The 70,244-nt window shown below is 37.2% G+C and overlaps 7 protein-coding genes, 2 long non-coding RNA genes and 2 pseudogenes across 12 annotated transcripts; 7 read left to right on the top strand and 4 right to left on the bottom strand.

The window, feature by feature from the left end:
* The first annotated feature begins 248 nt into the window (after nt 1-248).
* Nucleotides 249-2,391, top strand: LOC139189247 (uncharacterized). The gene is made up of 2 exons (XM_070807821.1): nt 249-2,279; nt 2,362-2,391. The coding sequence occupies exons 1-2, from the start codon at nt 249-251 to the stop codon at nt 2,389-2,391; spliced, it is 2,061 nt and encodes a 686-aa protein (XP_070663922.1).
* A 1,019-nt stretch (nt 2,392-3,410) lies between these two features.
* Nucleotides 3,411-6,138, top strand: LOC139189601 (uncharacterized). The gene has a single exon (XM_070808612.1). It carries the CDS (start codon nt 3,411-3,413, stop codon nt 5,988-5,990), a length of 2,580 nt encoding a protein of 859 aa, XP_070664713.1. The 3' UTR covers nt 5,991-6,138.
* A 9,242-nt stretch (nt 6,139-15,380) lies between these two features.
* On the top strand, nt 15,381-19,709 carry LOC103447068 (ETHYLENE INSENSITIVE 3-like 3 protein). Of its 2 annotated transcripts, XM_017335710.3 has the most exons (4): nt 15,381-15,552; nt 15,705-15,829; nt 16,407-18,226; nt 19,151-19,709. In XM_017335710.3, the coding sequence occupies exons 2-3, from the start codon at nt 15,795-15,797 to the stop codon at nt 18,190-18,192; spliced, it is 1,821 nt and encodes a 606-aa protein (XP_017191199.2). In that variant the 5' UTR covers nt 15,381-15,552; nt 15,705-15,794; the 3' UTR covers nt 18,193-18,226; nt 19,151-19,709. The 2 variants fall into 2 exon arrangements, with proteins under 2 accessions (XP_017191199.2, XP_017191198.2); XM_017335709.3 differs by lacking the exon at nt 19,151-19,709 and adding an exon at nt 18,426-18,701 and having other exon boundaries at nt 15,462-15,829.
* Nucleotides 19,710-21,415: 1,706 nt separating this feature from the next.
* Nucleotides 21,416-22,245, top strand: LOC139189691 (uncharacterized). Its single transcript, XR_011573542.1, has 3 exons — nt 21,416-21,576; nt 21,672-21,718; nt 21,896-22,245. It is a non-coding gene; the product is annotated as an uncharacterized lncRNA (long non-coding RNA).
* Nucleotides 22,246-28,964: 6,719 nt separating this feature from the next.
* Nucleotides 28,965-30,022, top strand: LOC103412685 (lysine-specific demethylase JMJ30-like; annotated as a pseudogene).
* Nucleotides 29,980-32,677, bottom strand: LOC139187458 (UDP-glycosyltransferase 92A1-like). Of its 2 annotated transcripts, XM_070808082.1 has the most exons (2): nt 30,829-32,677; nt 29,980-30,717 (listed from the first exon to the last, which is right to left on the bottom strand). In XM_070808082.1, the coding sequence occupies exons 1-2, from the start codon at nt 31,674-31,676 to the stop codon at nt 30,180-30,182; spliced, it is 1,386 nt and encodes a 461-aa protein (XP_070664183.1). In that variant the 5' UTR covers nt 31,677-32,677; the 3' UTR covers nt 29,980-30,179. The 2 variants fall into 2 exon arrangements, with proteins under 2 accessions (XP_070664183.1, XP_070664182.1); XM_070808081.1 differs by having other exon boundaries at nt 29,980-32,677.
* A 109-nt stretch (nt 32,678-32,786) lies between these two features.
* Nucleotides 32,787-35,647, bottom strand: LOC103412684 (uncharacterized). The gene is made up of 4 exons (XR_011573105.1): nt 35,180-35,647; nt 34,038-34,096; nt 33,225-33,268; nt 32,787-33,060 (listed from the first exon to the last, which is right to left on the bottom strand). It is a non-coding gene; the product is annotated as an uncharacterized lncRNA (long non-coding RNA).
* A 1,684-nt stretch (nt 35,648-37,331) lies between these two features.
* On the top strand, nt 37,332-39,762 carry LOC103422593 (lysine-specific demethylase JMJ30-like; annotated as a pseudogene).
* A 103-nt stretch (nt 39,763-39,865) lies between these two features.
* LOC103422581 (UDP-glycosyltransferase 92A1) lies at nt 39,866-41,623 on the bottom strand. 2 transcript variants are annotated; one of them, XM_017328750.3, is made up of 2 exons: nt 40,713-41,623; nt 39,866-40,601 (listed from the first exon to the last, which is right to left on the bottom strand). In XM_017328750.3, the coding sequence occupies exons 1-2, from the start codon at nt 41,558-41,560 to the stop codon at nt 40,064-40,066; spliced, it is 1,386 nt and encodes a 461-aa protein (XP_017184239.2). In that variant the 5' UTR covers nt 41,561-41,623; the 3' UTR covers nt 39,866-40,063. The 2 variants fall into 2 exon arrangements, with proteins under 2 accessions (XP_017184239.2, XP_008358866.2); XM_008360644.4 differs by having other exon boundaries at nt 39,866-41,617.
* Nucleotides 41,624-45,291: 3,668 nt separating this feature from the next.
* LOC103447071 (carbamoyl phosphate synthase small chain, chloroplastic) lies at nt 45,292-48,972 on the top strand. Its single transcript, XM_008386243.4, has 10 exons — nt 45,292-45,546; nt 45,937-46,069; nt 46,510-46,598; nt 46,683-46,743; nt 46,841-46,908; nt 47,035-47,163; nt 47,266-47,375; nt 47,732-48,079; nt 48,180-48,345; nt 48,643-48,972. The coding sequence occupies exons 1-10, from the start codon at nt 45,417-45,419 to the stop codon at nt 48,690-48,692; spliced, it is 1,284 nt and encodes a 427-aa protein (XP_008384465.2). The 5' UTR covers nt 45,292-45,416; the 3' UTR covers nt 48,693-48,972.
* Nucleotides 48,973-49,464: 492 nt separating this feature from the next.
* Nucleotides 49,465-52,654, bottom strand: LOC103447070 (IRK-interacting protein-like). Its single transcript, XM_070808020.1, has 2 exons — nt 52,138-52,654; nt 49,465-51,173 (listed from the first exon to the last, which is right to left on the bottom strand). Exons 1-2 carry the CDS (start codon nt 52,375-52,377, stop codon nt 49,629-49,631), a joined length of 1,785 nt encoding a protein of 594 aa, XP_070664121.1. The 5' UTR covers nt 52,378-52,654; the 3' UTR covers nt 49,465-49,628.
* Between the last annotated feature and the right edge of the window lie 17,590 nt (nt 52,655-70,244).

Genomic DNA, 70,244 nt, shown 5'->3' with positions numbered 1-70,244 from the left:
TGAACTGACCGAGAGAAATTCGTCATATGCTATGGGTTTAGTCTGCAAGCACTTTGCAAATGACAATTCTGTGCCAAAATTTCCTTATGCTAAGGTAACCCCGCATCTAAGTGTTGAATTTGACGAATAATTGATCAAAATGAAATCATTGAAAATTCAAAGTTGATAAATTCCTTACATAGTATAAACATGTCTCTTTGCAGAGTTTGTTTACCTTGCAACAACGGTGGGGAGGAAGCCCTAAATGCATGACTGAAGTACCAGGAGTGGAGTTCCCGAATCTGTCTTCCCTCGATGGCTATCTGAAGCACTGGGGAGCTCACGGAGTCGCTCAAAACAAGGCACTCTATATTTGGATTAATGAAGAAGGGGCGGTAATGAGCCAGCAAACTTATGCAGAACTTCATGCCAATGCTTCTTGCATTGCTCAAAAGCTGTTGACATGCAAGAAACCAGTAATCAGGCCTCGTGACAGGGTTCTCCTGGTCCATGTCCCAGGTCTCGACTTTGTAGATGCCTTCTTTGGGTGCTTAAGAGCAAACGTCTTACCAGTCCCAGTTCTACCTCCAGATCCTTTACAAAGAGGCGGTCAAGCACTTTTGAAGATTGAAAACATTGCTAAATCATGTGGTGCAGTGGCAATTCTTTCTACCATTAGTTTTCACTGGGCTGTCCAGGCAGGTTCCGTTAAAAATATGATCTCATTGACAGCTAAAAAGCCGAAATCCTCAGGTCATTGGCCCAATCTTCCTTGGTTACATACAGATTCTTGGATTAAGAACTCCAAGAACGTGGTTGTGGAGGATTTCAAGGATGAAATTGAACCACAGCCCGATGAAGTATCCTTTCTGCAGTTCACATCAGGTTCGACCGGTGATGCTAAAGGAGTCATGATAACTCACGGTGGGCTCATTCATAATGTGAAGTTGATGCGAAAGAGATACAACAGCACCTCAAAGACGGTTCTAGTTAGCTGGCTCCCTCAGTACCATGACATGGGGCTGATCGGAGGACTTTTCACAGCTCTTGTTAGTGGTGGAACTGCAGTTTTATTTTCCCCATTGACGTTCATCAGGAACCCATTATTGTGGCTCCAAATCATGAGCAAATATCAGGCTACTCACAGTGCTGGCCCCAATTTTGCCTTTGAGCTAGTCATTCGAAGGCTGGAGTCGGACAAGAACGGGAAATACGACCTTTCTTCCATGAAATTCCTGATGGTTGCTGCTGAACCAGTTAGGCAGAAAACTCTGAAAAGATTTGTCGAGCTCACTCGTCCTTTTGGTCTTTCTCAAGAGGTGATGGCACCTGGCTATGGCTTGGCAGAAAATTGTGTGTTTGTCAGTTGTGCATATGGTGAAGGGAAGCCTATCATGGTAGATTGGCAAGGAAGAGTTTGTTGTGGGTATGTGAATCCCGGCGATGAAGATGTTGACATCAGAGTAGTTGATCCAGAGAGTGGTGAGGAGCTCAAAGAAGCGGGAAAGGAAGGAGAGATATGGATCAGCAGTCCCAGTGCTGGAATTGGGTACTGGGGTAGGGAAGAACTAAGCCAGAATACTTACAGAAACAAGCTTCCTGACCATCCTGGACGTATCTACACTAGAACAGGGGATTTAGGACGAATAATTGACAGAAAATTGTTCATCACTGGAAGAATAAAGGATCTCATCATTGTAGCTGGAAGGAACATTTACTCGGCAGATGTAGAGAAGACAGTGGAGAGCGCAGCAGAAGTTGTACGTCCAGGTTGTTGCGCTGTCATTTCTGTTCCCATGGAAATCCTATCAATGAAAGGTATTTCTGTTCCAGATAATGCTGACCAGGTTGGTTTGGTCGTAATTGCGGAGGTTAGGGACGGTAAACCTGTTGGCAAGGATGTTGTTGAACAAATTCAAGCTCGTGTTGCAGAAGAACATGGGGTTACCGTTGCTTTTGTTAAGATGATCAGGCCAAAAACCATTAGTAAGACAACGTCAGGAAAAATCAAAAGATTTGAGTGCCTCCAACAGTTTATTGATGGAACATTGAATGTCGTTCCAGAACCAATTCTAACAAAGAAAAAACTGATGCGGTCCTTCACTACAGGAACATGCAAGGAGGGAATAACCCCTCGTCCTCAGTTTGTGAGAGGTTCTCCACCACCAAGCCCCAAGATAAGTAATAAAGATATTGTAGACTTCTTGAAACGCCTGGTTTCCGAGCAGACTGGTATTTCAATCAACAAAATCTCAAACACTGAAAGTCTAGTGTCTTATGGAATCGATTCAATTGGTGTGGTTAGAGCAGCTCAAAAACTTTCTGACTTTCTTGGAGTGCCAGTAGGAGCTGTGGATATTTTCACTGCAACTTGCATTGCAGACTTGGCAAGCTTCTCGGAGAATCTGGTAATGAATTCTCAACCTCAACTGTCAACAACTCCATCCAATGTTTCACATCTTGAGACTGAGACTGATTCCGCTGAGCTTGTGATGGAACTTCCGGAATCTCACCACTTGGTGATCTGGTGTTTCCAACTTCTGGCTCTTGTTTACATTGCTTTTATGCTCTCCATTCCCGCTTACATATCAGTATCTGCTTTTATGAAATGCGTCTCAGCCACCCATGCATTGGTACAAGGAATTCCCTACTTAGATTATTTGATCCTTCTGACGTTTGCTCCCCTTGCTTGGATCTTATGCATACTTTCTACCTGTGTTTCAATTGCTTTCTTGGGGAACTCTTTCTTAAAACCAAACTATGCCCTGAACCCCGAGGTTTCCATCTGGTCAGTGGATTTTGTTAAGTGGTGGGCGCTTTACAAGGCCCACGAAGTTGCTTCGAAAGTTTTGGCAGAGCATCTGCGAGGAACCATGTTCCTCAAGTATTGGTTCGAGATGCTTGGAGCTAGGATTGGATCCTCAGTTTTTCTTGACACAGTTGACATAACAGACCCGTCTCTAGTTTCGATTGGAGATGGAGCTGTGATCGCAGAAGGGGCTTTGATTCAAAGTCATGAAGTGAAGAATGGAGTATTAAGCTTCCTCCCAATAAGAATTGGCCAAAACTCGTCAGTTGGTCCCTACGCGGTTGTCCAAAAGGGAACAATTTTGGGAGAAGACCTTGAAGTAATGGCCTTGCAAAAATCGGGAGGCAAATCTGCTGCCAAGGCTACAAATCTTCAAAATGTAAGTGTCCTTTCTGCTGCATGTTTATCCAACCATCATGAATTCTAATCTTTTTTCTGAATCATGATTAGATTTTCCTTAACTCGTAATTATTTTGGAATTAAATTTTTTTATTTCCTTAGATATTCGATGTACAACACCGCTATATAGTTTATTTTTATTAATTCGTGAACGCTTTTCATGCAATGAAACTTAGAAACTAATATCAACTCAATATTTTTCTTATACATGTTTCAGGGTAAAATGCCGCCAAATGTTACAAAGGAAACTCAAGATGGGGTTCTTTACCAGTTCATAGGAATCTACATAGTTGGGTTGCTCAGTACTCTTTCAGCTTCTATTGTGTACTTGGTCTACATTTGGCTGTCTCAGAAGCCTCTTTCTCCTCGAGAATTTGCATTTGCTTGCTTATTTGGGGCCTTTCACTGGATGCCTTACACCGTCATAGCGTATGCCACCATGTTTTCTAATGTCCCATTAGGCATAATCTACTCATCCATCTCAATGGCAGTTGCTTATTTGGCTTATGGCATAGTACTCAGCTTCCTCACAGCCGCCTTGACCCGTCTTATTTCTAGTAACCAAGAGAAAAAGACAACCCATTTTAGAATGTGGCTTTGCCACCGAATCACCATTGCCTGCCACCACAGATTTGCGAAGCTTCTGTCTGGAACCGAAGCTTTCTGCATGTACATGCGCCTTCTCGGTGCAAAGGTTGGGAAACATTGTTCTATCAGGGCCATCAACCCAATTTCAGACCTGAAATTGGTTTCACTCGGTTCTGGTGTCCATCTTGGTGATTTCAGTCGGATCATTGCTGGGTATTATTCCTCCCATGGGTTTGTTAGTGGGAAAGTTGAGGTGCATGATAATTCAGTAGTTGGGAGTGAAAGTGTGGTCCTTCCTGGTTCAGTTCTTCAGAAAGATGTTATTCTTGGTGCATTGTCAGTAGCACCGGTGAATTCAGTGCTCAAAGCAGGTGGTGTTTACATTGGGTCTCAAACTCCAATGATGATCAAGAACACCATGCATTCGTTGGAGGATAGAATAGAAGAGATGGACATGAAATATAAGAAAATTGTCGGTAACCTTGCTGCAAATTTGGCTGCCACAACTCTGAAGGTTAAGTCAAGATATTTCCATCGAATTGGTGTTAGTGGGAAGGGAACCTTGAAGATATATGACAACATCAAAGGCTTGCCAGACCACAAAATCTTCGGCCCAGGAAAGAGCTACCCTGTCATAGTTCGGCATAGCAACAGCTTGAGCGCTGATGATGATGCAAGGATTGATGCACGGGGTGCAGCTATAAGAATACTTTCAGATGAAAGTAGTGAGTCTTCACTCTTTGACCTGACACTGAAGACAGGAAAGGCATTCTACGCCCGCACAATTGCAGATTTTGCAACATGGCTTGTCTGTGGGCTTCCTGCACGGGAGGAGTATGTTAAGCGAGCCCCACATGTGCGGGATGCAGTATGGACTTCCTTGCGCCATGCAAACTCATATGCTGAACTACATTATTACTCAAATATCTGCAGGCTGTTCCGGTTCGAAGATGGACAAGAAATGTATGTCAAGTTCAAGTTGAGGCCTTCTGATGAGAATATTGGTGAGGAAGCTGGTAAGGTGGAGCCAATTGGAATTCTTCCACCTGATACAGGTGCAATTCCGAGGAATGATAATGATACTCGTCCTCTACTTTTCCTTGCTAAAGATTTCCAAAGCCGTGTGAACACTGAAGGAGTCCGTTATATTTTCCAGTTACAGGTCCGGCTAGTTCCACATGATGAAGCTGCCCGTGACATTGCACTTGACTGCACGAAACCATGGAGTGAGTCTGAGTTCCCATATATTGATGTTGGAGAGGTTAACATCAACCATAATCTATCTGCAGAACAATCAGAACAGTTGGACTTTAATCCATTTCTTCGATGCCATGAAGTGGATGTCATCCGAGCTTCATCATGCTCCCAGAGTGCTTCGATTGATCATGGACGTTCATTGATCTATGAGATATGCCAGCACCTGAGGAACGGTGCACCCCTTCCAGAGGCTTGGAAAATCTTCCTAGAGCAGTCCGATGTCAAAGTAGACCTTTCGGGTTGTCCAATGGCAGCATCATTGATGAAGAAAGATGCGCAAAAAGTGACGTTGGAAAGAACTTTGCTTCAGACTCTATGGGCCACTTTTGCTCAACCTCTACTACAAACAGTGCTGCCTCATTTCCTGCTGGCATTAGTAATCTACGCTCCTTTGAACTGGACTCTCCACTTGAAGAATGCTCAAAAAATCACTCTACATTGGTTGTTACCCTTGTTTTGGGTTTCTTCGGGTCTTTTGGCCGGATTAGCTTGCGTTGTGGCTAAATGGTTACTAGTCGGAAAGAAGAAAGAAGGCGAAACTGTGCACATTTGGAGCATAGGGGTCTTTTTGGACACTACATGGCAGGCATTTAGAACCCTAGTTGGGAGCTATTTCGCAGAAATGACAAGCGGGTCAATTTTCTTCCTTCTGTGGATGAAGCTTATGGGTTCGGAGATTGAGCTGGACCAAGGCGCTTATGTAGACAGCATGGGAGCGTTGTTAAACCCGGAAATGGTGGAGATCGAGAGAGGCGGGTGCGTGGGACGAGAAGCTCTCTTGTTTGGACACATATATGAAGGTGATGAGGGGAAAGTGAAGTTTGGAAAGATCAGTGTAGGAGAAGGTGGGTTTGTAGGGAGTAGAGCAATAGCAATGCCCGGAGTGAGAGTGGAAGTTGGGGGAAGTCTTAGTGCTCTCTCCCTTGCCATGAAGGAAGAAATTATCATGTCAAGGTGAAAAGGGTTTGATGCAATTTCATATATTTAATATTTATACCATGATAAATAAAAAGTTGCAACACTTTGTTGCCTACATTTGATGCAAATCTGGCTGGAACTTTTTGAAAATTTTTCAGCTCAACTGAAATAAAATTATTAATTTTAGACCTGGCAACATGTCGAGTTTTATCGTGCTCCTCATGTATGAAAGTTTTCTTAGAAACCTAATCCGTTAGCTTTTGTGTCTAATATATATAAGCTCAAGCTTATTGGTAGATTTTACATGTCATGTCGTGTTTCATCTCGTTTTCTCATCTTTCTTGTCAACTAAAACACAAAACATAATACGTAACAGAATAATATCAAGTGTAATATATACAACATGATGTGGGATTACAACATGACTCCGATCCAAATCACAATTTCCATCGATATATGTATGGGCGGATTTGTGGCACTACATTTTTATTCAATTTTTGACACGTATTTTTGTGGGCTTACTCTGTAACGTATTTCAAAATGAACTGAACCGTCTGTTTTTTAGTTTTTCTCTTAAAGATCGTGTTTACCAAAAGTCATCCAAATCCGAAACTATATCACAGTTAGATTAAGTGCTTTAGGGTTTCTTTGCAAAACTGTATTCGTCAATTTCCTTCACTACAAATGAATATCTTAATAATTCGAATCGTTGAAATACATTACGGAGCTAGCCTCACAAAAAAACATGTGTAAAAAATTGTGTAAAAAAATGATACCGTGAATCCGCCCACATATATAAATACATGTATGTGGCAATTAGCATGTGTCCCCATCTAGCAAATTGGAATGTCCGAAAAGCAATCCATGGGTCAAATTGCTACAGGAATATTATCGATCTATGAATAATGAATTCAAAATGTGACTTGATGCTTTCCGATCTCAATTCCAACTGAAGACAATGATCGATACAACTGATGATATGATTAATACCTTTTTACAACAATTAATCGAATCAACTGCATATTCTCATTCTATCGCGCACTAAAAAAAAAGAAGAAGCTTATTGTGTGTTTGAAATTGTGTACATAAGAGTTCATAGCACTTTCTGACAATGTTCAACGAAAAAGCTTACGAATGGTTTTAAGAATGAGGATGGATCCTCTTCATGTTTGAACGAGGATCCTCTTTATGAGAATTTCGGGATCCTTCAAGTACGTCCGTTCATTGTATATCGTATGGTCTGAAATTATTGTAAATTTTTTTATTTAAAATTGAATATAAATAATACTTGATTAAAACTGGCCGCACGATATACGATGAACGGACGTAATTGGAGAATCCTTGGAGTCCTCACAAAGAGGATCCGAAGAGGATCCTCTCCATGTTTTTAAGTTACCAAAGTGAGTTTAAGTAACGTGTTCGGATTGTGTCACAAGAGCTTTCACAATATCTTCTTCTCGCTGCTAGACACACTAACCTCCAAACTATTAAGAGTGTCTTCAACTGTCAAACTGAAGGTGGAGATGTCACTGTGCATATTTGACATAAAAATCATTCTAACCGAAGTGTTATTTGCTAACTGGATTTGAACCTTTTGTGATTAGAAGTGAAATTTAATATCAACGTCAAATTTATCTTTGATTAGCTTAAAGGTGGGTCCTTTGTGACACTAACATTTCAACCAATAGAAATTTGTGTTCCAACAAATTTTTTTAATAAATACAACCATTTAAAACTCTACATTAATCAGAAAATAATATTTGACAATTTGGTTGGAGAAACACAAAATGTAACACTAGACTTCAAATTGCCATATTAGCTATCAATTATAATTTGACATTTCCATTGGAATGGTCTAAGAATTATGTAGAGACAGAAGATTAAAACAATAGAATTTAAGAGATTTTTTAAGGGAACTTTAACGAAAAGCTCTTGGTACTGTTCATTTTAACGAAAAATCACATTTTTACACTAAAAAGTCAATCATGATACTATTCACTTTACCCTTTATTTTGTCCTTATCGTTAAAACTCAAAGTTTTCAAACTATTTTTATTAGTTTTCCTATTTTTTAATACATCGAAAATTCAAGAACACGACCCTCTACAAAACATACGTATATCATTTGGTATGTCTATAGATTTGGCTTATAAAAATGGGAGGTACTGTATATCTAGTAATTCACAATTTGAGCTAAAGATATATCAATAAACAAGCATGGTTAGATAGTGTAGAATCCAATTTGAATATCATATGCATGCTAGAAAACGATTATTGGATGCACCATATTTTAGTGGGTGACATTTGATTATTTTGTGGTTGGTGGCTGTAAATCTTCTAATTTTATAAAAAGATTATTATAATTAATTGAATAAAATGATTTTAAAGCCCCACTAGTTTGGTTCTCAGTAATAGTGGTCTCCATCAACTCCAACCAATGGTGAATGACTAATTAGCAAGCCGTGGATTGCAATGATCTCTAAGAGTTTTTTTTTTTTTTTCTTCATGTTACTGTGTTTCGCTTCCCCTCTTCCTAGGCGTTCCACAATAATTTAAGCGGGTTTGATTCTTATATAAATGAATCATGCACCTTAAATTTGATTCCTATAACACAATAAGCCGAAAAAAAATGAGTGTGGTACTACTATATTAAACTCATATAGAAATTAAACTCTTAACAATGAGTTGGAAATTTGAGTATACCATTATATTAGACTCATGAGTTTAATATATTAAACTCACACTAGTGTAGTAAAAATGTTATAAATATCAAATCCAAATTATCTGATTTATATATTGGTATCACTCTCTCAAACTACTTTGAAGACCTTACAATCGTCAAGTTTGATAGAAATAAGTTCAATCCACTAATTGTGAGACCAATTAACTTCCAAACCTACTATTGCTTTTCCTTACTCTCTCTCTCTCTCTCTCTCTCTCTCTCTTACGAAGCTGATCATTTATGTACAGGCATCAAACTCATAAGTTGGATATTGAAGTAAAAAATTAGAATAAATCTCATATAACTCAAATTTTCTGGCACAACGTAGAAATTTGATTTCAATAAAATTAGAATCATACTCAATTGTTTCGCCTAATGTGAAAGACCAATATAAATTAGTGTAAAATATTGTTTATAATTAAAAAAATAGAACTTTAACGAAAAGCTTCCGGTACTGTTTACTTTAACGAAAAATCATATTTTTACATTAAAAAGTCAATTATGTTATTATTCATTTTACCCTTTATTTTATCCTTATCGTTAAAACTTAAAATTTTCAAATCATTTTAATTAGTTTTCTTTTAAAATAAATGGGTTGTCCAACATTATCCAAAATGTATGTTAATTGCCTCGGATATCAATCCCAAAGGGTAGCTAGCTTGTAGTGTCATGTCGAACCAAATCCATCACATATCTATGTTGACTTGTTTTCAAAATATATGATTAATCATGAAGAAAATTTTTAGGTTTTAGGCTTTAATTATTAAAACGTATAAGTATGCAAACTATATAACAAAGATAAACGACCGATTTAAGAGAAATGCTCAGGGAATTCTTTTAAAAACCACATGCTTTTGACACAATATTTTATAATGTTGATGTGAAAATTGACGTTAAACTGTGAGGTGGCAGAGAGTCCATAAATAATTTTATTTTTTGAGAGAGTTCTCTTAGCATTACTCTCAACTTAATTGAGATTTGATTACAACAACATCAAAACAAATTTAACTGACATCCTGAAAGTATTTCACAACAAAGTTCGTGCCGAATGAGGATCCTTTTCGAATTCTCTTTGTGAAGATCCTGGGAATCCTTAAATTATGTCCATTCATCGTACATCGTACGGCTATAAATCATTTTAAATACTTTTATTTAAAATTAAATATGAACAATACCTGACGAAAACTGATCACACGATGTACGATGAACGGACACTATTTGAGGATCCGAAGAGGATCCTTGTGGAGCAAGTGCCCCCTCGACAAATTTAAGACCACTTTTATAAATAGTTAAAAGGTCATTTGATAACCATCAATGTCCAATGATTATCAAACGAAAGATTAAAAATGAAATGGTTATTAAACGGTTCTTGAAGAAATACTATAGGAAATACTATGAGCAAGTAGTACTAAATTGTCAAAAAAAAAAAAACATTACTACTACACCGATGCCAAAAGTATGCCAAACTTTTAATATGGTGATCATTGTTTTGATTTAGTTAGAGTATGCTCATTTTTTACTCAGATGAAAATATGTTTGATATTCATTTATAAAATACATTAACTGAACGCTATGGTGTCATCTGGTTGCAAATACTAACAAGTGTTTCTCTTTAATCATAATTTCTCTCTATCCGGACTTTGAATATTTATTTTCCTTTCTTTGGGCACCACTAAGATAATTACTATTGATCATGCATGTAGACTAAATCCACGGACAAATGCATCCAGCTATTTTCTTCAATATTTTTTTGGTTAAATTTGTTAACTTCATTGTATGGTTAATATATCCTTACATATTATCAACTTTTTGAAAAAATCTTTGAAAAAATGGTATGTCACAATAACAAAAGAAATTGAAGGAAAAAACACACCGCTAAATTGTACACAAAATACCTGAAAATAATTTACAAAACACTATACGTGAAAATCAAATTAACAGTCCGCTTAAGAGAAACGCAAACGACTATAAATTTCTTAGACATGAGCAGATACATAACGTTTTAAATGCGCGATCAGAATTTAGCTAATAAATTTTTTATTAAAATAAAGTCAAAATGTAGACATGATTATGTTAAATCTTAAGTTAGTGTATTAGTAACATATCAGAAAGTAATACTAGCTACTTTCCTCTCTTACGCGAGAATTTTTAGTGTATTAGTATACGGTTCAGTAGATCAAATGTAATAATATAATCAGTTAGAATTTGAAAAAAAATATATTAGCCATCAATTATCATTTGATATTTCCATTGGAATGGTCTAAGAATTATGTAGAGAGAGAAGATTAAAACAGTAAAATTTAAGAGATTTTTTAATGTATCAAAAACTCAAGAACACGACCCTCTACATAACATATGTATATCATTTGGTATGTCTATAGATTTGGCTTATAAAAATGGGAGGTACTATATATCTAGTAATTCACAATTTGAGCTAAAGATATATCAATAAACAAGCGTGGTTAGATAGTGTAGAATCCAATCTGAATATCACCATGCATGCTAGAAAACGATTAGTGGATGCACCATATTTTAGTGGGTGACATTTGATTATTTTGTGGTTGGTGGCTGTAAATCTTCTAATTTTATAAAAGATTATTATAATTAATTGAATAAAATGATTTTAAAGCCCCACTAGTTTGATACCATGTGAACTACATTGCAAAAGATGAACTTGGTACACAGGAAGAGAGAAACAAGAGAGATTGTATTGATTGATTAGAGAAAATGTATACAAATACAATCCCTTATATAGTCATATATCCCAATTACAATGATAACCTTCTAACTATATTAACAAACTCAACCACTAGAATAATGTCATGTGGCATTTCTGTTATATCAGTTATTAATAGTGGTCTCCATCAACTCCAACCAATGGTGAATGACTAACTAGCAAGCCGTGGATTGCAATGATAGTTAAGTTTTTTTTTTGTTTTCATGTTACTGTGTTTCGCTTCCCCTCTTCTTAGGCCTTCCACAATAATTTAAGCGGGTTTGATTCGTATATACATGAATCATGCACCTTAAATTTGATTCCTATAACGCAATAAGCCGAAAAAAGTGAGTGTAGTATCACTATATTAAACTTATTTAGAAATTAAACTCTTAAAAATAGGCCGAAAATTTGAATATACCATTGTATTAGACTCATGAGTTCAATATATTAAACTCATGAGTATATATTAAACTCACACTAGTATAGCAGAAATATTATAAATATCAAATTCAAGTTGCCCGATTTCTATATTGGTATCACTTTCAAACTACTACTGTGGAAGGCCTTACAAACGTTAAATTTGATAGAAATAAGTTAAATCCACTAATTGTGAGACCAACTTCCAAACCTACTATTGCTTTTCCTTATTCTCTCTCTCTCTCTTACAAAGCAGATCATTTATGTACAGGCATCAAACTCATAAGTTGGATATTGAACTAAAAATATTAGAATAAATCTCATATAACTCAAATTTTCTGGCACAACGAAGAAATTTGATTTCTATAAAATTAGAATCATACTCAATTGTCCCGCCTAATATGAAAGACCAATATAAATTAGTGTAAAATATTGTTTATAATTAAAAAAATGGGTTGTCAAACATTATCCAAAATGCATGTTAATTGCCTCGGATATCAATCCCAAAGGTTAGCTTGCTTGTAGTGTCATGTCAAACCAAATCCATCACATACAAGGTCTTAAATGCCGGTATTATCGGTTTTTTGCGTTACCGATATTTTAATAGGTATCCAAATGGTTTTCGTCAAAATATCGCGATATTACCGATAATATCGCGATATTTTGGATATGTGCAAATTGGAGAAGAATGTCGGAGCTTCTACAGCTCCGGCCGACTGTAAAAGAGCACCCTAGACTCCGATCTAGGTATCAAAATGAAATAGAAGACGAGATGAATATTTGTATAACTTCCGTTTTGCAGGGCCTTGATGCGGTGGCAGAGATGGTGAAGAGGGAGAAGGTGAGGAGAGCGATGAGGTGGTGTCGCCTTCGTTGATGTGGTGTGGAAGTGAGGGTGTGGGTTGGTTCACAGGGAGAAGGAGAGAGTGCAGAGAAAGAGAGCTAAGGTAGAGATGAGAGAGTGAGGGAAAAGAGAGAACTGAGAGAAAAGAGAGACCGCATTTGTTGATGTGGTGTGGAAGTGAGGGTGTGGGTTGGTTCACGGGGGAGAAGGAGAGAGTGCAGAGAGAGAGAGAGCACGGGTAGAGATGAAAGAGTGAGGGAAAAGAGAGAACTGAGAAAAAAGAGAGACCAGGGACACAAAAGCAAGGTGGCCCCCCTTGGCTCACCTATTAAGACCCAAAAATAATTTTAAAAGCAAGATAAACTCAAACTTAGTGAAAATACAATTTAAATTGGGGATGGGTGTAACAATCTACCCCTCTTAAAAGAATTTCGTCCCCGAAATTTAAAATCACTTACTAAACTGAAATACTCGAAAATAGGAAGAAGAATATATGTATAAGAGAGAAATCAAGTCCAAATAATTACATCATATTAAAATTTGATTAATTTTTTTTCAGTTACATATATTATATATGATAAATTTCTATTTAAAATAAAGTCCAAATAATTACATCATATTAAAATTTGATTAATTTCTTTTCAAGTATCTACTTTTGAACTACTCACCACGTTCACTCTATGTGGTATTAAGTCACTCATGTATCTTACCATGCAATGCATAAAGTGTAAAATATTGTCCTAATTCATTATATATAAATGATTATGGTGTGTTTAAACTTCTTTTATTAATTATTACATATTTTCTACACTCACAATGTTTGCCAACTCGCTATATAATCAACTTAAATCAGTTAATCTATCATGCAATGCATTTCCTTCCAATTTTTTGTGATAAACTAATAGATAATTGACTAAATAAACATTCTGCAAAGTTTCAATAAAAATTTCCAAGTTTTTCTTACAATTTCCGTGGTTTCCATATTATTTTTATCGATATCGATAATATTCCGATATTTCCATCGATATTTCCGTGTTTTTAGACTACCGATATTTCCGATATCATCGATATTTAATACCTTGATCACATATCTATGTTGACTTATTTTCAAAAGATATGATTAATTATGAAGAAATTTTTTAGGTTTTAGGTTTTAATTATTAAAAAGTATAAGTATGCAAACTATATAACAAAGATAAACAACCGATTTAAGAGAAATGTTAAGGGAATTCTCTTAAAACACCTCATGTTTTTTACATAATGTTTTATAATGTTGGTGTGAAAATTGACGTTAAACTGTGAGGTGGCAGAGAATCCATAAAGAATTTCACTTTTAAGAGAGTTCTCTTAACATTACTCTCGACTTAATTAGAGATTTGATTACAACAACATCAAAACAAATTTAATTGACATCCTGAAAGTATTTCACAACAAAGTTCGTGCCGAATGAGGATCCTCTCCAGATTCTCTTTGTGAGAATCTTGGGAATCCTCAAATTGTACCTGTTCATCGTACATCGTGCGGTTAGAAATCATTTTAAATACTTTTATTTAGAATTAAACATGAACAATACTTGACGAAAATTGACCGCACGATGTACAATGAACGAACACGATTTGAGGATCCCCGGAATCCTCACAAAGAGTATCCTTGTGGAGCAAGTGCCCTCCTCAACAAATTTAAGACCACTTTTATAAATAGTTAAAAGGTCATTTAATAACAATCGATATCGAATGATTATCAAACGAAAAATTAAAAATTAAAAATGAAATGGTTATTAAACGATTCTTGAGGAAATACTATAGGAAATACTATGAGCAAGTAGTACTAAATTGTCAAAAAAAAAAAAAAAAAAAACATTACTACTACACCGATGCCAAAAGTATGCCAAACTTTTAATATGGTGGTCATTGTTTTGATTTAGTTAAAGTATGTTCATTTTTTACTCAGATGAAAATATGTTTGATATTCATTTATAAAATACACTAACTGAACGCCATAGTGTTATCTGGTTGCAAATACTAACAAGTGTTGCTCTGTAATCATAATTTCTCTCTATCCGGACTTTGAATATGTAATTTCCTTTCTTGGGGCACCACTAAGATAATTACTATTGATAAAGCACGTAGACTAAATCCACGGACAAATACATTCAGCTATTTTCTTCAACATTTTTGTGGTTAAATTTGTTAACTTCATTGTATGGTTAATATATCCTTACATATTATCAACTTTTTGTACACAAAATACCCGAAAATAATTCACTCAAAATTATACGTGAAAATCAAAATAATAGTCAGCTTAAGAGAGATGCAAAACATTATAAATTTCTTAGACATAAGCAGATACACGTTTTAAATGTGTGGTCAGAATTTACTTAATAAATTTTTGATTAAAATAAAGTCAAAATGTAGACATGATTATGTTAAATCTTAGTTAGTGTATTAGTAACATATCAAAGAGTAACGCTATCTACTTTCCTCTCTTACGCGAGATTTTTTAGTGTATTAGTATACAGTTTGATATATCAAGCGTAATAATATACTCAGTTAAAATTAAAAAAAAAAAACATTTCCATTTATTGTATTATGATACTTAATATACTGAATTATATTTCAAACACACTGAAAAAATTATCCGTTCTTATCTTCTCCAAAAGGAGTCAACCACTAAAGACAAAAACGCCTCGTAGGCACTTACGAAATCAAACAAAGACGAAGGTCATCAACAAAATAATAATTTCATAGACGCGACGCAGAGGATCGCAGCCTCTGTATTGGCAACTCAGAGGAGTTCTCATCCATTTGTGTCACCTTTTTTGTTCGATTTTTCGGCCGCCGAGCAATTCCCAATTCGCTACTCGCGCTTTAGCATCTCATCACTTTCTCTCTCTAAAGAAATGTACTTTCTCTCTCCTCTTTTAATTTTGCATTGAATTTTTTGCCCTTTTAATTCTCGGTACAGATTTTTCCAGCCATTTTCTATGCAATCGATCCCTTTTAGGGATTCAATTCCCCCATTTGGATTCACCCTTCAATCCCTTATATTCTCAGCTTCTTCTGAGAAGAGAGAGAATTCAGTAACAGAAAAGAAGAAGAAGAAGAAAAGCTCAGATTTTTTGGGTTTGCGCAAATTTAGATTAGATGGGTGACGTTGGAGAGATTGGACCTGATATTAGGTAAGATTTCCGAATAATTTTTTTGGGTTTCAATTTTTTTTGAGTTTTTGGTGTGCCCAGTAATTCAGTTTTATTGGGGTTTCTGTAAATTTCACTGTTTTATTAATTTCATAATTTTTTATCATGATTTTGATCATTGGTCTCTATGAATTGTTTGCATGTTGATCAAAATTTGTTGTATTTAACTTTATGGGGAATTGGGGATGTGGGTTTTTTTTTATTTTTTATTGTTCTCTATGTGAGATTTTGGATTATATAATGTTAGTTTCATTTGTTGTAATCTAATTGCTGTAGGAATTGTTAGAGGTAAATCATAGAAAAAGATGGGTTTTTTTTTTTGGAGAAATATTGGATTGTTATCATTTCCCAAGTTCTGTTTGGCTGCTGAGAAAGTGGGGGGGGGGGATAGAAGAGAAAATGTCCACTTTACCAAGACTAATACAGCTGATTGGCGTTGATTGCTAAAGAATCAATTTTTCGAATCAATTTCTTGCCATCAAGTTTCTCAGCAGCTGAGCACAGTGGGTTTTTGTAGTTTTGCTGATTGGAGCAATTTTTTTTTTATTGCTAATGACAGTTCGGATATAGAAGAAGACTTGAGGTGCGATAATATTGCGGAGAAAGATGTCAGTGACGAAGAGATTGAAGCGGAAGATTTGGAGAGGCGAATGTGGAAGGATCGAATTAAACTCAAAAGGCTTAAAGAAAGACAGAAACTTGAAGCTCAACAAGCTGCTGAAAAGCAGAAGCCCAAGCAGACCACTGATCAGGCTAGGAGAAAGAAAATGTCAAGAGCACAAGATGGGATTCTTAAGTATATGTTGAAGCTGATGGAAGTGTGCAAAGCTCGTGGTTTTGTGTATGGTATCATTCCTGAGAAGGGCAAGCCAGTGAGCGGTGCTTCAGATAACATCAGGGCTTGGTGGAAAGAAAAGGTGAAGTTCGATAAGAATGGTCCTGCAGCCATAGCCAAGCATGAAGCGGAGTGTCTTGCCATGAGTGATGCAGATAATAATCGAAATGGGAATTCTCAAAGCATCCTCCAAGATCTACAAGATGCAACTCTTGGTTCTCTATTGTCTTCTTTGATGCAACACTGTGACCCCCCTCAAAGGAAGTATCCATTAGAAAAGGGAGTTCCACCACCTTGGTGGCCAACAGGAAATGAAGATTGGTGGGTGAAACTAGGGTTAGCCCATGGTCAGATTCCTCCTTATAAGAAGCCACACGACCTAAAGAAGATGTGGAAAGTTGGAGTGTTAACGGCTGTGATAAAGCATATGTCACCTGATATTGCAAAGATAAGGAGGCATGTCCGCCAGTCAAAATGCTTACAGGATAAGATGACAGCAAAGGAAAGTGCAATTTGGTTAGGGGTTTTAAGCCGAGAAGAATCCCTCATTCGGCAGCCTAGTAGTGATAATGGGACATCTGGCATTACTGAGATGCCACAAAGTGGCCATGGCGAAAAGCAAGGTGCTGCTAGCAGTAATAGTGACTATGATGTTGATGGTACTGATGATGGGGTAGGCTCTGTTTCTTCATCCAAAGATGATAGGAGGAATCAGGTGATGGATGTGGATCCATCAAGCAATCTACACAATAATGCTCGTAATAATGTCCAAGATAAAGAGCAAGGTGAAAAGAAACCCAGGAGAAAAAGGGCACGTGTCAGAGCAAGCCCTGTCAAACAACGTCCTGCACCATCTCACAATGAGCATCTTCATGTTCCAACAAGAGGTGCATTGCCTGATATAAACCACACTGATGTACAGATGATTGGACTTCAGGTTCATGAAAATCAACAGGAAAATGGTGCCATTACAACTTTGCGGCCGCTGGAGAATGATCTTGATGTCCAAGCACAAAGACCAGCGCCAGAGTTTAACTACCCTGGTGTACCTTCTGGCAATGTAATTACGACACAGGGCATGCATGTTGGTGGAACACCGTTGCTTTATCATGGGGTGCGAGATGCTGACATGCATCATGGAGATACATTTAACCAGCATCATGGAGATACATTTAACCTCTATAACCCATCAACACAATATCCCCCAAGTCATGACCGGCAGCCGCCTCAGATTGTAATGAATGAACCGCAGATTATACCAGCAGATGGAGTCCATGTACCAGTACATAGAAATGGAAGTGAAATTGCTGGAGGAGATTTGCCAAATTTTGTTCAGGACACATTTCAGAGTGAGCAAGACAGAACTATCAATGCTAACTTTGGGTCTCCAATTGATAGCCTGTCGTTAGATTATGGATTATTCAACAGCCCATTCAACTTTGGAATTGACGGCACCGGTTCATTAGATGACCTTGAACTCGATGAAATGATGGAGTACTTTGCAGCATAGTCTAATAGATCCTATATTCCGCATAGCTTAGATTGTAAGTCATTTTTCCTTCTTATATTCTACCATATTTATAGCTTGTGTTCAGAATTTGATCAAGTGATTCTTATTTCTCAATGTTTCTCATGGCATCTTGTGAACAACTAGTCTTAATAATTTGATCAAGAAAGTGTTTCTCACCTTGTCTATAACTTGTGAATAACTAATCTTATTGTTAATTATTATTTTCGTTTTAGGGACTGCAAAAATGTTGCATTCATTCCCCACCTGGCAATAACTCTGTTGCTGTTTGTGGGACAAATTCTCATCTGGGTTTTCTAATTTGTGTATTCCGAGACTTTAAGTTATGATTTTTTTTTTTCGTAGCTCATAATTTTCGAACCAGAGTGACCGGCATGATGTGATTCTGCTCTATGGTTTTCTCCAATTATCTTCAATAAGAATGAAACTGTCAGTGTAAATGAGTTGATCTGTTAGGCTGGATAAATGACTAAGTTATGATGATTTCTTCAGTTGTTTGCACGACATGACTTTTAATACAGCTATGCTCGTAGTTACCGTCCACATATTTTGATGCTCGTATTTTGTAACTGTGAGTGTGCTGCATCCATTTGATTAGTTTTTCCTGCAATTTTTGTTTCACTTTCGTTTGGCGGATTGCTTTATTCACAAAATGACTGCTTTCTTATTAGTCCTTGCTCTTAGTAAGGTAGAAATGGTATATGCTATTTGTTGTAGTACCTCTGTCAAAAGGAATTGAGCCTAGTTTCCCAAAAAAAAAACCAGAGGATCGAAGTTAGAAACGAATGACATTCTTAGAATTAGGATCGTAAGAAGGTAAGCAGACCAAACAATAGCATGTTAAAATACTTATCCCTTTAGTAGGACGCCGTTTTTAAGTTCAGTTGTTTTCCTGTAATTAGGATGTTCTACGCTTACTTATGGAGAAAAACTTGTGCAGGGATAGGTGGACCACGTCATTTGTACGCCACCTCTCACAAGTCACAACCAAACGGAACCCCCTGCATAATGGTCCCACCTGACTCCACTCCAGTCTCAAGGGCCCAGTTTTATTATGAGAGTGCCCTATGGTTAACGTGATCATGCATCTGTTGAAGACTTTCTCCAACTTATGTGAAAACTATGCCGGCTAAGACCTGATCCATCGAAAGCAGCCACGAATCAAATGAATGTCTCGGACAGTTTTACCGTTGATTGATGATTCGAGCTTCAGCAGTTGGATTCCAAACCTAAAATCCAGGCTGATTTGAATTGTTGAAATCTGTTAGATGAGAATATTCTTCCCTTGTTCATTGATTTGGTTGGTTGTCTTGATGAGAGAGGAGGATGAAGGTTAATATTGGAAAGTCCACCCCCTCGGTAGGATTTTGTTTCAACATTTAATGTTTCCTTAATCAGACAGGATACAAGGTCTCCCAGCAGATCTGTGTCTGTCTGTTTCACAACTCCATGGTTGACTTCCAATTGACTTTGACTAATGACAACTCTTTCTTTTTTTCTGTTTCTTTTTTCTTCTGAAGTTGGTTAGAAATTATTTATATTTTGGGATGTTTTGTGTATCTGGGATGAGTTTGTGCAAATCCAATTAATGCTTCATTGTGAAATCAACTCAACGTTAGATGAAAATCATGAAATGCGGCACCCTCGGACGTTCTTTTTGTTTCATTCATCACGTGATTTGTGAAATATGGAGAAAGACATGTGCACTCGGTCACAAAGCAAATCCTCATACAAGTACAATTATTTGTCATTTTAATAGGAAAAATGAAGATTGTTAAAAGGATTAAAGCAACTTAACTCAGCCTTGGTCATATCATTTTACAAAGTTAGATTGCGTCTCGTGAATTTGAATGCAATTTCGCTCTATGTATATGCACAAGTCCCGCTCCTTATGACCTGGTGAGAGTGTGACCAGTTACCACTCCTTATGACATTGTGACCATGAAGCTACCGCGATCAAGCTGATCTCTTGAAGTTTTTATCCTCAACCTACACAAAGCTCATCGATAATTTCGTTGTTCCAACTTCCGAGGTCATATGTGTAATTAAAAGTGGAAGAAACAAGACCAGTGTGATCGCCTGGGCCCCACTGGAATTCATTGGACGAAAGCAGCCCTCACACTCTCTGTCTCTCTCTGTCTCTCTCCTCTCTGTCTCTCTAAGTGGCAATGCTTTTTACGACGCCTGTCTTGTGGCAGACAGCCTCAGAGGCTCAGACGCAGACCCAGTCCTTTCCTTAATCGTGCCCTGCTCCCTCCAATACTACCCCGACACGTGTCCTTCCTCCCTTCACCGGGCGCCGCCACACCCTCCGTACGAGGATGTACAGACCGACGCGTGTTCTACTGGTTTTCATTACGAGCGCCAGCCCAAAAGTGCCTGGATTGTGAAAAGACGACCATGCGCTCTTCCATTTTTCCATTGTTCTTTGTTTTGTGATTGCAATGTGGTCTTTAATATTTGAAAATTGCAAAAAATAACTCTTAAAGTTACAAATTTTTGCAGAGCGATCGATGACCTATGTTTTGACCTTTGAGTGTTGACGCTTGATGAGTCACGTTGGCCATTTGATATCGTATTTGGATTGTTAAGGTTTTTTATTTATTTATTATTGAAATCATTTCGTATTTGATTTCCATATGACATATGTTAATGCACGTGTCGTCGGACTAGATGAAGTCACGCTTATGTAAGAAAAAGAATGAGAGAACGAAATTGCTATGTCTAAAAAATAAAGGTTCATTTGGAAGTTAGATTGATAAAACAACCAATGGTGTCAAGATTGATAATTTTTAGGCTTCGTTTTGTCAATTCCTGAATCCTTACTAAAAGGTACAAAGTCTTATTATCCAAGTGTTAAATTGGTCAGTTTCATCAATCTTTGGATAAAGATAAATTCTTTAGTCCAGATGTCTGTATAAGATGGTATGTAATAAGAGTAAACCCAAATTATAAAGATTTAGGATGATCTCTATTTGCAGAGGAACATACGAGACTGCACAACGAAGTGGTATGATCGTTAGCAACCAAGAACTTTTCGTGTGTAAAAGAAGAATATCATCATAATTTTTTTTATTGAGGGGCGATTTGGACATTTCATCCAAACATTTTTACCAAAATTGCATGTCATCGTCACCCCATTTCTTTGCGTTACCAGGCGCTGTCATAATCAGTATTTAAAATGGGCGTCTCGTACCCCTTGCAGAACGTACATTTTTCATCACCACCTTCTCTCTCTTTCTCTCCTCTGCAATTTTCTGGGATCAACAAATCAAATGGGAAAGAGTAAAGCTCACATTTTTGCTGGGATTTCAACCTTCATACTCGTTCTAATGGTGGCTTCAATACCATTTGTCCATTCTTCTCGTAAGCCTCTCTCTCTCTCTCTCCTCTCCTCTCCTCTCCCTCCTTCTCTCTCTCTCTCTCTCTCTCTCTCTCTCTCTCTAACATCTTTTTTTCAGGTCTCCAAGGAAGAACACCAACTATGGCAGGGAAAACAGGCTCAAAGGTAACAAATTTCAAAGTTAAAGTCTTTCGATAATTTCTTTAGAAAAACCCTCCTTTCCCCCCATATGTTCTTGTACACTTCTACAAACCGCATTTTCTCTCTCTAAACTCACACTTTTATTTTCAAAAAAGTGTTATTTTTCCCTTGTTTATATTTATTTTTAATGTTTGTGAAAAGGGGATGCATATCTACGAGGCTGAGAGATTTGGGAAGGGAAGAGAAGACAGAGTTTTCCAAGCTGTGGAGGACATGGCGAGGCAAGTTCCAGGTGGGCCGGACCCTCTCCACCATAACAGCAACCCCCTTGGTCCTTAAATCTCACACACCTCTCTCTCTCTCTCTCTCTCTCTCTCTCTCTCTCTCTCTCTCTCTTGTTTTCTGAGAAAATGTAAGGATTTAAAATGTTGGGTTTCTTTTCTTCTCTAATTTTCTTATACTTTAAGCTAATATATCAGAGGATTAGGGTTTTGTTTCTTCCTTTTGTGGGCTCCCCTTTTTATTTATTTAAATTTAATAAGGTTTATGACTTATGAATACTGGTTGGAAACATGGAAAAAAAAAAAGAGCAGAAAATTAGAAGGAATGTTTTTTTGCTAGTGTCACATTTATGGTGATTTTTCTGACTTCTGGATACAAAAACAAATTCAGTTGAGGATGATGATGATGAATTTGATGATGTGGGAAGGTGGGATTTTATGTAACAGTAGCTTAGCTTTTGTTTTGAGCCCAATCATAAGGGAAGGGGGCCAAAATCTTGGGCTGCGCATGGCTTGGGCTTGCTTGAGTTTACGTTTCGATGTTATAATTTCTTCTCGGGAAATGATTTTTGCACATTTTTTGAGTTTTTTTTTCCGGCATATTTCATATTTGATTTTCAGTTTATTCAAGATAAAGGTTAGAAATAATCTGTGTGTGCGGGGAGAGAAAATGAGTGCGAATATTACTTCTATTATCTTTTCTTTCATAAAGTGATATACTAAGTTACTTTAATCTACAAGAAGGTGATTCAAACTCGAGCATGAGGGGACTAACACACTATTATACACACCTGTCTTAAAATACATCTGCTTTTACATTATAAACTTTAATGTTTGAATGAAAGAATCCCCCTTTTTGGGTTAACACTATTCTTCATCACCACTAGTATATGCCCACACACAAAGCGTGTGAAATTTTTTATTTTTTATTTTTTAAATTGGAGAGAGGAAGAGAGTGAGAGAGAACGTGAGAGTGGGAGAGAGGGAGAGGTTTATTTTTACTTTTTATTTATTTTATTTTTTAATTTAAAAAAAAATTAAAAATGTTAAAATCACTTGTAGGTGAGGCTTTAACAAAAAAAAAGCAAATTTTTGTTTTGTAAAATTACAAAAAAAATTAAAAATGTTAAAATCACCTGTAGGTGAGGCTTTAACAAAAAAAAAAGCAAAATTTTGTTTTGTAAAATTACTTTATTGTCCTTAACCATTTTGTTGTGATAGAAGACTAAATAGTATTTTCACTATCTTTTGGTTGACAAAGAGAGTTCTATTAATATGTAGTTTAGCTAAAAGAAAAATTAACAAAAAAAAAAGGTTCAAATATCTTTAAATTTAGGTTTTAGATCGTTGATTACAAGTGTTTAAATACGAATTATAATAGATTCTGCATGGAAAAATATATTTTGGAGAACATGAATATGATAGTTAATTATTATAGTAAGAGAAATAAAAGAAAAACTACCAAAAATGTACAAGACAGTTCTAAATTCTTGCAGGTGCTAGAATGACTACTCACATCCAATAGATTTTCTTTGACTTTGGGCATAGTTCACAATTTATCTTGGCTCATCTCAAATTGTCTCAGCCACTTCATGATCTCATTCGCTTCGTCTTGATCTTTCGAGAACGGTTCGAACTAATAACATGCTTGTTTAGAGCTCGACTTGTTTTCTGAGCACCCTAGAGTTTGCCTCGTTCTGCATGTGTGGACCCCATCTTGTCTTGTGTGCCTGGGTTTGCCTCGCTCTGCATGCGAGGTGTTCGCATCATTTTGCATGCTAAAAGCCCACCATTTGTTTGCGTCCAAGGAGCTTGCGTCGTTTTAGTGTGCACGGAGCCAGCCACGTTTTCTGTGCCCTGGGCTTACCTCAATTTGTGCGACGTACCCCACCTCGTTTTTCTTGCGATGTATCCCACATCGTTTTTCGTGCGATGTATCCCACATCGTTTTTCGTGCGATGTATCCCACCTCGTTTTATGTGCCAGAAACCCATTCCATTTTCTATGAGGGGAGCCCGCCTTGTTTCACATGTCATGGTTCGCCTCGTTCTGTGTGAGCTAAGTTCGTCTTATTTTGTATGCGTCAAGGCCTCCTAACACCCATGTGTTTTGACAAAAATGCAAATATTTTATTTTCGCAAAATATTTTTCTTGAGCATTAAGCTAAACTTTTTAAGGAATTTGAAAGCAATTTTACTATTTATTGAGCAAAAAATATATATTTAGTAGAAGATTTAAGCTGAAAACTAAAAAAATAGGTGGAAAATATAGTAGTAAGGCCCAGAACATTGTCAAGTGGGGTTCTACACTCAAGAATCTCAACTTAATTTTCAAAACTTCACAGTGAGGCCAGGTGAAAATAAATAGATTGAATGGTGATTTATGTATGAATTTACAAAACCGATTGAAAACCATGAACATCCACGTTTTTTGTAAAAAAATGTAAATTTTTTTAATTTTCTTGAAATACTTTCCATCAGCATTAAGGAAACCTATATAATGCATTTCGAAGCGGATTTACGATTTATTGAGCAACAAGAGTATATTTAGTAGATGTGACAGCCCATCTCGAATTAAAATATATTTCATCCTCAAATGTGTGGAAATGATGATTATACCCTCGAGTTGTAGTGACGTGGATGTACGTATATAGTTTCAAATTATTTTTCTAGCTGACGAATTAAATTGTACGCGTTGTCACGTACATACCTTCACCCTCGCCATTTTCTCTCGATCCTTCATTCGTCCGTATGACTGAACCCTTTAACTTTCAAACACCACTACACATACACAGATCGAGCTTAAGGACAACGTTTTTGAACTCTCCTTGACTTCATGAGCCTAGCCGTACCATTAGTTTGAAGGGAAAACGTGCAGAACTTGAGAAACCCGAGTTCCGGCGAGGGATCCAGTTTCCTCCGACGTGATCGCGAATGATTCTCTTGGTTTTGAGACTTAAAAAGGTGTTCTTCTACCTTCCCTAGCAACTTGGAACAAGTTTTGAGTGGTTTGGACGTCGAAACACATAGGTTTAGGAAGTTCCAGTTTAACCGGAATTTTCCCAGAGATTTTCCGACCACTTTTCGTTGGTTTTGGGACTTCAAATAGGTAAGAAATTGTTCTCCTCTTTGAGAGCTTCAAATCTATATAAACTTTGTGGAATTTGGTTGAAAAACGAAGAAGATATTGAAGTTTTATGATTTTCCAGTTTCCAGTGACGCAACGATGGCCGGCGTAGGATTCTGGTGAACCATCGGAGAAAAAAGAAGAATATTCCGTCAACTTCGACAGAATATGCTAACAATGTAGGGTAAATATGACGGAATATTCTCTAACGGTGTTAAATATTTCGTCCACGTGCCTGCGCTTGGCCTACGCGTGGGATGTTAGGAAATTTTTCTAAAAATATGGGATGTTCGTGGTGTTGAGTAAGCCATGATGGTATATTCAAATACCTCAATTGAGCAACGTATGAGAAATTATTACACGGTTTTGGTTATGTTCTTAAAATTGACGTTAAAATAGTGGTTTCACATATAGGTGAGACGTTTCCGGAGGACTAGCGCAACCAGGCGAGACTAGGGGTTAAGACCCAGCTACATACCAGTGAGTGGGCTTTTGATTTTCTATATATACGTATATATGCTTTACGTTTTCCTAGAAATAGTTTTAAATGGTTTTTACGTTTTAAAATGCAATGTCATATTTGCTTTATATTTTAGCGTATGATTTAGTATAGCTTTGCATAATATTGCATGCTATTGCGGAGGCCAAGGTAAGTTTAAGTAAGTACACATTGTTGGTATGATTACATAGTAGTTAGTGATGAAATGTTGTGCATAGAATTCATTATCTTGCACCTCGGTGTTAGTGCTCTGTCCAAGGCCAGGGCTTAGCCTTCACGTGATCATTCACCTCTTACACCGTACACTCACCTTAGATCCAAGGCAGGTGTCAGCCTGTCGTACAAACCACATTAGGTGGTTTCGACTCGTAGGTGACTTGCGATATTTTGCACAGCTTTCACGTGATCGTAGCACTTGAGCATATTCATTTACACCTACCCTGTCGTACAAACCACATTACGTGGTTCTGACTCGTTGACTGATGAGTTATAGACTCAGCCGTACATGTCACATTAGGTGACTCCGGATTATATGTCATTTTATATTGGTTCATTTCACTTGGCTTACTTATGCATTGTGGAGATGATTGACATGGCATACATGTGAGTTTTGATATTCTCGAGCATGGTTCTTATATACGAACATAGTACTATTTTCTGGGAAATTATACGGGTTTTACGGTGATGGGTTATTACTTTTGTAAAGATAAATTGTTTTTGAAAAGTTTTATTTTGCCCACTCACACTTTCTGTTTTTGCGCCCTTCCAGGTTCTAGATAAAAGTTCTTGCTGGTGGCTCACGAGGACTCCACAACGGTTCTAACAAACATCCATCGGTGTAGGGTTTCTTTTGTAATACGTATAATTAGTAATTAGACTTCTGGACTGCATTCTGATACCTACACTCTAAACACTTTCACTTGCACTGATATGCTAGTCTAGTGTAAATTAGCTAGTTGGTTTTTTTTTATCCGTATTTTTCATATCACGTTCACTTCCGCACAACGCACATGGCTACATCACCCTCACATGACGGCTAGCATGCCTCGATTAGGGTCAGGGTGTGTTAGTAGAATATTTAGATGTTAAAATGTAGAGATATTTAAGTGAAAAATATAGAGATGTTAAAATGTATATTCAATGTATATTTTTTTAAAACACATGTAGGTGAGGCTTAAATAAAAAAATGGCAAAATTTTGTTTTGTTAAATAGTGTTTCACCTACTTTTGGTTGACAATGTGGATTCTAGTAATATGTAGTTTAGATTTAGATAAAAGAAAAACTAACAAAAATGGTTTAAATGTCTTTAAATTTAGGGTTTAAATCATTGATTACAAATGTTTAAGTACGAATTGTAATAGATGTTGCATGGAAAAATATATTTGAATAACATGAATATGATAGTTTGTTGTATTGGTAAGAGAAATAAAAGAAAACTTAACAAAAATGTATAAGTGGTGGAGTGGCAGGTGGAGTGGCAGAAAGTCACTGGCACGCTCAACAATTTGCATCATTTTTATAGATTTTTTTTTAAATTTCTCTGATAATTGGAGAATGCGTTAATTGTTAAATCTGACTGTTTAACGAAGCTGTTGATTTAATCTAACTGTTCTGTAAGAAAAAAAGGATTGGACCCATGGACCCGCTCTAATTTAACCCGTTTTAAATGGGTCAGGTTATGTCCGGTTTCAAAAATCAAATTTCTTATAATTGATCCGACCCATCCTGTTACATTTTAAAATGAGTCCAGTTCGATTCCTTCAAATTTGGGCCTGGCTCGGCCCATGCCCTCCCTTAGCTGGCACTTGGAGAAATTTTTCAATGCAATAGAAAAATAATCTGATACACCAAGTATCATAATGTAAATATTTCAATTACTTATATTATTACATTTAGTGTACCGATTTGTATTTCGACACATCGATCCAAAATAAAACACAACAAAAAAAAAACAAAACAAAAAAGAGAAAAAACGGAAACAAAAAACCGCGCCAACACATCGCATATACACTTTTTAGTTTTTATCAATAAAGGAAATAATTTTTGGATCCCTTATCAGTTATCAGTTAGAAAAATATCCGACGCCACCTCCGACCACCATGTCGACACCCCAATTCTGGATTCCGAGTCGACCCACCTTCTTCAATCCATCTTCGAGCAAGGCGGCTACGCCTGCGTCAGAATGGAATCTTGAGCCGCAGCCAGGGACCTCTACGCAGGGGAGGTTGCTCGCGAGATGGCCTGGGAGCAGCTCCACTTTGGTCCCTGGAACTCGGTTCTGCCAGTTTAGCGCGACGCCTACTCCATGGCCTGCCTCCACGTAGCCAAGCTCCATGTCGCCGCCGGTGAGTTCAGCGACGCCCTCCGTGCTCTGGATATGGGCGGCCCGCTCTTGAAGCCCGACTTGCACATAGGGATGGGCAACGATTATGACGAGCGGGTAACCGCGATTATTTACCCATAACCATTTATGTTCATACCCGCATAACCGTTTACCCGTTGGGTAATTACATAAATGGTTATACCCATAACCATAACCGTTTATAAACGGTTATCCATACCCATAACCGTGTACCTATTTACCCATTTAATCATAACCATTTACCCGTTTACCCGTTTATCATTTTTTTACCCATTTAACATTTTTTCGCCCGTCTACATTATTTTTTTTTAACAATTTGAAAATTACAAAAGAAAAATTTGTCATAATTTTCATTTTCTGACAATTAATCACCGTTATAAGTACATTTTTGCATACATTTTCATATTTTAATCATTTCAGTCCTCATATAATTCCAATAATTGAAATAATAGTTTACGAACGATATTTTTCTGCTACACCCATAACCATGAAATCAGGATCAAAAAGTAAAAGATTAAGGAACAAACAAAGATCATGGCCCGAAACGACAATGCATGGAAGAACATAAAAACCCAAAACACAAAAACGATGACAATTCAATATGAGTGTCTATATATATATATATATATATATAAATGTACAAAGAAGAAGAAAAAAAAAGAAACGTACCTCTCTGACCTCGGCAATAGGGTCAAAAGAGATAACCAACTTGGCAACAGCCGGAGAAGACTGCTGCTGATCAGAAGCGGAGGCAAGCAACACATAACCGATGTGTCCTAAGGGAAGCAACAAATAATAGTAACTTACAAGTTGTAAGTTCTTTGAGGGTTTTTAATTTTTTTTTAATTTTACATATATTAAATTAAATGGGTAAATAGATAGCTGTTATAACCACGAATATTACCTATAATCGATGGATACGCGTTATAATCGTGGATAATACTCATAACTGTTCATTTAAATTTTATAAATAAACGGTTATAACCGTCAACTTAGGGGTCCCGTAGTCATGGTATTTTGCCCATCCCCTACTTGCACTCCCTCGTCTCCGTCGTCGCCGCCAAAGCCAGGGCAACTAGGGTTCGTCAGCAACAGCAGAAATGTCCCAATTCGGACCGCCGATTGGTCCGGCAAGACGTCGTCTCGGAGGAGGTGAGGTTCGTCATTTCGCATCAAATTTCACAGCCTCTTTAACTCTTATTGCTCAAAGTCAGCGTCTTTCTTTGCAATTCAGAGCATTAATGATATCCTAATTCCTAAAGTCCTCTGTTTTCAAAAGGGTAACTTTGAAATTACTGACGTTCTTTCAAATTACCATTGATTTTTACTGTGTTTGCATTTTGATTTGCAGTTGCTTGGAGTTTTGCCCAGAAAGTCACCTTCTTGTAAAATGGTTGTGAAGAGATCAGGTCTATCTTTGGAGGGATTTTCGAGCGAGTACTTGTTACCGGGTTGCCCGGTGATAATAACCGATGGCATGGATCATTGGCCGGCCAGGAGTAAATGGCATGGATCATTAACCGGTGATCGCACCGTGCCAGTTGAGGTGATTTTCTTCATAATGTAGTAGTACTAGTTTGTTGAAAATTGATGGTTGATTGAATTACTTGCTTCGTTCTTTCGTTCATTTTTTGTTATATAACTGAAAATTGGTAAAGTTTTGAATGCACTGCAGGTCGGGAAAAATTATGTGTACCCGGAGTGGAAGCAAGAGCTTATTACGTTTTCCCAGTTTCTTGAGAGGTTCAGGCTAATGGCTCTGCTTCTGCTGTCCCAACGTATCTTGCTCAGCATCCATTGTTTGATCAGGTGTGTTATTTTACACCATTACCATGTTTTTAAGGGCGATATGCCTACTTGTTGGGCTCGACTTTGCCAATTTTCCACCTTCGTATATCTGATATCCCATTACTGATATGCAGATAAACGAGTTACGTGAGGACATATGTATTCCTGACTATTGTTTTGCCGGTGGTGGCGAACTGGACATTTTCTGATCATGTTATGTGCGATTGATTTGTACTTGTATCAAATATATGTGATTAATTGTTAACTGAAACTGAACATTAACTGCAGAGAAGGAAATCAAAGTTAACAAGACAGATTATAAAGCCAAGAAAAGAAAAAAAATCATAAACCGAAACACTCTTAAGAACCGCGACCTTTGAATTCTTTACTTTCTAAGCGCTAGTTTTTCTCTCCTTTTTAGTAACGTTTCATTTGGTTTTGAGTCCACTGTTTTCTTCGACCCTGTATGACATTGCAGCGGCTGTTAGAAAGTCTTCCAAAGCTTTAGTAGAACAACCTTTGTATCCCTCCTCATCCTTCATGGCATCCCTAATAATCTCCTTTGCCTCGCTAGCTTTCCTTCTCATTTGCTTCCCTTTCTCTGTCTCATTCATCACCAACTCCAACTTCGCCACTATATTTTCCTTCTGAACCTCACAACTCTTCCCCCTCGCTACTTCCACGCAAACTCCGACTTGCTCCACCAGATACTTGACGTTGAAAAACTGTTCTGAAGCCATAGGCCACCCGAGTAAAGGCACCCCATGAACAAGGGACTCGATCACCGAGTTCCATCCACAATGGCTCAAAAAAGCAGAGGTTGCTTTGTGAGACAGTATTTCCACCTGAGGTGCCCATTTTTCGACAATTAGCCCTTTGTTTCGAGCTTTAATCCTCTGCACGAACCCTTCCGGAAACCACTCCTTCTCCTTGAACTCTGAATCAACATCATATTCCAATGGTGGCCTAACAACCCAAATGAAGTTTTTACCACTTGACTCCAATGCCATTGCCAATTGCATCATCTGAGACTTTGAAACTGTGTTTTGAGAACCAAATGAAATGTACAAAACTGACCTGGGTGGTTTTGAATCAAGCCAGTTTTTGCATGCTTCTGGTGTGAGTCCGGATTCTTTTCCTGCCCTTTTAGTTCCATTTCCGGATGATAGAAGAAGCGGTCCAACTGCCCAAACTGGCAATTTAAAGATCTTCCGGAGGTACATCAGCCCGGTTTTGTCTAGCTCCTCCACCGTGTTGATTACCATTCCGTCAGTTTTCATGCACTCATTGAATGCTTTATGCACAAACACTGAAAAGGGGTCGGTGCCATTGCTCAGTTTAAGACTTTCTGAGAGCTGGGATATATGAAATTTCTTAGCTTCTGGAAAATCAGGCAGTGTGAATTCATATTCTCCGGATTTTGCTTTCAGATGAGGTAAATGCAAGCACAACGAGTAATAGCACGCCATGCCGAACCCTCCAACTGTGGAGAACACAGCATGGGACATGCCAAACTCATGAGCTATCTCAATCGTCCACCCAAAGAAGATGTCAGTGATCATGCAAACCGGTCGGCGCAGTCCATTTCTTTCATGGACAAGACCGTGCATTAGGTTTCTGAAACAAGGCTTGAGTGACAAGGAAGCTTGAAAGAGTTTGAGGATGAGATGGTAGGATAGGGAATTGGTGTTTTCGGCGTCGCTGGGAAGACCGTGATCGGAGCTCTTGAAAGGGATTTCGAGGAGGCGAATGGTGGTGTTCGGAGGGAGGGAGGAGCTGAGCTTCTTGATATTGAGTGGGGTGTTGATTAGGGTTATGGTGCAACCTTTTTTCTGCTCTAGTTGTTGGGCCAAGGCAAGGAATGGAATTATGTGGCCTTGTGCCATGAATGGGAACATAACTATGTGTTCCTTGATTTCTGCCATTGCTATTGAAAATTGAATGAAAAATATAGATGGATATTGTGTTGCTTACTATTCCTTACCAGAACCTGTGATATATATATATGTGTATGTGTGTGTGAAGAGAATGGAAATGATTAAAGGGTTCCTTTGGGATTAATTAGCATGCATGCACCATCCTGGATTGGGAGCCACTCTAGATTTTTATGCATGTTGCCTGTAGACCGAGAGATTCGGACCACTTAGACCACACAATTTTAATCATACAATTCCTATTAGCCCATTTCACTTGCCCACTTCACAAAAATCCAAAAACTTGAACGGTCCAAATCTCTTTCTCTCTTTTTGAATGATCCGAATCTCTAGATCCATGGTTTTCAAACATAGAAATCCATAGGGGATCTCATTCCCTCTATTCTAGCAACTTGAGACCTGCCAACCCTACCGGCAACAGTTGATATATCTTAGCAGCAAAGATTAAAGAGAATGAGAGAGATGGTGGGGAGCTAGGGTGGCTTTGTGGGTTAGCCCAGCCGAACTTCTCTCCACTTGTTCGAACCTTATATGCTTAATTCTTCTTATCTTTGCTTTTTTATTTCTTTCTTGATGCACCTAACTTTTTGCTTAACATGCCTTAATGGTCAGGGACATGATCAGAAATGCCTTAAAAGATGAGGGGGGGATTCTGTCCAAGCCATGGAAATTACTGAATGCTGAAGAGCTAAGGAGCAAGACAACAAATTAATTAACCCTGCGTTCGGTACTGTTTACTTTCCTTCACTTTTAGTTTATTGTGTTTGTGCAAACCTAGTTACATAAAGCCTTTCGGCAGATCCAACCGAATCTGATTCCAAAGTTCGGCAGAAGTCAACGAAGGTTAGTTAAAGATTCGGCAAACTATTACTCAAGTCTCGAGATCTTCTCTTTCTCTCCAAACGTTACATAATCGATCCAAGACAATAGATTCATACTAACCCAATCTCCCCCGTCCTTGAACCGATAACCATCTTTCGGCTAACCTAGCCTCCTCCATCCCTCGGGATCAACAAGGGGTGGTGTCACGTCCCGATCCTAATATACATCAAGGATTGACGCGTGACAAGGAAAAATAACTTTCGATGAATACGGTATAAGTTACGGAATGAAATACTTTAACTGATAAACCAAAATAATATGAAGGTGGCTAAGTTCTCCACAAGGTATTTACAAATATGCACATTCCAAAAAGAAGCACAACCCTCGCTAGACTAAGAACAAGTTCGAGGTGTTCAAAAGAAAGTGCCAAAAAATAAAGTACAAGAGTGGATCAAGGGTAACCTAACGCTTCAAGTCTCTGATAACTGCACTGCTACCCCCATCTACAAACTTCTCGAAGTCTACTCAAACATGTCGCCTGTATGATCAGTGCCTACACCATCGGAATGGTGCATCGGTAAACAACAACCCGGATAAGCTGTGGGGCTCGTGTGAGTGGCAATAATACAAAGTATGTGATACTAATAATAAACCCAGCCATTAATCACAATTTATAAACCTTGAATATAAATCATTCATAAGGAATCAATACCAAACCTTTGAAAACTCTGAAGGAGTCACTCAAACATCCAACGGTTCGTCTGAAACAAATCACAACATCTCACAACTATAATCTCATACAACACAATGAAAAGTAGGACTAGAGCGACACAGTTCGGCCGAAGCCTACATCTTTGAAGCTATCTCAATCCAAATTTAATGAAACCCAAGGTAGATACGATCTAGGACCATCACTTAATGGAATCACGGAGTATAAGGGATTTCGGACCATCTCTCAATGAAATCCGAGTGGATACGATCCCGGACCATCACTCAACAGAATCGTGGAGTACAAGGCATAACAACCATTAAATGAAACCAAACTGGATACGATTCCGGACCATCACTCAACGGAATCACGGAGTAGGGGGATTTCAGACCATCACTCAACGAAATCCAAGTGGATACGATTCCGAACCATCACTCAATGTACAACGGCTCAAGGAAATAAGACAAGCACAAGTTACTTAATTTACCAAAGCTCAACCAAGGGAAATAAGGCACACACTAAATTTAGAACGAATAACGAAGCGGGAAATGAAACAATATCGAAGCAACAAATCCCCATCCCAATGGTTTAACGATCCACCACTAGCCCTCATATTTCATCACAACATGCCAATCAAACAAATCAAACCATATTTCAATATATACACGTCAAATCTCATTTCATAAACTTAAATCAATGGCTAAGCATTAAGAATAACAATTCAATGGAAAACATATTTATAAAACCAAGCCATATCCACACAAGATAACAATTACGAAAACAGGAAAATCACCAATATCACATAAATTAAAATCATTCACCTGGAGTCCGCGTTAATGCACCCTAGCACAAGAGTTAAGGCATCACGCTCTCTCACCGCCTAAACAAAGTACAAGTCCACATTTAGATTTCCTTCGATAATTCACACACCCAACAACTCTCATATGTCTCCCACAATAACATTTAATGAGAAATCGAACCGTCGTTCTAAGGTAGGGTCCATGATCTTACTTCACTTGCTCCGTAAGATCCAATCACTAGATTTTTTATTTGTAATTTAGAACATACCTAATACTTCACCTTCTATCGAAGCTACTCAAATATCTAAACCCAAAAGGGATAACTCTGGGGGGAAAAAAAGCACCTCATACTAAACCGTATGCATGACTCATAAGCAAGCCAAAGTATATAATACCGAGCTTCCTATTCTTATTTCTCTCCCGGAAACCCAAAATAAAACAGACCCGCAAATTAGTACAGGGATTTCTTTTACAAATCTCAAAAGAAAACACTGAAAAAATTAATGTTGACTACTCAACAAGGTTGCCGGTGTGCACAAAAGAACTCGGAATACTCCATTTGCTACTCAAACAAAGATTTTGCTTGGTTCTTCCTACTATAGATTCAACAAGCAGCACCAATTCTTATAACTATCACTAATAACTCTACACACACCGCTGTTGTAACTGAACTAGGGCAAGCAGCTAAGTACGCGACGAGGTTTCAATTTCACTACCACTGACACAAATTTGAACGCCATAGTTTCTTAACTAAACGTCGTGAATACTGCCACATTTTTGCCACCCTGATATAACATGCTAATCTTTATCACAAAGCTAAGCTTATTCTTCAAAGATTTCTCCTTTCTTTGTTCTCTCTTGCCGTAGTCAATAAATCTCTAGTCTTGCTGAAACTACCGATGAAGACACAACGAAATCCCGCAACTTTTCAGGATAACCCAAAAGTAAATCCTTAAATAATATCTACAATAGCATACTACAATTTGGTGACGATCCAATGGTCGGATCATCGATTGCTAGAATATTCAAGTGATGGACCTTATTGAAAATATACTCAACGCATTTCATAAATCGGATGTCACACACTAGAAAATTCGACCTTTTTAAAAAATTCTCAAATTTTACAGGAAAGAAGATCTCAACAAGTAGAGTAAACTTTATACATGTGGGCAAGTCCAATTTGGCCGGGAAGACCCCAAATTGGCTCGCACCCGTCGAAAACCCTGAGGTGGGTGTTCTTCAATTCGAATTCCTCGGTGTTCCAATGCTCCTACAACTGGTTGGGTCTTGATCTAGGGTCCAAGGGAAGTTGATTAAGGGTGAGGATGGGTGGTAGAACTTGTCGGAATGATGGAATCGCCGTGAAAAGCCTTCGGTCACCCGCACAGTTTACATGGTTTTTGGGCTAAAATTCCTTCGAAATTGTAGGGATATGGTAGATGGGAGGTAATGAAAGATATGACAGGTGTGGGATGGTTGAAGATCACCTGAAAGTATGGTGGTAATGGCCGGAATTTAAACCGACTGAAGGTGTGGTTGGGGTGTACGGTCAACCGAAATGGAATGGAAAAAAAATCCTCTTTTCTTTTCCTCCCTTTTGATTGATTGTTGTCTAATCTTTTCCACACTCTAATTGGTCCCTTTCCACTTCTAATTAATCAGTCCCTTAAGCCAAATATGTGTTTGGGCCTTTTACCCACAAGTGGAAGTTAAATAATTCCTACTATCTATAGTTTCACAACTTCAAACGTCCGTAACTATACTATTATAATTCGGACTCGCAAACGACTTTCGCCTATGTATTCATGGGGTCGAGATCTATTTAAAAACACTAGTTATAACTTCGAAAAGTCGACGAATGTTAAAGATTGATTACGAAACTTCAAACTCAATAACCAATCAATTAACATTCCAAAAATTAACGGAATTGAAATTAACTGATAAAGATAACATAATTGCGAAATAAGGAATTTAAATTACGTGATAAGTAACGAATAGTGAAATTCTGGGGATGGGATTTCACAGGTGGTACAAGAATATTCACCTATTGTCCATTGATTACGCCTTTCAGCATGATCTTAAGCCTTGACTCATCCTCTGTAGACAAACCTTGTGGAGGAACCCTATCTCAAACTTAAAGTTGCCAATCTATTGAAGAAATCAATGAAAATCAAGAGAGGAGAGTGATGAATTAGATAGACTTGCATGTTCGTAGCTTCGTCCCAAAGTTGATGACATGAATGAATGATAATATTTTGTTACATTCAGAAACCTTAATGAACAAATGTCCAAATTATAAACTAGGATAAAGATTTGGGCCAATTCTAAAGTTAAAAATGGATAGTGTTAGAAAAATATCTTTTTTCCCTTTCTCTCTTTGTGAGAGACCTTCCCTCTGTTTAAGGGTTATTCTCACCGATCTGTATGAGTCGTTCCCAATCGAGTCCAATTCCAGTACCGTCGATCCTAGCTCCGACCGGGATCAGTGGGTTTTCTTTTGTTTCTTTCTCTCTCTCTCTCTCTTTCTCTTCTTCCATCCGCTGTTTTTTTCCCTGGTTCTATTGGCCGATTTGCCTTCTTATCTCCCCTCTGCTGTCCCTCATCCATATTCATCCAATTTTCGAGTTTCAGTCACCCTTTGCCGCGATTTGTTGCAGTGTTTCAAGTTGGTGTGTATTGAGCTAGTGCTTGCACTAGGTCGGGTGTTCTTTGCACCACCACCTTCTCTTTGATGTATGCCATTGTTGGCAGTGTTGCTCGTGTATTGCCATGAGTTTTTTTTTCACTTGGCTGCAGATTCTCAGTTGTTTGTAGCTGTGCTAGGAGTGAAGCTTAGGATTGGTTGTTGGTATCGATGAGGCAAGGCTTGGTTTGGGGAACAAATTTGGCTGGATCGATATGCACGACTGCTGTTTTGGTGGTTGTAGCGGAAGACGCAACGAATCCGGTTGTTTCTGTGTTTTCCTTTGTTTTGGTCTCAACTTTTGGTTGGGCCTCTGTTGTTTGTTTGTGTTTTGTTTTTGGGCCTCTGTGTTGTAAATTTTGGGCCTTTGTGTTGTAATATTTGTTGTTAGTAATGAATGGTACCCTTGTTTCAAAAAAAAAATGGATAATGTTATTTACACACTCATTTTTACATCTCATATACGTTTGTTAATTTTTTGTCATTGATCTTCTTCATTTTTTTTTTTACTAATCAATATTATCTACACTAAAAAGGTAAGGGAGTGGCTAAGCCTAGGGATGGGCACGGGCCGAGCCGGCCCAATTTTGAAGGGACCGGACTAGACCTGAGTTCAAAGGAAAAGCATCGGGCGGGGCCGGGGATTACATTTATATGAACCAAACCTTACCCAGCCCGGTTGAAACGGGCTGCGCGACGCCTACTCCATGGCCTGCCTTCACGTGGCCAAGCTCCATGTCGCCGCCGGTGAGTTCAGCGACGCCCTCCGTGCTCTCAATATGGGCCTCATCATGGGCGGCCCGCTCTCGAAGCCCGACTTGCACTCCCTCGTCTCCGTCGTCGCCGCCAAAGCCAGGGCAACTAGGGTTCGTCAGCAACAGCAGAAATGTCCCAATTCGGACCGCCGATTGGGCCGGCAAGACGTCGTCTCGGAGGAGGTGAGGTTCGTCATTTGACATCAAATTTCACAGCCTTTTTAACTCTCATAGCTCAAAGGAAGCGTCTTTCTTTGCAATTCAGATCATTAATGATATCCCAATTCCTAAAGTCCTCTGTTTTCAAAAGGGTAGCTTTGAAAATTCTGGGTTCTTTCAAATTACCATTGATTTTTACTGTGTTTACATTTTGATTTGCAGTTGCTTGATGTTTGGCGCAGAAAGTCACTTTCTTGTAAAATGGTTGTGAAGAGTTGAGGTCTATCTTTGGAGGGATTTTTGAGCGAATACTTGTTTCCGGGTTGTCCGGTGGTAATAACCGATGGCATGGATCATTGGCCGGCCAGGATTATCTAACGAAGGTTGCCGGTGATCGCACCGTGCCAGTTGAGGTGATTTTCTTCATAATGTAGTAGTACTAGTTTGTTGAAAATTGATGGTTGTTTGAATTACTTACTTCGTTCTTTCGTTGATTTTTTGTTATATAACTGAAAATTGGTAAAGTTTTGAATGCACTGCAGGTCGGGAAAAATTATTTGTACCCGGAGTGGAAGCAAGGGCTTATTACGTTTTCCCAGTTTCTTGAGAGGATTCAGGCTAATGGCTCTGCTTCTGCTGCCCCAACATACCTTGCTCAGCATCCATTGTTTGATCAGGTGTGTTATTTTACACCGTTACCATGTTTGTAATGGCGATATGCCTACTTGTTGGGCTGGACTTTGCCAATTTTCCACCTTCGTATATCTGATATCCCATTATTGATATGCAGATACACGAGTTACGTGAGGACATATGTATTCCTGACTATTGTTTTGCCGGTGGTGGCGAACTAAGGTCTGCTGGAACAGTAACTCCATTACACCACGATCCACACCATAATGTTCTTGCTCAGGTATATTAGATTCAGTTTCCTAAAATTTAAGTATTTACATCATGATGTTGCCTTCTAGAGTGTTATGATTTACTTAGTAGAATAATCATCCAGTAAGCTGGATTTACCGTAAAATTGTTTCAGTTATGAGTTCCAGAGTTCGTTCATAGTTTTTCTAGGGTAACAAAGAAATTGTAATGGGATTGTTGTGTGTGATGGTGGATATACGAATCTCACGGAAAGAAAACAAAGGATTGTATACTAAACGCATTGTCACAGTTCCATCTCTAAAAAGTAAAATCATGTGCGTATTTAAAGAAGCTGATAATTTCATAGAACATGCCTAGGTTCTCTGGCTCCAAATTGCAGAATGATTTCAATCTATCATCAATGGCAAGAATGTTCTGCATGCTTCATTCCAGGCACAGACATGCTATACTTGATTGCGTGCCCGAGCACATGTATCCGTTGTCTATTTGTATATGCATGTTATTTTCTTGCTACTAGAATAAAATGATCCAAACATCTGTATGACTCAAATCCATTGCTCATTTTCAGGTAGTTGGCAAAAAGTATGTAAGGCTCTACCTTGCATCATTGTCCGAGGAACTCTATCCATACACTGAGATCATGCTATGCAACTCAAGCCAGGTAATTACATTCTTGACCTTCTTATTTTGTTGTGCTTAGCTTACCGATGCTACGTTGTTTTTCCATTCTAAACAATGAGTGCCTTGCCATGCATGCCGATTCCTTTATCTCTGATGAGGTCAATGTAGATCATATAGATGGAATCGGATTCCCTGTTCTGAAGCTCAATTATATATACTGATTGAAAAGACTTTGGTTTGAAGGTTGATCTAGACAAGTTCCCAAAGATGCATGACTTGGAATTTCATGACTGCATTTTAGAGGAAGGTGATATGATTTATATCCCACCAAAGTGGTGGCACCACATGCGATCTCTAACGCCAAGTCTCTCTGTTAGCTTTTGGTGGAGTGAGTATGAAAGTTCATAGCTTTTACAGTGGAGTGGTATTAAGTTCGAAGCTTTTGGTGGACGAAGGATGAAAGCCCAGCTGTGTCTTGCTTATTGTTTTTTATTATTGGTATAGACAGGGCAGTTTTCAGCTGCAACAAGACTACATTATCATGTATAAGCAATTCTGCTGAGTTTTACAGCATATCATCAGACTCACAGAGGTCTCAATTGTGAAGTAACTGTTACAACATTTTTTAGGATAACATTTCAACCTCTCTCTCTCTCTCTCTCTCGTTTCATTAATTGAGTCAGATTCGTTCAATTTGGTTTACGGTGTTATGCTACTGGACATTTTCTGATCATGTTATGTGCGATTGATTTGTACTTGTATCAAATATATGTGATTAATTGTTAACTGAAACTGAACATTAACTGCAGAGAAGGAAATCAAAGTTAACAAGACAAATTATAAAGCCAAGAAAAAAAAAAATCATAAACGGAAACACTCTTAAGAACCGCGACCTTTGAATTCTTTACTTTCTAAGCGCTAGTTTTTCTCTCCTCTTTAGTAACGTTTCATTTGGTTTTGAGTCCACTGTTTTCTTCGACCCTGTATGACATTGCAGCGGCTGTTAGAAAGTCTTCCAAAGCTTTAGTAGAACAACCTTTGTATCCCTCCTCATCCTTCATGGCATCCCTAATAATCTCCTTTGCCTCGCTAGCTTTCCTTCTCATTTGCATCCCTTTCTCTGTCTCATTCATCACCAACTCCAACTTCGCCACTATATTTTCCTTCTGAACCTCACAACTCTTCCCCCTCGCTACTTCCACGCAAACTCCGACTTGCTCCACCAGATACTTGACGTTGAAAAACTGTTCTGAAGCCATAGGCCACCCGAGTAAAGGCACCCCATGAACAAAGGACTCGATCACCGAGTTCCAACCACAATGGCTCAAAAAAGCAGAGGTTGCTTTGTGAGACAGTATTTCCACCTGAGGTGCCCATTTTTCGACAATTAGCCCTTTGTTTTGAGCTTTAATCCTCTGCACGAACCCTTCCGGAAACCACTCCTTCTCCTTGAACTCTGAATCAACATCATATTCCAATGGTGGCCTAACAACCCAAATGAAGTTTTTACCACTTGACTCCAATGCCATTGCCAATTGCATCATCTGAGACTTTGAAACTGTGTTTTGAGAACCAAATGAAATGTACAAAACTGACCTGGGTGGCTTTGAATCAAGCCAGTTTTTGCATGCTTCTGGTGTGAGTCCGGATTCTTTTCCTGCCCTTTTAGTCCCATTTCCGGATGATAGAAGAAGCGGTCCAACTGCCCAAACCGGCAATTTAAAGATCTTTCGGAGGTACATCAGCCCGGTTTTGTCTAGCTCCTCCACCGTGTTGATTACCATTCCGTCAGTTTTCATGCACTCATTGAATGCTTTATGCACAAACACTGAAAAGGGGTCGGTGCCATTGCTCAGTTTAAGACTTTCTGAGAGCTGGGATATATGAAATTTCTTAGCTTCTGGAAAATCAGGCAGTGTGAATTCATATTCTCCGGATTTTGCTTTCAGATGAGGTAAATGCAAGCACAACGAGTAATAGCACGCCATGCCGAACCCTCCAACTGTGGAGAACACAGCATGGGACATGCCAAACTCATGAGCTATCTCAATCGTCCACCCAAAGAAGATGTCAGTGATCATGCAAACCGGTCGGCGCAGTCCATTTCTTTCATGGACAAGACCGTGCATTAGGTTTCTGAAAGAAGGCTTGAGTGACAAGGAAGCTTGAAAGAGTTTGAGGATGAGATGGTAGGATAGGGAATTGGTGTTTTCAGCGTCGCTGGGAAGACCGTGGTCGGAGCTCTTGAAAGGGATTTCGAGGAGGCGAATGGTGGTGTTCGGAGGGAGGGAGGAGCTGAGCTTCTTGATATTGAGTGGGGTGTTGATTAGGGTTATGGTGCAACCTTTTTTCTGCTCTAGTTGTTGGGCCAAGGCAAGGAATGGAATTATGTGGCCTTGTGCCATGAATGGGAACATAACTATGTGTTCCTTGATTTCTGCCATTGCTATTGAAAATTGAATGAAAAATATAGATGGATATTGTGTTGCTTACTATTCCTTACCAGAACCTGTGATATATATATATATATATATATATATATATGTGTGTGTGTGTGTGTGTGTGTGTGTGTGTGTGTGAAGAGAATGGAGATTATTAAAGGGTTCCTTTGGGATTAATTAGCATGCATGCACCATCCTGGATTGGGAGCCACTTTGGATTTTTATGCCTGTTGCCTGAAGACCGAGAGATTCGGATCACTCAGACCACACAATTTTAATCATACAACTCCTATTAGTCCATTTCACTTGCCCACTTCACAAAAATCCAAAAACTTGAACGGCCCATATCTCTTTCTCTCTTTTTGAACGATCCGAATCTCTGGATCCACGGTTTTCAAACATAGAAATCCATAGGGGATCTCATTCCCTCTATCCTAGCAACTTGAGACCTGCCAACCCTGCCGGCAACAGTTGATATATCTTAGCAGCAAAGATTAAAGAGAATGAGAGAGATGGTTGGGAGCTAGGGTGGCTTTGTGGGTTAGCCCAGCCGAACTTCTCTCCACTTGTTCAAACCTATGCTTAATTCTTCTTATCTTTGCTTTTTTTATTTCTTTCTTGATGCACCTAACTTTTTGCTTAACATGCCTTAATGGTCAGGTAACAACTGCAAGAGAAATTTATATGAGCAGCAAACATGGTACCAAATATTGTTTAAATCCTTTCCCATTGGCCAATATCAACATTAACTTTTTAATGAATCCGAATGCAAAGACAAAAATGATCTAGAGAAACTGTGCAACCAAACTAAACTAAGTATATGTGAACTCGGTGATTGAAGCACTTTGTCATGGGAAGGTGATACATGGGTGGCCTTCGGGAGCTGAACCTGAACAGTTTCACAATGCTAAGTTCTTGGGAGAAGAGGCCGGCGTGTGCGTGGAGGCAGCGAGAGGGCGGAGCTGCATCTGCATGGTTAAAATAAAGAATGCTTGTGACTTGTGAGGTTAGGGACATGATCAGAAATGCCATAAAAGATGAGGGGGGATTCTGTCCAAGCCATGGAAGAATTACTGAATGCTGAAGAGCTAAGGAGCAAGACAACAAATTAATTAACCCTGCGTTCGGTACTATTTTCTTTCCTTCACTTTTAGTTTACCGTGTTTGTGCAAACCCTAGTTACATAAAGCCTTTCGGCAGATCCAACCGAATTTAATTCCAAAGTTCGGCAAAAGTCAACGAAGGTTAGTTAAAGATTCGGCAAACTATTACTCAGGTATCGAGATCTTCCCTTTCTTTCCAAACGTTACATAATCGATCCAAGACAATAGCTTCGTATTGTAGAATTATCAGAGAAACGGGTCATACGGCCCATTTCCAACAATACCGATATTGTCTCAAACTTAGTAATTACCACCTGCACAATCAGTCATGTATGAGGTTTTCTCACAAAAGGCTTCGGTATTAGTTGGAGGGGGATTTAAACTCTTCTTTTGTCATTGATACGGTCGATATGGGACATTTCAACACGCCCCTTCACGTGGGACCCAATTATCAGGTCACACGTGGGAGATCCACACATCGACAACCACGTGGAGCCAAGGGGACTCATCCTACACGCCGGCCAATGGACCCATCATCATCGCGCGGGGCCAAGGGACCCACCCATCACGTGGCAATACGGTACGGGCCCGCTCCTTGGCTCTGATACCATGTAGAATTATCAAAGAAAAGGGTCATACGACCCACTTCCAACAACACCGATATTGTCTCCAACTTGGTAATTACCACCTGCATAATCCGTCATGTGTGAGGTTTTATCACAAAAGGCCTCGATATTAGTTGGAGTGGGATTAGGGTATTTAAACTCTTCTTTTATCATTGATACGGTCGATGTGGGACATTTCAACACATATTAACTCAATCTCCCCCGTCCTTGAACCGATAACCATCTTCCGACTAACTTAGCCTCCTCCATCCCTCGGGATCAACAAGGGGTGGTACAAGAATATTCACCTATTGTCCATTGATTATGCCTTTGGCATGATCTTAAGCCCTGACTCACCCTTCGCGGACAAACCTTGTGGAGGAACCCTATCTCAAACTTAAAGCTGCCAATCTATTGAAGAAATCAATGAAAATCAAGAGAGGAAAGTGATGAATTAGATAGACTTGCATGTTCGTAGCTTCGTCCCAATGTTGATGACATGAACGAATGATAATATTTTGTTACATTCAGAAACCTTAATGAACAAATGTCCAAATTATAAACTAGGATAAAGATTTGGGTCAATTCTAAAGTTAAAAATGGATAGTGTTAGAAAAATATATTTTTTTCCCTTTCTCTCTCTGTGAGAGACCTTCCCTCTGTTTAAGGGTTATTCTCACCAATATGTGTGAGTCGTTCCCAATCAAGTCAAATTTCGGTACCGTCGATCCTAGCTCCAGCTGGGATCGGTGGGTTTTCTTTCGTTTCTTTCTTTCTCTCTCTTTCTCTTCTTCCATCCGCTGTTTTTTTTTCCCTGATTTTATTGGCCGATTTGCCTTCTTCTCTCCCCTCTGCTGTCTCTCATCCATATTCATCCAATTTTCGAGCTTCAGTACCCTTTGCCAAAATTTGTTTTTGTGTTTCGAGTTGGTGTATATTGAGCTGGTGCTTGCACTAGGTCGGGTGTTCCTTGCACTAGGTCGGGTGTTCCTTGCACCACCACCTTCTCTTTGATGTCTGCCCTTGTTGGCAGTGTTGCTCGTGGATTGCCATAAGCTTTTTTCACTTGGCTGCAGATTCTCAGTTGTATGTAGATGTGCTAGGAGTGAAGCTTAGGATTGGCTGCTGGTATCGATGAGGCGAGGCTTAGTTTGGGGAACGAAATTGGCTGGATCGACATGCACGGCTACTGTTTTGGTGGTTGTAGCGACGGTTATGGCGGAAGACGCAATGGATCCGGTTGTTTCTATGTTTCTTTTGTTTTGGTCTCAACTTTTGGTTGGGCCTTTGTTGTTTGTTTGTGTTTTGTTTTTGGGCCTCTATGTTGTAAATTTTGGGCCTTTGTGTTGTAATGTTTGTTGTTAGTAATGAATGGTACCTTTGTTCCAAAAAAAAAAATGGATAGTGTTATTTACACACTCATTTTTACCTCTCACATATGTTTGTTAATTTTTTGTCATAGATCTTCTTCATTTTTTTTTTGACCAAACGATATTATCTACACTAAAGGGGTGGGGAAGTGGCTAAGCGCCTCACAATGGGCTTGCAATAATATGGTTCAAATTTGTCTTTGACAAGAATCAAACCTAATACATCTCACTTATAAATAAAGAATAATACCACAAAACTGTAATACTAAAGAACTCTTCAATTTATTTAAGGGAACTTTAACGAAAAGCCCCTGATACTGTTCACTTTAACGAAAAACCATATTTTTACACTAAAAAGTCAATATTATTCACTTTACCCTTTATTTTGTCTTTATTGTTAAAACTCAAAATTTTCAAACCATTTTCATTAGTTTTCCTTTTATTTAATCCAACAGCAAAAAAAATTAAAAGATTCTTGATTTACCTCTTATAGCATTTACTTTGTGTCCGACCACAAAAATGAACAACTTCACTTTAATCTTTATTATTAAAACTCAAAATTTTCAAAACATTTTCATTAGTTTTCTTTTATTTAATCCAACAGCAAAAAAATTAAAAGATTTTTATGAATACCCTTTATTAGGTCGTTTCTATGTAAGATTTACCTCTTATAGGCTGTAGCATTTACTTTGTGTCCGACCATAAAAAGGGAACAACGTCTCTCTCTCTCTCTCTCTCAGTTAGCAAAGCCAAATAATCCACTGCCGCAACAGAGAGGAGAATGGCCACGGCAGCTATGGAATTAGCTCTTAGAAATCCGTCGACTTTATTCAATCCCAAGTCTCCAAAACCTTTAAAGCTTCGAGCTTTTACTCTCAGATGCTCCTCCGCCACCTCAACCGCCGTCCCAGGTGCTGCTCTGCCGCTACCTCTTGTTTCAATTGTTTTGCTTTCAGTATTCCAGCTTTCCCGTTACGTTAATGCGGATGAATATTCAAAAGATTTGTTTTTTATTAGAAAAAAAAAGAGTGTGTATATTTGACGGTAATAAGATGGGAGAACAAGTTAATTGGGTGCCATGGAAATCCAGTTTTATGTCCAGAAATTTGAAAAAAAAAAATTTAAAAAAAAGGAAAAATAATGATGGTTTTATTCAGTTTTATAGAAATTCTTGTTCTTAGGCTTCAGCATTCACTCTCAGACTTAATGCTGTTAATTTTTTGATAATACAGATTAAATATGTAGTTTTATTATTAAAAATGTATGATTCTTTGTGTTTTGCATTGCTTGTTGGGGTTTAGATTTGGCAGAGAAACCTTGGAAGACTTCAGATGCTAGGCTAGTGCTTGAAGATGGTTCAATCTGGAGAGCAAAGTCGTTTGGTGCTTCAGGGACCCAAGTTGGTGAAGTTGTATTCAACACATCCTTGACCGGGTGAGACAACTTATGATTTTGTATGTACCAGCAACTTATCTTAACATTTTAACTTTGATGTCGGGTTCTTTCTGTTCGTGGAACTTAGCTGCATATTCGTGGGACTTAGCTGCATGTCTTAACATTGTAACGTTTTAAATTGTTCTTTTGTAGGAATAACCTTTTGAGCTTGGTAGTGTAATAACCAGAGTACTAGGTGATTATTTGTTAGCCTTCTTGGACTGTCTTCAACCTGAGCGATTATGTGAAATTCACAAAGCTCCTGTGTTTCTTTTTCCCATTCTGTAGTGATGATCACACTTTGGTTAACGTAATTTTGGTACTTGTATTATTGAACTAGTTACCTCGTCTTTGGTTGGGCATCAATGTCCAAGAGTTGATAAGTTCAGCATGAGTCATATATGGAGTCTGATACACATGCATTTTACATGTTTACGCAGGTACCAAGAAATTATTACAGATCCTAGTTATGCTGGCCAATTTGTCCTGATGACAAACCCACATATTGGAAACACTGGTGTAAATTTTGGTGGGTGGAGTTTTCTTTCTCTACTTTTGAAATTTATGCTGTCTTGGATATGCTGAATTATGAAATTGGTGTTGTCCTTATTAGATGATGAAGAATCAAGGAAATGCTTCCTTGCCGGTTTAGTGATCCGAAGTTTAAGTATCAGGTGTGCTTCCTTGCTGTAGGAATATCAGCTGCTTCCGTGATTGAGCTGTGCTCAGTTTTGACAATAAACTAAACTGTGTGTCTTTAAAAATTTGCAGTACATCAAATTGGAGATGTGCAGAAACAATTGGTGATTATTTAGCAGAAAGAAACATCATGGGAATTTGTAAGTTAGACCCGGTCATCAATATTTAAGGCACTAATATTTTGCAGAATTTTGTTAGTTGGTGTGCTAAGCTGTATGTGTGTAAATCTCACTCTCTGTGTCCCATGCTGATTGATTATGCAACAGATGATGTTGACACACGTGCTATCACCCGAAGACTAAGGCAAGATGGAAGCCTTATTGGTGTTTTGAGCACAGAACAGACAAAATCAGATGAAGAACTATTGGAAATGTCTCGTTCGTGGGACATTGTTGGTAAGGATTAAATCAAGCTAGTTGAATAAGTCAAAGGATTTAACAGAAGAAAAACAATGTCAAAGGATTAAAGTTCCAAGATTTATTGTTTTAATTTTGCAGGGGTGGATCTAATAAGTGGTGTGTCATGTAAGGCCCCTCATGAATGGGTTGATAAAACACATTCAGAGTGGGCATTTAACTCCAGCAAAAGAGATGCAGATGCATTTCACGTAAGTCAGCATTGAGTTAAATTTGAATTCCTTCCGGAATGTTTGGTATCATTTTCGTTCTTTTTTTTTAAATTAAAGAGAGGGAAAAAGGAGAGGAGAATGAGAACAGAGATGAAGGGAAATATGTAGGATGGTTTTGGAAGTAAATGCTCTTTAGTTCTAATTGTATCCTATTATTCTCACTCTCTTCGTGACCACTCACCTCTCATATCTTGTTTCTCTCCTCCTCCATCCCTTTATCTCCTTAACTAGAAAACAAAAGGCAAACACATTTGCTAACGGACCAGTTTTGCTCTGATGTTGGTACTTTGGTCTTAGTTGACCTTTTTTCTTATTCCTTTCGGTATGAATTGAAGGTTGTTGCATATGATTTTGGAATCAAGCATAATATACTCAGGCGCTTGGCTTCGTATGGTTGTAAAATCACTGTTGTGCCTTCAACATGGCCAGCTTCAGAGACTCTGAAAATGAAACCAGATGGGGTCCTTTTCAGCAATGGCCCCGGAGACCCATCTGCTGTTCCTTATGCTGTTGAAACAGTCAAGGAAATTCTTGGGAAGGTTCCCGTTTTTGGAATTTGCATGGGCCATCAATTGCTTGGCCTGGCATTAGGCGGTAAAACTTTCAAAATGAAGTTTGGCCACCATGGAGGAAATCATCCAGTCCGTAATCTTCGTACTGGAGATGTTGAGATAAGCGCTCAGGTATCTCAATCATATAATTTTTATGATGTTCGAAATTTTTGAACTGTCATCCTGAAGTAAACATGTCAAGCATCTGTGAACCTCTTTAATTTTGTCGCAGAATCACAACTACGCAGTTGAGGCTGCATCACTTCCCGAGGGTGTAGAAGTAACTCATGTTAATCTCAATGATGGAAGTTGTGCTGGTCTTGCCTATCCTGCACGAAACATCATGTCTATTCAGTACCACCCTGAAGCATCCCCGGGACCTCATGATTCAGACTACGGTAATGTGAATTGTGTTTCTACATACTGATAAGTAAACATTAAATTTAGTAGTATTTTATGTGGTAGGTGCTTGCACCAACTAGAGACATGCACTTTTAACAGGAAATCTAGGAATTTCATCATCTACTGAAAGGTGAAACTGGAGCTCATAGCAATGGCGGCTTTTCTTTATCCTGTTGCTTCTTTCTAGCTACTTTCTATCACACTTACGATACCATTTCTTTATAAAATTACATATGGTGTAACGTTACATTACAAAAAAAGTTAAAAAGGGATTTTTTTTTTTTTTGCTGCAGTTTTTAGCGAATTCATAGAGCTGATTAAGAAAGTAAAAGTAAATGCATGAAGGTATCTGCACTGAGCTTCAGTTGATGGACGGCATGCCCTGAGGGGGCGAGGGTTCAAATTGTCATAAACAAGTCCAGCCTCTGCTCGTATCTATGGGATTAACATTTACGGTTGCCAAAAACTTGTTAGGAGTTCCACCCCGTCTTTTCTAGTCATGATGCTGTTAGCAACTGAAATTTTGAGATGAATATTTGTCACGCTCGAAACTTTGCTCCAATTGATTCGTTTGTTCTTGTTTTGTTTGCTTTAATTGGTTCAATACAATGGTTATTCTACAATATCAGTTATATTTTTTTTGCTTCAGAATCCATGAGATCAGTGGTTTAGCCAAAAAAGAAGAAAAGTTGCATAATTTAATGGTGGTAATATTTTTTTGCTTTTAGTGAATTGTCTCATTTATAAGCAGGCTCTGGTTAAGGGGGAAAAAAACTTGGGCCATACCGCCTGACCAGTTGACTGGTCCGACCATCTAAATTCTAATGAACTAATGCCACGTCGCTAGTAATTTGCCATGTAGACTTTCACTGATAACATTATAAACACAATACCAACAACTATATAATTGGAAGTACGAATTGTCTTGGACGATATATTTCGAGCGGAAACGAGAATGTTGGCTTGAGTAACGCAAATATTGGTGAGAATCAAACCTCAAAAACCGAAGGGTTCCTTTGCAAGATTCGTCTACGGAGGGTGAGTAAAGGGCCTAAGATCAGGTCGAAAGGCATAATCGACGGACAACAGGTCAATATTAAAGGAGGCATGGTGAAAAACAAAATAACAAACCAATCTTTATGTCAGCCTCTACTTTAAACATCAAAGGTACATACTTCCTCATGTTGAACAATTAGCCCATAAAAAATAAATTAAAAAACCTAAAAGAAGGCAGTAATTGATTGATAAAAAACTAAGAAAAAAATTTAAAGAGAAAGGATCAATTTACTGAACCTGCAGACTTGTATCTGCAAAGAACCTTACACCTTAAAACCCTATCCTGAACATAAAACCCCGGCATCACCATAATCTTAACCCGGCTCGGACCATGCGATCTCTGCCTGTCCATGAACATGTCTTCCATGTAGTGTGGATCAAAGCTCCTATTCTCCTCCACCCTCAGAATTCCGAGAGGCGGATTGAACGAAAATGCAAGCAAATGAAGCAGCCAAATGCACTTGGTAGCAACAAAGAATGCTTGAAGAACCTGCTCCGGCCACGGCCTTGTCCAATTTAGTGTTGTAATGATGCAACTCATCTTCTGATCACAAAACTTGCTGAATTCTTCGCAGTAATACTTCGTTCCCTTTCTTAATACTTCATTCCAGCTCAAGTTTCTGAGGGCAACGAAGGAAGAAAACTGCGCTTGGCGTGCTTGGTGAGGGTCTAAAATCTTCGGCGAGCCATTTTTCTGAAACATACAGTTCTCGAAGTCTTGGTAGAGTGACTGGTTGATCATGGCTTCCAAATGGTACAACACTGCCTTGGAGTACTTGGAACTCAATGACAATTTGAACGGCTCGAGAAGCATGTTCAAATTATCCACCAGGGTGTTATCCATTACTTCGATCTGCGCTACAAGGATCTTGCAGAACTGTCTTACAGACAGTCTAGATTCCGATACTATCTGTAAGAAACCTTCCACCATTACTTCCTCGCTGACCGGCATTAGGTTTTCTGCGTTCCCATCGTTGGATTTGCCACTCTTCGGAAAGTTCCCAAGCTTTTCAGGGATTTGGATCTTGGTATGTGTTGCTTGTCTCAAAGCTCTCTTCAGCTCTTCACAGTAAGTTTCCAAGTAGTCCATCTTCTGTTTCAGCTCCCCGAGCGAAGATCTCATCCCCGAAACCTCCATTAACGCGGCGTCTCTATGCTCATTCGCTTCTATGAGCTGTTTCCTCAACGTCTCAATCGACATTATCCCCAATTCCCTATAAACCTGAGAAACTTCCTCCGATTCTGTTCGGTTTGGAGAGCTTTCGTTCTTGTGCTTCTTCCTTAACTTCGGAAACAACCACGAAATCACTCCCCGGCTTTTTGGCTGCGATTGAACAGACGAATGTGAATCTGTCAACGGCACAACGATGTTAGAATTCCTGCAGTTCCTCATCCCAGTCTCCGAATCGCTTGTTATGGTCGCAGGCTTGCATCGATTACATGATGAAACCGAGTTGAAATCCCCCAAACTATTTCGCCTTCTCGACCTGAAGTATTCATTGGCTGGTGATGTTTGAAGCACGGTGATGTTGTTTGCACACGAAGAGCTTGTAACAGATTTGTGATCCTCAGCTGGACAAGCATGGGACTCTAAGTTGGCGAAATCGGAAGGGAACCCTTTTCTTGAAGATGAGTTTTCCTTGTAGTTTGATGCAACTGTTTCATCCCCATTTCCTTCTAGCCCACTGTACTCGTCCCAACTCTCGGATAACGTTCGATTCATCGTCGGAATTTGTTGAAATCCAGGCAATGGTTCATCTTCATAACTCTGTAAAATGTCTCCAAACTTAGTGAACTCTTCCAGCACTTAGAAACCACAAAATACAATCCTTATTAATTGTTTTTTTTTTTTTAAATACGAAGATCTAAACTACTCTAATATATGACGGGACGAATTCAAACTTTTTAAGGACCTAACCAATTGGCCTAACTCAAGTATGCATGTAATACAACATTTGAGTATTAGATTTAGGTTGCGAAGGGTTTGTGATTTTCACGCTCCAATTTTCTCCTTCTGTCAGTCCCTTTTTTATGTTCTGGATTTGCTTTTGATATATCCAATCCAAAAGCTAGAGCAAAATGTTGGGCAGAAAATAAGATTGCAAAAAATCACCACCTTTCATTTAACTGAGAATAATAACTTCAACCAAAGAATTGTTGGTCTATCATGTAGGAACTTGATGAAGGAAAAACAAATGTAGTGGTGTTGGCCGTATAAATCTTAAAACGCCACTACATTTGGTTTTACACTAAATATTCCATTAGCTCTAAATACACCATTAATAAAATTATAATAAAAAAAAATGTTCCCCTTCACTCATTAGTTCTATAAAAATGTTTAAAACTACATTATTTGGAATATTATATTTTAGTTCTCAATTCAAGTGGTCCAAAAGATAATTGGGAACTAAAACTACATTATACACCAAAAATGTTCATTAGAAAACCAAGAACAAAAATTTCTCACAATAACAAAGAAAACAAAGCAAATTCCAGGTTAGATAATGAAAACGAAAAATGGCGAAAAAAATTTCTACTGCGAAATTTTTTAACAGAATAGTGGCACGCTCGCAATCACAAAAAATCACCCTCATTATAAATTAAAACCATATTATAAACCAAAAATATTGGTTAAAAGCAAAGGACAAATTGCTCACAACAAGTAAGTTAAACAGAACAAATTCAAGAAACCAGAGGATGAGAAATGCAGAATGTCGAAAAAATCGACTCACCGGAGTGAAAACAGGGTAGTCTTGGGCAGAGAACTGAGAGGCAGGGCGGGAGGCAGGGGAAGAAGAAGGGAACCTGAGATTTGCAGGGCTGCTTCCTTGAACCAGAGCAGCATGGAGAGCTCTCAGCTCCACTGCTTTGGCAATGGCGGCTTGTATTTCCTGCCTGCTGACATCATTTTTGACATGGGAGTTATTCTCTTGGGATTGAAAATTGTTACTATTTGTAGTAAAAGAAGCCATGAAAAACCAGAGAGAAAAACAGGGGAGGGCAGAGGAGGAGTGGGGTGAGATTGTTCAGGGAGAGAAACGAACAAAGAGAATGGAGGAGTGGGAATCCAATGGTTGGATTTGATGTGAAGAGATGAAGATCATATCTACAGTGGAATCTTGGAAAACCAGAGAAGTTAGAGAGAGAGAGAGAGAGAGAGAGAGAGAGAGAGAGAGAGGGATACCCTAAGGCCAATGAGCTTTTCTCTTGGTTCTTAGTGGATTTTGATAGAATGTGAGCATGTGAAGCAGAGAGAGAGAGAGAGGGTAATTCTTACTCACTGAAGACATGGCTTCGTTGTAAAGTGAAATTACCAAAATACCCTTAGGGCCATAGTTTCCTAAAATAACCATGTAACCAAAACATGACGTGTTGGTACTACTATGAACATGATTGCTTGGTACTATGAGAAGAAATTCTTCTCTCTCTCTCTCTATATTCCACTCAATTGTTTGGACTTTCAAGAAGTGATGATGCCCACTTTAATTGTGAAATACTCTTTATGTTATCATGGCAATTAATTATCTAAGTGAGTTGGTCCTTTTAAGTTCATGTGATTGTACATGCTGCTTCTTCTTTCAATAGGGTAAAACAAAAATGAAAAGAATGCGATTAAATTGACGACAATAAGAGCTACAAAACTCACGATGATAATTTTTGTCTGGTTAAAGCTAAAATTCAAGAAGATGAGCATATGAAAAGAAATCTCATGAAACTGTAGTTTTTTTTTACTTAGTAATACCTTTTACTCTCCAAATAGTTTGGAAATCATTTGGAAGTATATTATCGTTTATGTTTGCATTTGAAGAAATATAATTCCTAGTACAAAGATTTTAATTTTAGTGGCAGAGCATTTCTTCATGGATTTATCGTCAAAGTATGAATTAGTGGTAAAGTACTTATCTCTGCACTTGCAATCAGAACGAGTATAAATGATAGAGTGTTTATCTCTGCATGCACTTACAATCATAGATCGATTCTCATGCTCTCATTTCCACCATCAAGCTTTCATTTCCATCATCTAGCTTTAGACAATACATTTTTAGAAAAAAGTTTGAAGACAAAGTAAATAAATGAGGGTCTTATATTAAGTGATTGAGGAAAGGGTAGTTTGGTCCATAAATAAAATTTTTCTGAGCTGTCCAAGGGCCGAAAGGGAGTTGGGGACTGGGGACAGAAATATCGAAAACCTTCCAAACACTCCTTGTCTTGCTGTTCTGTAATTAGTGAATCTTGTAAAGTAGTGCTACAGCGGGGACCAAACGGGTCATTGCCCTCTCTCTCCCAGTATATTTACCAAATTACCCATGCTTAGATTTCATGTTGGGAGTCATGGGAATGAAAGAAGCAGGGGTAGTTTGGTAAATGAAATAATGACTTTATTGGAAGGCCCTTTGTTTATTTTGGAAAAGGAATTCCATGTAGGATTAAGGAAATATCTAAAGTTTGTGTCGTTGTTTGGTCTTACACATTAGTTTGAGTGAGTATATTACATATATATAGAAATTAGACAACCCGAGTTTGATACTTACAATACTACTACTCTACTAGTGGAAGTTCAATATATTGATATTACACTGATGAGTTTAATATATCACATTCAAATTATTTGACCCACTATTAAAATATGATTCCTGTACAAGTTAAATATATTTGTATCACACTTACTTTTTCCGATCTACTTTCTTTCAATAACTTTGTTTAGAAGAAGTGACTAATGAGATTAACTTTATGATCACCAACCCCCCACCCAAAAGCTAGAGTGGTTTGTCAACCTCCACATGCAGAAAAGTGTTTATTTTCTTTTTTAATTAACTTCATTTCATGGATTATGCTTAAATTAATCACAAAGTTGTCTTTTTGAAAAAAATAAAATAGATTTGAAATCTTGCATATTCTGTCCTCAATGAAATAGATTTGAACTTATTAGTTTCTTGTTTAGAATGAGTTAAGGTTGGCTTAGTTTATGTCAAATTTGTTGTCTTAAGGTTCACTTGATTATGCCTTATAATTGGCGACTTTTTCGGTGTGATTGTGTACACCACTATGTGATATTGACACGCAGCCGTTTTCTTATTGGTTTTAGCTATACACTTTGAATTTGATACACCTTTGATAGAAAACACAAAAATCCTAACTTATTTCCATTCATTGACATCTTAAATTGTTGTAGAAGCAAATGGTCCAATAAATTATATATATTTATTCTCATCTTTAGGAAAGTCATACTACCTTAGGGTTTCCCATTGCTTGCTACTCACTACACTGTCTGCCAATCATGTTGGTTCAACATAATTAAGTTCTATACTTTACAATAATCTTGATATTTACAATAAAAATTGGTGATTATCTTACATAATTAATCATACCGTGGATGGATGGGCATTGCATGTATCATGTGTGTTCAAATGTGCTGAGAGTTAAATAAAGAGAGATTATATTCATATATCACAAATTACTTATTCCACACCCTTTTAATTTTTTAATATTTTCTACACACCACTAACATTAGATAGAAAAATATTAAAATATTAAAACAATGTGAGAAAAGTAATTTGAGGTGTGTGAATATAATCTCCCTAAATAAAAGTCACGGTGTATTTGAATTGGACAAGGATTGTCTGCCCTACCACTTCCGGTGCCCTCCTGTTTTGTGTGGTCACAGTTAACCCACGTCTACATTTTATATTGTCTTTTTATAGAGATAATAAGACAAAAATGAATAGTAATATAAAATGTTGACGTGGCTTAACCGTGACCACACAAATAGAAGGGCACGAGAGGCCACCAGAAGTGGGAGGGCAGACAATTCTTGTCCATTTGAATTATAATATGCAATCAGTTCTTACTTTTATAGTTTTCAAGTTTAATAGGCCAATAATTAAAAATTATGGTTAACAAGATGGTTGTAATATATTATAATATAAACAGATGTATAAATCTGCTTGAGGCTTTTTCTATCATTTAATTTATTTAAGTCATAATTAAGTATTTAAGCAAAATTAATACAACAACAATTAATTCTTTATCCTAATAAGTATGGTCAGCTGCATAAATTCTAGAACGTCAATTACACTCGGTTTTACGTCAAGTCTTCCGTTAGCTCCAATATTACATATATTTTATTATAGCCCTTTTCAAAGTCTTCCTAGGTTTTCCTTTAACCCTTTTTATTTTGAGTCTTCATCTTATAGTCATATCTTCTAACTGAAGCATTCATTTAGTTATTTGATTAACTATATTTTTCATCTAACAAAGTATTCGAAAAGAAAAAAAGTTTCGAATATGACTTTTGGTAGGGGTGAACATTGAAGGACTTCAAATATAGACGGTTTCAAATTGGTAAAATGCATTGTACAAAAAATAATGACATCCTTTTTCTTAAAATAAGGACATCCTTTTTCTTGTTTAAAAATAAGGACATAGATAATAATCATAATAGAAAATAATATTGCAGGCAGATAACCCTAAACCCTAGCTTGATGGTACTTTATATTTTCCAGTGAAAATACCAACCACAAATATCAAAACCACCTCTTCTGCTCTATCACTTTGTGCGTGGTTTGTGCAATGTGTCCTCTATATACATATACATAATTGTATATACACGCATATATATACCTATAAGTACAAAAATATATTCTGCCATTTTAAAGTACATATTCTTTTTACAAAGCTGAGTTCAAAGCAAGAAGCAGGAAGAGATACTGTACTAATATTCTTGCTGGACTTCTTCGGATGATGCTTGAATTTTGTCATGTTTTGATTGTTTGATCCTAGTAAAAGTGGATTCCCGAGGGTTTTTGTTGTTTTCTTATTTTATCACCCTCTCTTCATTACAAAAACTAGGGTTTTTACTTTTTTTTATAGCATTCATGCCGTTGTTGTTACCCGTGTCTTTGTTCTTTGTGGGGATCCACGTTGTGTCTGTTAAATTGCAGTTCTTCTTAAAGAAATTGATTAGGGTTACAATTAGGGTTGGGTACTTGTTTTGTTTCTTTCTTCTCTTCTTAATTAGTAAATAATACAGATTCTTTGTTTCTTCTTTGTTTGTGTAGCTGTCTTCATGCCATATAGAGTGGATTTTTATCCGAAAATGTGGGATCATATTGCCTTGTCAATATCGTTCATTGCTATCGTACAAGTTGAGGAACTACTACTCCTCCTACCAATTAGCTTCATTGAAATAATACTACTTTAGGCCCTAATTAGAATTATGGATGTTCCATAGTAGACTGGAAAAAATTAATGTCATATCAATATATTGAACTCATAAAGAAATCACACTCTTACAGTATGCGAGAGAATTTGACTGTGATATATGTGTGTGTATATATATATATATAGGAAAAATTAGTATCCGGTCCCTAGTTTTTACTGTTCATTGACTAAGACCTTATTAGTTCTCAAATTTTGATTCAAGTCCCTAGCATTAATGTGATAATGAATTTACATGTTTATTATATAATTTTTTAATATAAAAATTAGTAATTAATTTAGGGTTTAATACTCACACCTCTATTAAACTTCTAATTAATTTTCAATTCAAACATTTCCAAAATAATAAAAAATTAAATTAAATTAAGTTTGTACCTATTAGTTTTTTTTATATATAAAAAGATTCTCAATTTTTTAATCTTAAATGTACCCATTCATATAATTTTTCAATTTTTTTAATCTTAAATGTACCCATTCTCAAATATATCAATTTGTTATATGTAAAATGTACCCTTTTTTTAATATAAAATCCATTCAAAATTTTTAATCCATGTTTAAACTTATATGAGTACATTCTTTTTCGTTGATTTGAGAATGTATCCATGTTTTGGTACAATAACTTTTTTTGTTAATTTTGGTTAATGTACCCATACATATATGTACACAGTACACACACACACAATATAATAGAGGGTATAATTTATATTTTATTATTTTTAATCCCATAAATTATGGGTTTTATTTAAAATCTCATTAATATAAACAATTACAAATTTTAATTTTTAATTTTTAATTAAAAAAATATAGTAACTTACATTATTACATTAATGTCAGGGACCTCAATCAAAAACTAAAAACTAACAAGGTTTCAATCAAATAATATTGATAGCTAGGGACCGCATTCAAAGTGTCCCATATATATTGTGAAATGTGATATAATATAGAACTCATGAGAGTTCAATATATTAAACTCATGATTGTGATATATAAAACTCATGAATGTGATATCAATATATTGAAATAACACTAGTGTAGTAATAGTGTTATAGTTACCAAACTCAGATTGCATAAGTCTCATATATAGTCATATAACTCACTTAAACTATTGTGGAAGGCCTAAGCATAGCAGTTTGAGTGCCATTTTTTTTTTCAAATTCCTGATGTTGGAATTGTTAAATTAAAATTCACATGGGTTAGTTAATTGTTTTTAACTTATTAAAGACTAGCTAGACGAGGGGAGCCCTTGTGGTTTCATTTGGGTCATATGCCTAATGCATGATAGTGAACTATATAGAGTTAGGACAAGGATATCCACACACTTATTTTTCTCTCTCGCACATTCTTGTTAATTTTGGTTATTGATCTGTCAATTCATTCCATCCAATGGTTGCAAATTGAGAGTGATGTGTGAAAAGTAAAAATAGTTGTGTGAAGAACACTACCTAAAGTTATACGGGTTTGTCTCCAATCAGCAAGATTTCAACTATTTATCAATTGGATTGGCAATTGAGAAAAAAAAAATAGTAATTAATTCAATCATGATCGTCTATTTTCTGTGCTATGGAGCAATCCGGACTATATCACATATTTACGCCCACCATGAAAGACTCACGGGCTAGTGTTGGATTAGTTAAGCTAGCTTGTCAATGTCATTAGTCATACCATTCTTGTCAATGTCGTTAGTCATACCAATCTTAATCTTGGCCCACGAAATGGATACTCCGGTCTACACTCTTCCGCACAACTTCTTCAGATTCAGAGCTATACCAACTTTCAGCTCTTTTCTATAGAGTTGGTTAATCTGGTAGATTAGGGCAGCTTTTTTGCTTCTACAACGAAATATCCAATTTTGTTGACCTTTTCTTTTATGTTGAGTCTCCTTTGCCAGTTTTGCTGAAAGATAAGATAGTATTTCGTTTCAACATGTAAGACCTAAAGTTGTGTTTCGTTATTTGAGTTTAGCTAAGTTGACCACGATAAAGTGTTCCCTATATACTATCTAAATTTAAATTATTCTTCTCGTAATTTATATGAATTTAGTATAGAATAATTCTTGTTATTTAAAATAATAACCCTACAGAATGAACAGGAAAATGGGCACTGGAGTTGGAGAACGACGTAGTGGTATTTGCTAAAGAAAATTTTTCCGATGGTTAAGTAGAGAGGTTGCTTCTGAAACGACAATGACGGTTGTTTAGGGCTATGGCGTTTGAGCATTTACGTTGTGTATCTTGACATTGTGTAAAAAGATGAAGTACCCTCGAGATTAGTAGAAGTAGGGAGGATCTGTAAGAGAGATCAAACTCATGATAGCCAAGAAAAAAAATCAAATCGAATTTGAAACTCAGCAAATTCAACCCCATCACGTGAAACCACACATTTTAGTGAGCAACGTGTGTAGGAAATTCTTTGTCGATATACTGAAACTAATGCTAATCTTTTCGAAAGCTCATCAAATTATAATTTGTTATCATCAAATCATAATTTGTCAGAACTAACGTCTCTTTTTGAATGCTTAGCTGAAACAAGCACCAATCTTTTCGAAAGCCCAATTAGAACAAACACTTCTTGCTTGACCAACAAATCATAATCCTTGAAACTAATGTCTCTTTTCGAAAGGCCATAACGTTCTTTTTTTTCCGAATGCCCTATAAATAAATCTCTTGACAATCATAGACAATCTTCCTTTTTGGTTGTGGGTGCATGAAGAAAAATTAACTTTGTGCACTCACAGGTAAACGCTCACAACAAAGTTCAACCAATAATTGAACTCTGCTTTGATATCAAATTGAAAATAAAACATTTATGACTAATATATTTAATAATCTCACAAACTCGATCAAATACTTTATTCTTGTACATAAAGAGTTTTTTTTTTTTATAAGATTACAAAGGAGCCTAATAGAAAATAAATCATATAAAACTTTTGTCCACAAGACAGAAAACTTATACCAAATCAAATCAAATCAAATCTCAAATTTAATCATATCTCTAAAGTACTCTCCTTTATATTTTCTAATAATTTATACAGTTGATCTGATTTAATTTGTAAAAGAAATAACAACCAAGACAAATAAAATAAGTTAAATATCTCCTAATCCTACAGGAGAAGTAATTAATTAGGTGCCTAATTAGTCATACCAATCTTAATCTTGACCCGTGATTAGACACTCTTGTCTTCAATCTTAAATATACCAACTTTCAGCCCTTTTCTATAAAGTTGGTTTGGTAGCTTTTTGGGTAACTTTTTGCTTCTAAATTGAAATGTCGATGTCCGACTGTACTGTATAAGCAGTAGCCACTCTTTATGTTGAACCTTTTTCACCCAACAAATACATTGGAGGTAGAACTTTTTTATATTAATATGAAAGAACCTAAAGTTGTGTTTTCAATTCAAAGAAGGAATCACTACTTCAATGCAATACAAAAAGCTAACTTGAAAAGTGTTGGAAGCTCAAATTATTCATATCTAGTTGCCTGTAATATGTTTTCTTATGCCTTATAAGTATAGAGATAACTAGAGTCAAGTACAAATAACTAACTAATCTTTCGAGGTGATTCTAAATTAGTTTTAATCTCTTAAAACATTTCAATTATTTAACATTTTAAAAAGTAAAAATATGTTAGGTCACCGGCATTAAGTGATGACTTTACCAACACTAAACGATGATGTTTCTAGCATTAAATGATGATGAAGACAAATACTAAAGTTTTTTTTTTTTTTGGTAACAGAAGGGGGTGGACCACCCAAAAAAAACTAGCTCAAAGAGTTATTACAGATAATGCAAGTTCGAGGGACTCCCATCATATCATCAAATAATCGAGTTCCAATCCAATCAAGAAGATTATCAAAATAATGGTACTCAAGATCCATATTATAGCTCCAATTGGAAATGTCATTTGCCACCATGTTCTTCTCCCGGTAAACATGCACTAACTCGCATTCGGCTATGCGTATCATAAGTTGTCCACATTGATCAATGATGTTGGCAAGAGAATGAAAGCTGATATTAGTCATATATTATTAATCAAATTAACCACAAGATCTGAATCCATCTCCACACATAATCTTGAAATACTCTTATCAACTACAAGTTTCAGTCCATAATCTTGGTCTCTACTAATCGTCGTTTTTGGAGCTTTAATTCTCTAAATTGACTCCTTTTAGCCAAGTTAAGCCATAAATTTGATTAGCTAAACTACGTCCATTCAAAGCTCCATAGATGACCCTCTCTTCATTACAAAAACTAGGGTTTTTACTTTTTTTTATAGCATTCATGCCGTTGTTGTTACCCGTGTCTTTGTTCTTTGTGGGGATCCACGTTGTGTCTGTTAAATTGCAGTTCTTCTTAAAGAAATTGATTAGGGTTACAATTAGGGTTGGGTACTTGTTTTGTTTCTTTCTTCTCTTCTTAATTAGTAAATAATACAGATTCTTTGTTTCTTCTTTGTTTGTGTAGCTGTCTTCATGCCATATAGAGTGGATTTTTATCCGAAAATGTGGGATCATATTGCCTTGTCAATATCGTTCATTGCTATCGTACAAGTTGAGGAACTACTACTCCTCCTACCAATTAGCTTCATTGAAATAATACTACTTTAGGCCCTAATTAGAATTATGGATGTTCCATAGTAGACTGGAAAAAATTAATGTCATATCAATATATTGAACTCATAAAGAAATCACACTCTTACAGTATGCGAGAGAATTTGACTGTGATATATGTGTGTGTATATATATATATATAGGAAAAATTAGTATCCGGTCCCTAGTTTTTACTGTTCATTGACTAAGACCTTATTAGTTCTCAAATTTTGATTCAAGTCCCTAGCATTAATGTGATAATGAATTTACATGTTTATTATATAATTTTTTAATATAAAAATTAGTAATTAATTTAGGGTTTAATACTCACACCTCTATTAAACTTCTAATTAATTTTCAATTCAAACATTTCCAAAATAATAAAAAATTAAATTAAATTAAGTTTGTACCTATTAGTTTTTTTTATATATAAAAAGATTCTCAATTTTTTAATCTTAAATGTACCCATTCATATAATTTTTCAATTTTTTTAATCTTAAATGTACCCATTCTCAAATATATCAATTTGTTATATGTAAAATGTACCCTTTTTTTAATATAAAATCCATTCAAAATTTTTAATCCATGTTTAAACTTATATGAGTACATTCTTTTTCGTTGATTTGAGAATGTATCCATGTTTTGGTACAATAACTTTTTTTGTTAATTTTGGTTAATGTACCCATACATATATGTACACAGTACACACACACACAATATAATAGAGGGTATAATTTATATTTTATTATTTTTAATCCCATAAATTATGGGTTTTATTTAAAATCTCATTAATATAAACAATTACAAATTTTAATTTTTAATTTTTAATTAAAAAAATATAGTAACTTACATTATTACATTAATGTCAGGGACCTCAATCAAAAACTAAAAACTAACAAGGTTTCAATCAAATAATATTGATAGCTAGGGACCGCATTCAAAGTGTCCCATATATATTGTGAAATGTGATATAATATAGAACTCATGAGAGTTCAATATATTAAACTCATGATTGTGATATATAAAACTCATGAATGTGATATCAATATATTGAAATAACACTAGTGTAGTAATAGTGTTATAGTTACCAAACTCAGATTGCATAAGTCTCATATATAGTCATATAACTCACTTAAACTATTGTGGAAGGCCTAAGCATAGCAGTTTGAGTGCCATTTTTTTTTTCAAATTCCTGATGTTGGAATTGTTAAATTAAAATTCACATGGGTTAGTTAATTGTTTTTAACTTATTAAAGACTAGCTAGACGAGGGGAGCCCTTGTGGTTTCATTTGGGTCATATGCCTAATGCATGATAGTGAACTATATAGAGTTAGGACAAGGATATCCACACACTTATTTTTCTCTCTCGCACATTCTTGTTAATTTTGGTTATTGATCTGTCAATTCATTCCATCCAATGGTTGCAAATTGAGAGTGATGTGTGAAAAGTAAAAATAGTTGTGTGAAGAACACTACCTAAAGTTATACGGGTTTGTCTCCAATCAGCAAGATTTCAACTATTTATCAATTGGATTGGCAATTGAGAAAAAAAAAATAGTAATTAATTCAATCATGATCGTCTATTTTCTGTGCTATGGAGCAATCCGGACTATATCACATATTTACGCCCACCATGAAAGACTCACGGGCTAGTGTTGGATTAGTTAAGCTAGCTTGTCAATGTCATTAGTCATACCATTCTTGTCAATGTCGTTAGTCATACCAATCTTAATCTTGGCCCACGAAATGGATACTCCGGTCTACACTCTTCCGCACAACTTCTTCAGATTCAGAGCTATACCAACTTTCAGCTCTTTTCTATAGAGTTGGTTAATCTGGTAGATTAGGGCAGCTTTTTTGCTTCTACAACGAAATATCCAATTTTGTTGACCTTTTCTTTTATGTTGAGTCTCCTTTGCCAGTTTTGCTGAAAGATAAGATAGTATTTCGTTTCAACATGTAAGACCTAAAGTTGTGTTTCGTTATTTGAGTTTAGCTAAGTTGACCACGATAAAGTGTTCCCTATATACTATCTAAATTTAAATTATTCTTCTCGTAATTTATATGAATTTAGTATAGAATAATTCTTGTTATTTAAAATAATAACCCTACAGAATGAACAGGAAAATGGGCACTGGAGTTGGAGAACGACGTAGTGGTATTTGCTAAAGAAAATTTTTCCGATGGTTAAGTAGAGAGGTTGCTTCTGAAACGACAATGACGGTTGTTTAGGGCTATGGCGTTTGAGCATTTACGTTGTGTATCTTGACATTGTGTAAAAAGATGAAGTACCCTCGAGATTAGTAGAAGTAGGGAGGATCTGTAAGAGAGATCAAACTCATGATAGCCAAGAAAAAAAATCAAATCGAATTTGAAACTCAGCAAATTCAACCCCATCACGTGAAACCACACATTTTAGTGAGCAACGTGTGTAGGAAATTCTTTGTCGATATACTGAAACTAATGCTAATCTTTTCGAAAGCTCATCAAATTATAATTTGTTATCATCAAATCATAATTTGTCAGAACTAACGTCTCTTTTTGAATGCTTAGCTGAAACAAGCACCAATCTTTTCGAAAGCCCAATTAGAACAAACACTTCTTGCTTGACCAACAAATCATAATCCTTGAAACTAATGTCTCTTTTCGAAAGGCCATAACGTTCTTTTTTTTCCGAATGCCCTATAAATAAATCTCTTGACAATCATAGACAATCTTCCTTTTTGGTTGTGGGTGCATGAAGAAAAATTAACTTTGTGCACTCACAGGTAAACGCTCACAACAAAGTTCAACCAATAATTGAACTCTGCTTTGATATCAAATTGAAAATAAAACATTTATGACTAATATATTTAATAATCTCACAAACTCGATCAAATACTTTATTCTTGTACATAAAGAGTTTTTTTTTTTTATAAGATTACAAAGGAGCCTAATAGAAAATAAATCATATAAAACTTTTGTCCACAAGACAGAAAACTTATACCAAATCAAATCAAATCAAATCTCAAATTTAATCATATCTCTAAAGTACTCTCCTTTATATTTTCTAATAATTTATACAGTTGATCTGATTTAATTTGTAAAAGAAATAACAACCAAGACAAATAAAATAAGTTAAATATCTCCTAATCCTACAGGAGAAGTAATTAATTAGGTGCCTAATTAGTCATACCAATCTTAATCTTGACCCGTGATTAGACACTCTTGTCTTCAATCTTAAATATACCAACTTTCAGCCCTTTTCTATAAAGTTGGTTTGGTAGCTTTTTGGGTAACTTTTTGCTTCTAAATTGAAATGTCGATGTCCGACTGTACTGTATAAGCAGTAGCCACTCTTTATGTTGAACCTTTTTCACCCAACAAATACATTGGAGGTAGAACTTTTTTATATTAATATGAAAGAACCTAAAGTTGTGTTTTCAATTCAAAGAAGGAATCACTACTTCAATGCAATACAAAAAGCTAACTTGAAAAGTGTTGGAAGCTCAAATTATTCATATCTAGTTGCCTGTAATATGTTTTCTTATGCCTTATAAGTATAGAGATAACTAGAGTCAAGTACAAATAACTAACTAATCTTTCGAGGTGATTCTAAATTAGTTTTAATCTCTTAAAACATTTCAATTATTTAACATTTTAAAAAGTAAAAATATGTTAGGTCACCGGCATTAAGTGATGACTTTACCAACACTAAACGATGATGTTTCTAGCATTAAATGATGATGAAGACAAATACTAAAGTTTTTTTTTTTTTTGGTAACAGAAGGGGGTGGACCACCCAAAAAAAACTAGCTCAAAGAGTTATTACAGATAATGCAAGTTCGAGGGACTCCCATCATATCATCAAATAATCGAGTTCCAATCCAATCAAGAAGATTATCAAAATAATGGTACTCAAGATCCATATTATAGCTCCAATTGGAAATGTCATTTGCCACCATGTTCTTCTCCCGGTAAACATGCACTAACTCGCATTCGGCTATGCGTATCATAAGTTGTCCACATTGATCAATGATGTTGGCAAGAGAATGAAAGCTGATATTAGTCATATATTATTAATCAAATTAACCACAAGATCTGAATCCATCTCCACACATAATCTTGAAATACTCTTATCAACTACAAGTTTCAGTCCATAATCTTGGTCTCTACTAATCGTCGTTTTTGGAGCTTTAATTTTCTAAATTGACTCCTTTTAGCCAAGTTAAGCCATAAATTTGATTAGCTAAACTACGTCCATTCAAAGCTCCATAGATGACGTGGCCCTTTACCACATTTGTGGAAATATGTTAAGCCCTTGCATGATGACGTGGGTTTGAACCTTATTAGTGGCTAATCTAACATCTAATCTAATAAAATCTATCGTTTGACAAAAAAAGAAAAAAAGAAGCTCCATAGATGACTTGAGAGTAAAAACCTATTTTTCATATCATCACTTAATGCTAGTGAAGCTTGTTTGAGAAAGAATAACTTTTCATTTCAATGAATAAAATTACAAGATAGTTGTATATATACAACTCATTTACACATATCACTGTCAACTACTCTTCAACCAACTAACTACACATCTCAACTAATTAACAAATATTGAACTATATCTCTAAGTATTAACTAACTATTGTATTTACATAAGTATCCTTAATATCCCCCCGCAAACTGAGCTGAGGAGTTCGAAGAGAGAGTTTGGATCTGAGAGTTTGAAAACAGTCCTTAGCAAGAGCCTTAGTACAGATATCTGCAATCTATTGCTGAGTGCAAATATAGTGAACAAAGATTTCTTTGGCCAAAACTTTCTCTCGAATGTAATGGTAATCAATCTCAACATGCTTGGTACGAGTATGGAACAATGGATTTTTGGCAAGAGAAAGAGTAGAGACATTATCACACCACAGTTGGGGAATAGAAGGTGGTTTGTAGGCAATATCCACTAAAAGTTTGCATATCCAAGTGATTTTTGCAGCAGTATTGGCAAGTGACCGATACTCAGCCTCAATGGATAAGCGAGCAACAGTAGGTTGCTTTTTAGCACTCCAGCTAATAAGGAAAGAACCAAGGAAAATACAGAAGCCGCCAGTGGACTTTCTGTCAAGAGGATAACCTGCCCAATCAGCATCAGAGAATGCTATGATTGATAGAGGAAGAGGACTATGCATATATTGACACACTAAATTCACAACAAAGGAAAGATCAGGCCGGGTCCAGGTTTAGTATTGAAGAGCTCTCATAAGAGATCGGTAGTTTGCAGCATTGTAAGTTACGGAGATGTATGATCGAGCTTTGATGTACTTAGATGAGTGGCACAAGGTTTTGCCCTATCCATTTGAGATTTCTTCAACAAATCCAGTATGTATTTGGTTTGTGATATGTAAATGCCCTTGGATGATCGTTTCACCTCAATGCCAAGTAAATAGTGTAAAGCACTGAAATCCTTGATAGGGAACATAGAACTAAGTTGAGTGATAACTTGTTGACAGGCTGAAGCAGACGGTCCAGTGACAATAATGTCATCAACATAAACTAAGATGAACACCATTGGATCTATCTTGACAAACAAAGAGTGATTTGATTGAGAACCAGTAAATCCCAAAAAGGTCAGTGCTCCATGAAGTTTTTCATACCAAGCTCGGGGAGTTTGTTTTAGGCCATAGAGAGGCTTATGGAGATGACAAATGTGATTGGGATGAGTAGAGTTTTCAAAGCCAGGTGGCTGTTGCATAAACACTTGTTCAGAGAGATTACCATGCAGGAATGCATTGCTGACATCAAGCTGATTTAGAAACCAGTCATATTGAGCTGCCAAAGTGAGAAGAATTCAAATAGTGACTGGTTTAGCAACCGGACTAAAGGTTTCTATATAGTCTAATCCTTCTTGCTGGTGAAAACTTTTTGCAACTAGACGTGCCTTGTACCTGTCAATTATACCATCGGGTTTCCTTTTGATTCGAAAAACCCACTTGCATCCTACTACATTGGTAAAGTGAGATAGAGGAACTAAAGACCAGGTTCCAGTTTGTGTCAGTGCAAGAAACTCATCTTGCATAGCTTTAACCCAGTGAAGATATTTAGAAACCTGAAGATATGTAATGGGAATAAAGTCATGAGAAAGATGAGAAGGTAGATGATACTTGGTTGCAGTTAAGGCCTTAGGCTTGTAAATGCCAGATTTAGATCGGGTTTGCATAGGATGAATATTTGTGGGAGAAGGTGAATGTGGAGGTGGAGGTGATGGAGAGGCACAGATAAGAGGTGATGGAGTTGAAGAGGCACGAATATGAGGTGATGGAGGGCACGAATATAAGGTGATGGAGATGAGGTACTTGGGTTGATTGTGGTGGTAAAAAAGGTTAATTGAGATGGAATAGAGGGATTGGGAGTAGCAGGACATGATGGGAAGGATGTTGCAGAGACTTGCTTGTGAAATGGAAAACTTGACTCATTGAAGATAACATGTCTGGACACATAGATCCGTTGAGAGGTGAGATCAAGACATTTATAACCCTTGTGGTTAAGACTGTAACCCAGAAAGATACACTGTTTGCTTTTAGGATCCAACTTTGATGTAGAATAAGGCTGCAACCAAGGAAAGCAATTGCAACCAAATATTTTCAGTGTGTGATAAGAGGGGGTTCTGTTGAATAGCAATTCCCATGGAGAGGCCTTGGATGCAGTAGGCATTCTATTGATCAAATAAACTGCAGTAGCAAAAGCATGATCCCAATAGATGTGAGGAACTTGAGAAACTGTCAATAATGTCCTGGCAGTCTCCACTAAGTGGCGATGTTTACATTCAGAGCAACCATTTTGCTCCGGGGTATGCGGACATCTTAGTTAATGGTGAATGCCATGCTCAACAAGAAAATTAGAAAATTGAGAACTCAAATATTCATCACCAGAGTCAGAACGCAGAGTTATAATTTTGGTGCACAACAGATTCTCAACATGAGCTTTGAACTTCACAAAGATACTGAAAACATCAGATTTGTATTGTATAGGAAATAACCAACAATATTTGGTAAAATCATCCACAAAGATGACATAATACTTGTGATGATGGCCCCTAAACATTTGTGTGAATGAGTTTTAAAGGTTTGCATGTCCAACTTGGCACAGTAACAAAAGGTAGCCTAGAACTCTTGCTTAATGCACAACCATTACAGAAAGTAGTATGAGTATTACCAGAAACAGAAATACAAGACTCAGATTTCAACTTATGTAGAATCTTAGTAGAGGGGGTGGCCTAATCGTTGATGCCAGACATCCCTGGAAGAATTGACAGAAGCACCAAATGCATGATGAGGATCAATCACCAAATCAGAGTTCAGAGGTTGAAAAGGATAGAAACCATTTCGCACTGGTCCTTTAAAGAGCATCTTCCCCGAAGAAATATCCTTCATAGTGAAGTGAAAGGGATAAAGATGCATAGAACACCAATTATCAATGAGAAATTGATTTGCAGAAAGCAAATTATGTTTCAATACAGGAACATGTAACACATTACGAAGCTGAAAATTATAATAAGAAGTAGGTAATTGAGAGGATCCGGAATGAAGAATTGGCAAACCTTTGCCATCACCAATAAAAACTTGCTCAGGGCATGTGTAAGGTTCTGGATTCTGGAGATTGGTATACGAATTCATCATGTGAGTGTTGGTGCCAGAGTCCACAAGCCAAGTTGGAGAAGAAGAAGTTGTACTGGCAACCATTGTAGAGGGAGAAGAATGACCAGAAAAGTTTGGATTCATTCGCTAAGGATAAACAAATGCTTCATGGCCAAATTGTTGACAAATTTGACAAGAAGTCTTTTTGTCAGATGAGGAGAAATTGGAGCGACCATCGCGATTATAATTGTGATAGCCTCAGTGCTTGGAATTCTGGCGAAAATTATTAGATCGAAAATTGCTGCGACCTTGAAAATTTCAAGGAGTGTAGACTGAACCTCGAGTTTGAGAATTGTTGCGATTTGGACCACGGCCTTGAGAATTGAAGTGTTGAGCTGCCATAAGAGCTTGAGAATGAGGCGTAGGAAGAAGACCAGCAGAGGAATTAAAGGCTTGAAATGGCGAAGACGGAGATGTTTTATTCCAATTCGTTAATTGAATCTCCTTACTAAGAAGAAGGCCATGAAGTTCATCAATTGTTGTGGAACCGAGGTGAAACTGAATTGCGTTAACACATAAGTCGTTTTCAGCTGGAAGTCCATGAAATGACAGAAATTAGCTCGGAATATTCAATTGGAGCTCCGGCACTGGCAAAAGCGTCAACAATTTCTTCAATTTGTTGAAGGAATCGTGCAGCAGAAGAATCTCCCTTAGTCAGACTGCGAAGATGAGATCTGAGTTCATGAATGTGCGATTGAGAAGCAGTTGTAAGCCTTGATTCCAATTTTGCCCACAATTCTTTGGAAGAGGTGACTCCAACAATGTAAGGAATCAGTGAATCAGAGAGTGTATAGTTGATCCAGATGAGAATGTTCTGATCATTCTCAAACCAGGTAACATAAGCTAGATTCAGAGCACGAGATCCAGTTGCATCAGTGAGAAATTGAGGCGGTGGAGGAACCAAGCTATCAACAATGCCTGTAAGATTGTACCGACGGAAAATTGGAGCAAATAAGGCACTCCAAGTCAAGTAATTCGTCGTGGTCAGTTTGATCAGTACCAGAGATCCAATGTTTTGGATCGTGATGGAAGGAGCGTGAGATGTGGTAGAGAGATTGGGGCTGGAAGCGATGATTGGAGGAGGATGAAGGTGAGAATCAGAGTCAGAAGAGGGAGAAGCCGATGTCGCCATGGAAGAGTACAGAAGAAATTAGGGTTTCAGATGCAAGAAGCTACATGGAGATGGAAGCTTAGCAAGGAAGATTCGCAGAGTCGCAGAAAACGTTGTAGCGAAAGACAGGGGATCGAGTCGTTAGACAGAGGCGAGGGATACCATGTTTGAGAAAGAATAACTTTTCATTTCAATGAATAAAATTACAAGATAGTTGTATATATACAACTCATTTACACATATCACTGTCAACTACTCTCCAA

Source organism: Malus domestica, chromosome 11 (assembly GCF_042453785.1).
Source record: "Malus domestica chromosome 11, GDT2T_hap1".
Taxonomy (NCBI): Eukaryota; Viridiplantae; Streptophyta; class Magnoliopsida; order Rosales; family Rosaceae; genus Malus; species Malus domestica.
Note: the sequence above shows the minus strand (reverse complement) of the source record. Positions and strands in the feature narration are given on the sequence as shown.

Bases quoted from the DNA above. Each gene is read 5' to 3' on its own strand.
- LOC139189247 (XM_070807821.1), top strand. From the start codon at position 249: ATGACTGAAGTACCAGGAGTGGAGTTCCCGAATCTGTCTTCCCTCGAT. The intron at 2,280-2,361 runs GTTAGAGCAGCT...CTTGCATTGCAG, and splicing joins GAATCGATTCAATTGGTGTG to ACTTGGCAAGCTTCTCGGAG.
- LOC139189601 (XM_070808612.1), top strand. From the start codon at position 3,411: ATGCCGCCAAATGTTACAAAGGAAACTCAAGATGGGGTTCTTTACCAG.
- LOC103447068 (XM_017335710.3), top strand. From the start codon at position 15,795: ATGGGTGACGTTGGAGAGATTGGACCTGATATTAG. The intron at 15,830-16,406 runs GTAAGATTTCCG...TGCTAATGACAG, and splicing joins GAGATTGGACCTGATATTAG to TTCGGATATAGAAGAAGACT.
- LOC139187458 (XM_070808081.1), bottom strand. From the start codon at position 31,676: ATGGCAGAAATCAAGGAACACATAGTTATGTTCCCATTCATGGCACAA.
- LOC103422581 (XM_008360644.4), bottom strand. From the start codon at position 41,560: ATGGCAGAAATCAAGGAACACATAGTTATGTTCCCATTCATGGCACAA.
- LOC103447071 (XM_008386243.4), top strand. From the start codon at position 45,417: ATGGCCACGGCAGCTATGGAATTAGCTCTTAGAAATCCGTCGACTTTA. The intron at 45,547-45,936 runs GTGCTGCTCTGC...GTTGGGGTTTAG, and splicing joins CACCTCAACCGCCGTCCCAG to ATTTGGCAGAGAAACCTTGG. The intron at 46,599-46,682 runs GTGGGTGGAGTT...TGTCCTTATTAG, and splicing joins AAACACTGGTGTAAATTTTG to ATGATGAAGAATCAAGGAAA.
- LOC103447070 (XM_070808020.1), bottom strand. From the start codon at position 52,377: ATGGCTTCTTTTACTACAAATAGTAACAATTTTCAATCCCAAGAGAAT. The intron at 51,174-52,137 runs GTGAGTCGATTT...GACATTTTACAG, and splicing joins ACTACCCTGTTTTCACTCCG to AGTTATGAAGATGAACCATT.